Raw genomic sequence first — 70,212 nt, 5'->3', positions numbered from 1 at the left:
TTGAAAACTTATTCAGTGTTAAGATTCAGTGTTAAAATACAGTCCCTAAGATTTACTGGTAAAATGGCTTAAACAGCTTTCATGACCTGATAGCAATTTTCATGTTGAAAGTAAATCAAAAGCTCTGCTGCTGAAAGGCATGGGAGGGGTTGTTTTGGTAAAAGAGAATTGTATGTAGAGAAACATAAAACATGCAAGCTATGAAATGAATCAAGTATTTGTGATGAATTGATATGTTCATATGAAAATACATTCACTGAAACCCTGTCAAGAATATTAAGTGTTCTGTGACACACCAGATTAGTATTATTTCTGGAGATTAAAGATGGTTTTCCATTTCCAGCTGGTTTGCTGTACCTCATGGACATTTAAAGAAAAAGAGGGGGAAAAAAGGCATTGAAAACATGCTGTATGCTTCACTTATATAACCCACTTGTACATGTTTGTTTTCCAGTAGCAGCCAACCATGAAAAACGAGTGTCAGAATAGAATCCATAGATGTTTCTTCTTTCAAATCTGAATGAAATGTGTGATGTAGCACTTCAGTGTAACTTGCATAATACTGGCTTGATTTTCTTAGTTCTGATTAGGTAAAATGTACTTTAGCCCTAACTGACACCTAATTAGTAAACAAATTATGTTTAAAATAAAATATTTATCAGTTGTGTACCTGCTTAATGAACACAAAATTCTGAATCACATACAGTGACTGGGTTTATTAACATGTGATTCTCCTATGCAGGACACTGGAAAGATATGGATGTATTTCTCTCCACCCCCTGATGATTCTTCATGATTCACTAAACTTTTCCATATACCAAGTTAAAAATAAACTATAATGTGACTGCTTTTCTCCAATTTTTTAATTATAAAATAGCAGAGACTATAAGATCAGATACAGCTTATCTAGTTTGTTTTCCTACTTGTATCCATGTAATTGAAATGAAGTGGGGCATGGTTTTTTGTGATTGTTTGGTCATCTTTTTCCTGACCACAACTTTATTAATGAAGTTTTATGGATAAAGCATATGGAAGCCTTACTCCCTCCTCCTCGAGCTGGTAGTCTGCTCTCTGCAGTTAGGAAGCTATTTAACATTTGTCTGTATACTCTTGTGTCTTTTTTTGCTGTATAAAGGTGGAATTCAATCAGGGAAGTCATTAAAATGACACTAAATGCACTTCATGAGGAAGGGTCAGTGTTTTAGACAATTTGGACTGAGACTGTGGCGTGATAAACAATCCAAAGAAGGTTTCTCTGGGTCCCTTTCCCCACCCACAACGTGGGGGAGCCCAGTTCTAGTTCCATCTCCATCTGAAGAACCATTCCGACGTCTTGAGGGACGGGGAAAGGGAACTCCAGCGACAGGGTTTTTCAGGCCTGGAGGGGAGAGGTGCCACCTCCTCCCCCCACACACGTGGTCCCATGGCAGGCACAGAGACAGCACAGAGGAGGCAAGAGGACGTTTATTGTTGGAGATGTTACATTCATAGGGTTTAGGAGGATTCACAGAGTAACCAATTAGAAGTCTCAAGGGGCTTACAGGAACACCCAATCACAGGAAGGGGTTAACAAGGTCCAATGAAACACCTCAGGACACCTTTCCCAGGACATTCCTACATGGGAGATTACAGTTGTCATGGGGGGTGTTGGGAAGAAGAAACACTTGTTTGCAAAGAGACCACAAAAGGCCATTTTAAGACATGTTTAAACAAGTTTCTCATCAGATTTAGTGCTACAGGTTTTCTGTCATACTTGTATATGTCTTCAAAGCACGGATCAAGACTCATTGGAAAAGACAGTTACATTTTCTGCAGCAGTTCTCCAAACCCCAAGGAAAATGTGATTACACAGTAGTTTGATCAGAAAAGACTGAGGGAATGTATGTTGTCTTTCACTAGACAAGGAGTTGCAAGCATCACTGAGGCAGGAAGATGCAAATCTTTAGCAGGTTTCATTATGTTTGGGAGCTGGTAAGTTAGAGTAATTTATCATTTTTGTGGGAGGGAGGGAACGTGACATCAGCCTGTCAAAGTTGTGCTTATAGTGGTTTTCTTTTTTTTTTTTTTTGAGAGCATAAGAAACCAAAAAGAGTTTTTAACACTGAGAAAGTGTGTGTCATAAGTTGTGAAATACTAAATTAAAATTGTAGTGTGATACTTAGGTGTTTGTGCTTACATTAAGTCTTTTATATTCAGCATGTTCTGATCTCCAAAACAGGCAGAAAATCAAAGTTATTAAATGCCGAATAATAAATGCACAAATGCAGGCATCTTCCATTGATCATCTGTCAGTTAAATAATCTGGATTTAACATTTCAAATTTAGTTAATCTATTCAGATTGGTACTAGCTGAAAGTGCTGAGTAAGTTTAAGGTATTTATGCTGTGCTGACCAGGGAGTTTAAAGGCCCCATTTTAATATTTGTAGCCATTTCACTGTCATGTGTAATTAACCTTGGATTGGACCAAACCATCTGCATGTATAAGAGCAAACATCATGTGCAGCACAAAAGTTGTGTGCAGCCTGCACTGTTACATAGGGCTGCTGATGTTGGTTTTGAAGCTGATTACCTTTTATTTCTTTTTTTTTGATATTGCCTCTTTTCCTTGTGTACGTAGATAAATTCCTAAGGAGCAAAGTGCAAAACAGACTTACAGATACACTTTTCACACAGAGCTGATGTTTGCAATGTAAAATAAGTAACTGTTGAAGGTTCAGCAGAGTGATATTACAAAATGTTCTGTATCTTCAGTATTTAACCTGTTCATTTTTTTTTTCTGAAAGCTAATTTTTAGTGATGTGTCTCTTATGCCCTTGTAACGGGGAAGAAGCCGTATGTTGCTAGTTACTTTAGGATATATTGAACTAACAGTGAAATTAAATTATAGCATGTATGTTATTTTGATATGTGGACATAGCATATGATAAATTATGTGATTCCATTCCATTTTCATGCACCCCTAGTAAACTAAATTACTGTTAGCCTCCCACTCACTGAATATCTACTCTACCTCCTGGGAAGAGTCCACGCTGTTTTCAATGAGATGTGAAAGCAAATGATCACCACATGTATTATTACTTAGTCTAATCTGCCTTTGCTGGAGATGTGAAGCAGTCAACCTTCTAAAATTTGTAAAGCTGCTATTAACTGTTATTAGCTCATGTTATTTGTTATTAGTTTGATGAAAATGTATATTCCCTTGTCCTACCTGTAGTTTCGTAATCTTATCCAAGATCATAAAGGAAAAATTACTAAGTTCTTGTCATCATTTCCAGCACTGTGACTGCTTTAATTTAGAGTTAACTGATGGCATCATCTTTATTTGATTACTTGTCTTCTAAATTCATGTTCGGCTCAATTGTCAAGATGACAGAGCTGAAGGAAATGCTGAAGCACAACTGGCTTTATTCAGGTGTCTGCAACAGGCTGCAGCTGTTTTTCAGTTTTGATTCCTGACTTTCATTGCCCCATTTCCTGTGCTTTGCTGTCCCTCTTCTTGGGAATATATGTGAGACCATTTCAGCAGTTGAAACTGCTCAAATGAGATGCTCTGTTAGCAATGTTTGCCCTCTGTAGAGGTCACCAATACCTGAGCAAGAAATTCCCCTTGTGTACAGGTAAAGTAAAAATCTTCAGTGTTCTGATCTCCTAAAACTGCATTTAAAAAAAAATCTTCAGGAACTGAGTCATGGTTTGACTATTAAGTGTTGCAAGCAAAACATCATTCCTAGATATGTTTACTCTTTGACAATAGTACTGCCCATACTTGAAATTTCATTTGAAACTGCAATGTCTTATTTTTGTCTTGTTCCTTTGTCCTAGGATTATTCCAGTGATGATACAAAACTAGAATACAATGTAGATGCAGCCAATGGTATTGTTATGGAAGGTTATCTGTTTAAGCGAGCCAGCAATGCCTTCAAGACTTGGAACAGGTAATTATTGAGAATCTCTATTTGCTGCTTATAAAGATACTGCTTGGTAAGCTGAATTCTGGTCTGACTTAAAATCTGTGTAACTCTCTGATTCCACAGCTTTGACAGAACACTGGGGTGGTTCTGTTAATTAAAGTAGAGATGACACTTCAAAGCCATTTTTCCTTATTTTCTGTCCTAATTGTTTGCAGACCTTTTTCTAAGAGTGTACCTTTGTTTGTAAAAGTCCTATGTATGGAAAGCCTGCTTTGTTGGGTGCAGCCTTGCTTTGTAATTGTGCTTTGGCCTTACTTTGGGGTTGAAACAGAGCAATCCTTGGGATTGCATACAATAAACTCTGTGAGTGGATATGCTAGGAAAGTATTAGAAGACAAAGTAAAATGGAAGTTGGGTGGCCAATGGAAACAGGGAAACACAGTCAAGGACTCAAGCTATTTTTCCTGAAAGATAAACAATGTAATTGTTATATTTTACAATTCCTGTCTTGTGCAGTGACTTTTGCTAAGTAGTTTTGATGGTTCTTTTGAAAATTCAAAGTATGTTGTTAGTCATATATCTTTAACAATGTACATTTTACTATTTAAATATTTTTCTCCCTGAATAGGATTTCTTTTGAGTTTCCGAGGGTATATACTTTTCTCATGGAAATACATATGCTGGAGCATTTATAGCACAGTTTGATACAGTTCTTGAATTTTAAAGATAATTTGTTGTAATACAGAGTTCTTTTTCCTATCTCGTGTTCTGCAATTTTTTCAGCAGTGCTTCTGTTAAACCATTTGCTTTGTTTCAAAGGCCAGTATATGCATTTGGATGTGTGGTCCCTTCCAGTCTTAATTATTCTATACTGTATTGAGCATCTTGGAACACCACAAATCTGTAACAAATTGGGATTGCTTCACTTCGATCTGTAGACTGATGCAAGGGCTATGCTGTCAATAAAACTGTATCTGTATTAGCAAGTCATGGGCAGCTTGTACACAGGATTTTGCTTTGGACTAATTCTGGTCTGGTCCTATGGTCTGATTATTTGTCTGTAATTGTAATGTACCTTCTGGGTTAGTTTCCTACAAGCAGAATTCAGAGTTCTCTGAGACAAATCTGTGAAGCATCAAAGGATGGCGAAGGGAGAAAATGGGGAGATGTGCTTCCAGAGCATATTCCTGGTGTGAAGTAAAACAGTGTGAAAATATGGAGAAAAATCTGCAGTAACAGGGCAGGACATTGTCCTTTATTGGATTCTTAGTGGGCTGAAAGGTGGAAACACCTTTTTGCCAAGGTGTTTTGCAGGATTAACTGAAAGCAAAACTGACTCTCTCTGAGTTCCTCTTTTGGGTAACAGGAAGGCCTTCCTCTTCAGGGAGGTGACAGGAGGGAGCAGGAGAGGAGTGTTGGAGGATAGTTGGGTAATATTCTCTTTCCACATGGCTCCATATCTAGTAATACTGTGCATGTATCTTACCTTAAAGTGTTTAGAGAGTAGGATTCAATTAAAACTGACTTCTGTATGTTGGAAATTTAAATAGACACAAAGTAAATAAGTTGTAATTAAATCAAGATACACCATGACATTCCTTTAGATTAAGTTACAGGTTTGAACATACATAATAAGAGTGTACCCAAACAATAAGTTATTTAAGAGAGCCAAGGTAAACAGCTTGGTAATGAGTCAGAGCTACCTACTTTTATTACATAATTGATATTTACTTATAGTTTTTCTCCTGTTTATCACAGGAGTGTTCAATAAAGCAAAACCTTTAACCTTTTTAATATTATATTCTTGATAATTTATCTCACTGTGATAGACTAGTTGGATGCTTCAGAATAAGAGAATAGGATTGAATATGCTACCTGTAAGCAGTTCAGAAATTGAATCAATGATTTTAATTTTGTATTTCACATATTCACAAACCACTACTAATTGTTATGAAACTCTTACTATCATACATAAAATATGCATTTAAGACCTTTATGAAGACAACTTTTAGTTTCTGAATCTAACCCCTCCATTTTTTTCTATGTTTTAATAAAAATAGAGAGGTATTTTTGTGTTATTTTTATTTCTCAATACATTTGTAATTGCTTGTTATATTGTAGGCACTGGAATGGTCACTGCCATTTTCCACTGCCTGTTTCCCCTGATGGAATGCTTTACTTATGTAGTGTTGCAGTTTCAGCTGTGGGGAGCTAATACTGATTAAAGTTTACCATATATTAGAGATTAGAATGTTTTTCCAGTCACTAGGTAGAGTACAAGAAAGGACTGTGTCATTGCATTGAACTGTTTTATGTGTAAAAAAATACACAAAATATCAAAGGAGGAAACATTTAGAGAATTATGTATTTTCTATGAGGGAATTCTGAGCTGAAGTCAGAGACCCCAAGACACACAAGATACTTTCAATGTTCTTATCAGATTGGTAGTTTGCTGCTTCATTATATGCCCATCTTTGGAAGGTGGGTGGAAAATCAACCAGCTGAAGCAAAACCAGAAGAATTTGCCCAGAAATACAGGAATTTCCTGCTGTTCTGAACTGAGGGCAACAGCACTGATCTTCCTGCTGACTGCTAATTGCACCATCAGTAGTAATATGTATTTAAAATGGAAGCTTCTCTTTTCCCTCTGTTGCTGTCACTTGTTTTGTTGGTTCTAGGCCTTTTTTAGAACTCCTTTAAGACCAAATGAAAGGCACCAAAAGCCATTACAATGACCACTATTAGTGTAAATTTGCAAGTATTAAAAACATAAGGGAAAAGGAAATGGTACAATAGATTTTTGTCTAGGTTTGACACATGTCAGTGTGATTCTAGCTGACAGACTAGAGAATTGTGATCCTTCTGTGTCACCTATTGCTCAGTGAATCCATGGACCCTCATAGTGGATTATGAGGGTCCCATATCCTGGAAAAAGCCTTGTTGTTGGGGGAGAAAAAAATCAAAACTGTATAATGCAACCCTTTGAAGGGGGGGGCAAATGTGTTGTAATGAATGAAAACTTCTTTTGTTTCCGGTCCAAGGTAATGTCTTGCTGGGATGATGAAGTTTCTTCCTAGGGCACCTGGCAGCTTGTGTTTCATTGTCTGAAGATTTTAATTATTTGGGCTTTTGCATCAAGTTTCCTGCTCTTGGAATGGTTCTACATGACAGAAAACTTTGGCTTGAGAAACAAATAAGTGTTTGAGCAAGTTGCAGAGTAAACCACGAGCTAGCTGCAATTCAGTGTTGCTGTGCTTTGAAATAGATGGAAATTTTGCAATCTCTTTTTGTTGTGACCAAAGGACAGTGTATAATGTACACAAGTATTTCAGATAATACCGTTTAGTGAAATCAGAATTACATCTTTATGTTGTTAAGTCTTACAGTAACAGCTAGGGAGATATACCTGTGTTTTGAATGTGTGTCTATGTGTTGGTAAATGATATACCTTATTGTACACCATTTTTTTTAAGGCATCAGGAGCTGGAGTCAGGTGCATTTACTGTGGCACAGGAGCTGGAAAGCTGTTTTGGTTCCTAGAAATTCAAATGAAAAATAAGTTCATATCATGAACAAAGATATGCGTGAATAAATGTGTGTAGGGAGGAAAGCATTTGTCAAACCACTAGTATGTTCTAAATAGCATTTAGATTGGGTGCATTAAATGTTTTCCTTTTTAATTCTCTTGTATTTTCAGGTCATGCTAATTCTTTGCTTATTTTGCTCATTTTGCATTTTTCATTCCTTCTCCTCCTTTCCCTTATGTTTTAATCCTACCCCATTTTTTCACATGACAGGAAAAAGCCAGATCACATCAGGTACCAACCAGCTTCTTTTATACTTTCCCAATGTTTCTTTGGCACGCAAAAAGCTCTTCATTAACCCTGCATTTAATTTTGATTACTTGCAATGGATGTATAAGTGACTCAGTCTAAGAAAATAACAGAAGGATTCTGCCTGGGATGCCAGCATACCTGCTGCTCAACACTTTTAAAAGAATTAGAAAGATTGAGCTAGTTTTTAGCTAAAAAGGAATTAAAGCAAAGTTTCTGCACTCAAACTTCTGAGCGTACAAATCAGTGTTTTGACTTTTTCCAATTGAAGTTGGTGAGATTTTCTTTTTTCTTATCAACTGCATTGGGAATAGAGATGTACTTTTAAATGTTGTGCATTCTTAGTCACTCTGTTTTACTTGTGTGCTGCTTGCAACAAGAGAAGAAAACTGTTTCCTTTTAAGAATCAATAAGCATGATTCATTGTTTTTATGTAAAACTCAAGTTCTATATTTTCAGTATTATTCTGTTCTCTGAAATCAGATTTTTTTTTATAAATTTTGCATTATTTTATATTTAACAAATATGGTTTTGAATTGTTTAGATATAAAGGATGGAAAACATTCTGCTTCTAAACACAAACTAAATTTAAGCACTACTGAGACAGTGTAAATTACTTTAAGATTCCCAAGTATGTTTTCTTCTTCACGATGCTTCTCTCCTGTTTTTGACAGAGTGGCACATTTAAAGAAAGTGTGGTAATAATCAGTACTTACTGCACACATGTTGCCTAAGGGTTTATGAACATTATTCTTACAACAGAATAGCTGTGGGTTACCCTATAAAAGCACCTTCATTGTCCCTCAGGAGTTCATGGCTGTTACTGCTGCAGGCCCCCAGCATTCTGTTTCCTACTCAGACTTTATTGATGGTATTTGGTTAATGAGGAATAACTCTGAAAGATTTTGACCTGAATAAAAGTGCTATGGCACTGACACCTTGGGGACAGCCTGCCACTTTTATCTTGTCAAGCAAAAAGTAAATGCATCAGCTCTGACGTCTACTTCAAAAGTGTGATCTGCAAGTTATCCTACATTCTGAATTGTTGATCTTGTTCAATAAAAGTTTCTTTTAAAAAATTACCAAAATCTGCAGCCTTTTTAGCTGGACTGGAAATTTCTCTTCAACAGGTTTAATTTCTCTGCTAGGAAAAAAAGGGACTGAAATACTTTGAAAACTTCTAGACTAGACTTTGAAGGTGACACAGATTTGTGTTACAATTTGTGTGCTCAGTTGTATCCATTGGATGAGAGTGGAGCTTATTTACTATAGTAAATCCTGAAATATTTAGCTGTAGAACAAATGAAGCCTTGCATTAATGAAGTTAATGGCCTTAGGTAGTGTAATTATTAGGGATTTGCTCCCTTGCATGTTGTCTTGAGGCAAGGCTGCTTTTTTTCCCCCCTTTATTACTTAGGCACCACTTTTCATGTTTTTCTGTTTTGTGTTATATTAAAAAAAAAAAAGGCACGTGAAAAAAGCCTGAGTTTATTTTCCTTTTCTGGTCTGCTTTTTTGTTGAGTTTCCTATTTAAATATTAGCAACAGCCTGCCTTATGCAGGGTATGAGGCTTAGTTACTGCATTTGTAAATAGATGATAAAGGTGATACCTCTTCAATAGCAGTGACCAAAACTACTGCTGTTAATAAATTGGAAAAATCAAGGACAACGGGATATCCCGTTGTTGCTTTTTAAATTAAATATATCTGCACAACATTTGAAAAGATTAATTGTTAAAAGGTAGAATCTCATCTGTCTACTAAGCACTAACTTTTTTCTAACAAATACTAGGTTTTCTGTTTTGAATCTAACATTTTTGTATATCCTAATTTTCCTTAACAATCTTTGTGCACTTCTTTCCATGAATGGCTTTTGGTGGTTGAATAAATACATGGAGCCCTCTTGTTACTAACTGTAGTGAACTACAGCTTGAAGCTCAAAGGTCTGTGGAGAATAACAAGATCTGTTGCAATACAATATTTTGTGTATGAATGGTTACCATTCAGACTAATTGGCAGTGCAGGCAAAAATGACGTGTGGTATAAGTGGGGTGTTGGAGATAATTGAGGAATTACGCTGCGGTAAACACAGGTTTGCATTTTAAGCCTGAACAAAACAAAAAGTGTAAAATTCACTGCAGGACGGAATTATTTTTTACGTTCCCTTCATTTTTGTCAGTTCAAAACCAGTGATGATTAGTTAGCTTTTATTTTGTGCATCTCCAGAATATCTAGAAAGGTATGGTTATATCTGGTCCTTTTTTTGTTGTATTCAGTGGTCTGATAAAACATCGTTGTTAGAGATCTGAGACACTTCTAATTATTTCCCAAATATGAAAGATCTTTTCATTCTCTGAGTTGTATCCTATCTGAACAGGGGATTAGAGAGGGAAGGATACAGTTCAGAGTTTTTAAGCATTACATTATCTTTTGGATTTTAAAGGATGCCTTCATTAAATCTTTTATTTTATATTTTCATTCCAAGCTGAGGTTTAAGTTAAGATCCTACTTAAAAGGTTATCTTGGGGTTTTTTTAGTTTTTATTTGCAATCTTTTTATTTCAGGATCTAAAATTTTAAGAAATGACCAATATAAATATTAAACATGCATGGGATAGCAACACTAGTATTTTTAGTGCCTTAATAAGTTATTTCTTAGTTCTACCCTCAAAAATATTTTGGGAGTAGTTTACATGGTTCAAGTATTTTTGTTATTCAAACTATCTGAATTTGTGTTATCAGCTATTTAAAATTGTAGCTTGCTGCTAAAATACAGAAGGAAATGTTCTTTGAAATGAAAATGTTTTTTTGTGATAGCTTAACTAATGTTGTCATAACATGAATGTGTTTGTTTAGGACTCAAATTATTTGAACCTTGCTTTCTTTTCTGTTTTGTCTCTGCTTTCCCTTTTTTCCTTCTTCTCACGAAATACTTGCCAAAACTGACTGCAGCATTACTCTCGTGAATTCTTTTATTCAGTCTCTCTGTAGACTGTATGTTTGCACATTTCAGTCCAATAAGCACTGTAAAATCAGTTACATATTCTCTGGATGTCTCTTCATTTGAATAGGCGCTGGTTCTCAATACAAAATAACCAACTTGTGTACCAGAAGAAATTTAAGGTAGGATTCAAAAATTGGCTTGGGATAGTTTGGGGTTTGGGTGATGGTTTTGCCGATAGATTGGGAAAACAGTGCTGACTTTGGCATCCTGCATGATCTTCAACAACCCACTGCTTTTTCTAAATTGGTTTCTCCCTTTGTAAAATGAGACTAATGGCTACACTGACAGATTCTGAGATTCCTGTGCAGTGACTTGTGAGCACATACTTTATTTGCTGTGGGGTTTGTAACCTAGTTAAAGCTTTAAAAGTTGTTGGTCCCAAAAGGCTTGTGCACACTTGCTGGCAGTCAAATATTCCGTGCTGTTCTCTGAGCAGTTGTGTTTAACTCTTTCAGGACTTGCTCCCTCCAGTTACTTACTGGTTCACATACCCAATTTAGCAGTTGGGGAGAGAGGGGGAAAAGAGGCATGAAAGATTTTATTATGAAGCAGTCAGGGCTGCTTTGTACATGTATTGACTGACGAAAATGCACAGGGGTTCAGCAGTCAATATCTGCCTTTCTGCTGGTGGGAAGGGGCAGTAGCTGTATATTACAGAAGCAAGTCCAGCTCTGCTCCAAGCTGTAGAAGCCTTTTCAGTCAGCTTTTGGGCCCCTGCTTCTTTGTTTGCTGTTCTAGAATCTGCTTTTGTACCACATAGCTGTAACTGTTCTTCAGGTTGGAAAAAACTAGAAAACTGTATGGAGACAGCGGGGAAAAAAGAGGAAAGAGTTTATGACAAGTCCTTCCTCTTTACTGCAAACAGACTGGGTTCAGAGCTGTTCCGTGTTTTCTGATGCTGTCAAACCCAGGGGCTTCATTTTTGTGGTTGGAAAGGAAGGAAACAGTTGTGTGTGTGTGAGCACATTTGGTTGGGTTGGGCATTTTCTGTTTGTAAATTCCCATTACCTTTTTTTTTTAACTGCACCCTTAAAATGGTGATAGCTTAGAATAGAATTCTTATGAATTGAATCAGATTTTCAAAAGCAATGCTTTCAACTTCTGGGTTTTTTTTATTTGGCATTTGCAGTACTGCTGATAATTTTTCAGATTTTCTTGTGAGTTAATAGCATCTCTTAGAAAGTATCTTTGTACTCCTTTGAATACCATTGTTTAAATACTGCTGTTTAAATTGAGGGTGTTTAATACTTAGTGAATTGCATTGTAGGCAAAAAGAAATTCTCTCAAGTCTGTATTAAATTTTCATTAAATGTAACTAAACATTAAAATTTATCTAAATATATCCTGCTAGGTATCTCCAGATCCACCAGTTTCCAATTTTATTTTTAGGGGGAAAATTTGTGTAAACAGGCAAATAGAATTGAATTATGCCTATTTTGGGATTACTAGCAACGATATTATTTTTCCTCTCTGACATTTTTGTTAATTTTTTGTTTCTTAGGATAATCCCACAGTAGTTGTTGAAGACTTGCGGCTCTGCACGGTTAAACACTGTGAAGACATAGAAAGGCGTTTCTGTTTTGAGGTGGTTTCTCCAACAAAGTAAGGAGAAGTGATATAGTATGTTTATTTAAAAATAATAATAATAATAATAAAAAAAATCGTTACATCCAGTTGTCTTAAAATGCAAGACTAACATTTCTCTTGGGATAGATCAAAACGGGAAAACTATCTGAACAGTTTTGTTCTCTGAAATTTTGGCTAAGAGTAAGTGATGCTGTGAGAAGTGTTCCTGGTATTTAGTTTACTTTTGGCATTAAAATAAACATACATTCTTGTGCTTTTTGCATAAATAGCTTGTGGTGCAGAGCTGTTGCAGCTCAGTAGTAGCTGATACTATCAGCTGCTTAATAAGGTAGAAAATAGGTCTCAATTTCTCCACATTTCGGATTGGTGTAATGAGAGAGAAGCACATAAGTTCTCTTGGTAATGTTAAATTATATTTCAGAATGCACTAAATGAAACTGCCAAATAAAATTGTTTTTCAGCTCCAACAGTGCAGTGCATTGGCTGTATTTGGGGAAGTTTGGCATCCTGCCACAGCAAGGGCAGGACATGGATTCCTCATTAGTGTTTTTGAGATGTGACCATATTTAAGTTTTTGATACGAGGTCAACCTGCTTTTAGGTTTGGATGTTATGTGTACTCCCCACTCCTTACATTTCTCTTCTGAATAGATTTCTGTCCATCCTGATGTTTGCATTCCCAGTTGTGGTTCACTATAGCTGCATTTTGCTCTTCCTTATCTGTGCTTTTTTGAGTGTTGGAACAGTTTTATACTTCATGACCTGTTTCCTTTGACTGTTGGTGTGAAAAGTAGTTCATTCTTTGTCAGAGAGCTTTAAATTATTCTCTCTTGATCTCAGTGAATGAAAGTGTGTTTCTAAGGACTGTACTTGTATCTTGTGTAACTAGTCATGGGGGGTAAAATGCAAATGAGGATATGAAAATGAAAAATTTGGAATAAAAAAAGGAATAGGAAGCTAAGGCATGCTCTAGGTTATTTGAAGAGTCATATCTGTGTGTTTTAGCATTACCTGCAAATAATTTTGAAATATGGAGTTTACAACTCACAAAGGCTCAGCCGCTTTGTTATCTCAAAATAAATGGGTATATTAGATGATGCCTGCTAAACAGTTTACTTGTTAGCAAGAAAGTTCCTCAGGAGTTTTTATTGTTGGATGTCAGCTGCTTGGCCACTCTCTCTTACTCTGAGCACTCGTGGTTTGTCACAGGAGCTGCATGCTTCAGGCGGACTCAGAAAAGCTGCGGCAGGCCTGGATTAAGGCTGTTCAGACCAGTATTGCCACAGCATACAGAGAGAAAGGGGATGAATCTGAGGTGAGTTTAAAAATCAACCAAATGACAACCCCCCTTTAGACACTGAAAACTTAAAATAGATAAAACCTCTTTTAATGAGAGGGAAGGGAAAAAAAAGAATCCATTATTTGTCTTCCACTGGAAATGCAATGAAATTATGTGTAATCTGTCTTTCATTTCATTTTATTAATGTTATTTTGGCCTATATATTTTTATGAGATTTTTCTGTAGTGTGATTAAAATTCATAGGATACTCCTATATTCAGTTCTGTATTTCTTCTAAAAAGCTAAATATTTTTTCAGTTCTATGGATTTCCTTGGCCTTTAATGCAGTAGTGACTTTTCTTGGATTCTAGTGCACAGTCAGTATCTGTGGGACTTCTGTTACTTTAATTTAGTATGTCTCTTTTTATTGGTTTGCTTGGGTTTTTTTCTCTTTTAGAAACAGGAAAAGAAATCATCCCCTTCTACTGGAAGCCTAGAATCTGGGAGTGAGTCAAAAGAGAAGTTGTTAAAGGGAGAGAGTGCTCTGCAGCGAGTTCAGTGTATTCCTGGTAATGCTGCCTGCTGTGACTGTGGTTTGGCAGATCCTCGCTGGGCCAGTATCAACCTCGGAATCACACTGTGCATCGAGTGCTCTGGGATACACAGGTTGGGGAACTCTTCAGAACTGTTTGATTTGTGCATTGACTTAATTAGGAAGGGTGGTGTTTGCCTCTTCAAATGTATGTGGAAGCAAAATTAGGGACCCCTGTTTGTAAACACAATATAGATAACTGCTTTCTCTGCATAAATTAATGTTCAATCTAAGATATAGCATAGTAGTTACAGGTTAATTTTTTTTTCATGCTGTTTAGGAGCTTGGGAGTCCATTTTTCAAAAGTAAGATCTTTAACGTTGGATTCATGGGAACCTGAACTCCTAAAGGTATGATAGTATTTTTGAAAGAGATTTCTGTTTGGTACTTAGATTGTTGTTCTAAAGCCTCTATATCAGAAAATTCAGTGCAGGAAACACTGGAATTTGTACCCAGTAGATGTCCTACACTTCTGAGTAGAAAATGTTTATAGTTGTGTGTTGTTTTATTTTAATTCACAGTTTTTATAATCCCCGCTGTAGCAGGAATCATTTGTGTTAGAAACTTGCAAGTCAGAAAAATTTACACCACCTTCAGGTTCGCAAGTGCACTTTGAGTACCAAGTTTTATCTGATATTTTCAACATCTAAAAAAGGCAAATCTATTTACAGACCAATAATGTCTTGTAGCAAGCTGAAAAGTTTTGCAAGTGGTGTATCAGCCTAAAGCATAATTGTACTTGAAAATTTGAATGCCAGCTCTTAACAGTGAGATCCTACTGGCTTATGGGATATCACTCATGCAACTGCTTGTGTGCTATTTGTATGCCAGACTTCCAGCTTGAAAGATGGCTATGAAAGTCATGTGAGTCTGCAGTACTGACATAGGAACTCGTGCACGGGTGCATGTGTGCAGCTGGATAACTGATGCAAAGCGTTTGTTTCTAGCTGTGATGTTCTGGCACCTAGGTATTGCTTCTCTATTCTGAACTATCAAAAGACAGTGTGAGTAGTGGTGTTTCATTTGTGGTTTGACATTAAGTTATTTTAATATCAGTGTGTTCATGCTAAGAAAACAAACAAACAACCCACCCCCCCCAAAAAAAAACTTTAGACCCCTTGTACTATTTATGTAAATACCAGAGCAAAGTATTTTACCTGGCATTAGAAGCAAGAAGTCTGCTCATTGCCATCAATAGGGCCAAATTCTCCTTTAAGTGGTATCTGCAGGCTGGGTTTTGTATTTGTTCTTTTTCTATAGTGGTATCAGATTATGGTTTAGCAAAACTGTCCATTGGATAGGATGGAGTAGAATTCATTAAATTGTCGGTTGTTGATGGGGTAAGAACAGCTTCTGGCAAAGCTGGTGGGAAAGAGCACCTTTGTTAATGAGGCCTGCAGGTGTCATTCTGGTGGTTGTTTTAGCAATCCTCTTTCAGTAGGGAATGGCAATTTAATAGAGTGGACTGTGTTTTTTGCTCTTGCACTCAGGATTTGGTGTCTCTGTTAATTGACTGTTTCATTATCATGATGCAAACCCATGCTTATTTCTGTAAGTGTACTTTTACCGGGGAAAAATATTGTAAAAATAGGCTGAGTGAGGTTAAAAACAACTAAATAGGTAGATAAAGCCTATTACAACTATATTTGAATTTATTTATTTTGCTTTATAGCTTATGTGTGAATTGGGAAATGATGTTATAAATAGAATATATGAAGCGAAGTTGGAAAAAGTGGGAATAAAGAAGCCACAATCTGGAAGCCAAAGGTAGTATTTTACTAGCAGTGCCTGTTACTTCCTTTTCTTGTTGCTTCCTTCAGCCTCTGGCTTTAAAACATGCTGCCAGTTAACTGTGTAACACTCCTTTGGTGTACTCTTTGTTTACCTGTATCACCAGGATGTTTTGCTCTCTCCCTTTTCTCACTCTGTCTTTATTGGGTATTCCCTCTGTTGGTCCCTTTCTGCTTCTCCTGTTCACTTGTTCTTTTTCTGATCTCACTCTCTCCTTTTGATGACAGCTCTGTAGCATCAAAGTGGGCATGTGGATTTTGTTTCCTCTCTTCTTGGTACCAGCTCAGCCAGCCAGTACTCCTGAGTGCTCCTGGAAGGAGCCTCTGGCTGTGCCTTTGTTTACAGTGACTTTGTTCTTGAGTTTGACTTTTGTTCCCTGATCCCCCAGAATGTTCTCTTCTTCCTGCCTACATTGTACATAAGCTCTGCTGCTTTACAGCAGCCTTCTAATCATTGTGCTGCTGTCTTCAATTCCTCTGATGCCAATTTGTGTTTGAAGGTAGTTTTCTGATATTTTGTGCTCCTGTATAGGGTGTCTCTTAAAACTTGTTTTTTTACTACCTTTCTGGTTCTGTGCTGCATACTGCCAGGTAGTTTTATGGTATAGAAAACAGCATTTTATGGAGTGTTGGCAATTTGGAGACAGTGATATTAATATAAATAATGTAGGAGATTTGCTAGCTATTCCTTCTAGTGGTAACTGCTTTCAGCAGTTTCAATGGTAATAATTATAGCCCCTTTCATCATGGCTGAATTGGCTTTGTGTTTTAAGCTGATAACCTCAGGTTACAAGAAAAAATACTTTGGTATGTGATATGGAATTGGGGGCTGTGCCTACCTAAGACTTGTTATGTTTTCTTATATAATCTTGATATTCCCTTAACAAATGTTGCAATTTATATTTACATAAGAAACTAAATATATGCTTTATTAATTGGTTATTAACAATGTAAAACATGTATAAAGGTTTAATACTGAGAAGTAACATACAGTAACTAATGCTTATTTCTTCCACATACCACTTTCTAAAGTGTCTGCCTGAAGGAAAATACACTTGCATAAACTTAACAAAATTACTTTCTTTTGAGCTTTATGGAAAGTTAATCAAGAATCCAGAAAAAGTTAGACAGTGTGCTTTGCATATTTCTGAAAATGTGCTATAGGTCTGTCTTATGTGTAATGCCAAACTACAGTCTTGGTTACTGACTTCAGTATGAAATAGGCATTCTTTTAATACATGAAAATACTAAAATATTAGCTTACTAACTCCGGGGATTTTGTACATGACAGGCAGGAGAAGGAGGCATACATCAGAGCAAAATATGTGGAGAGAAAGTTTGTAGAGAAGCAAGCTGCATCAGTACCTCTGCTTGAATCTGGAACAAAAGTTTTGCCTCCAAGTCAGGAAGAGAAAAGGCACAGTGGCCCTGAAAAATCCCTTTTGGCAGGGGAACAAGGTGCAGCATCCCAAAAAGGTATTTACACACTTATCTTCTTAGCTGTGTTACCCATTGTTCTTTGTAAAGTAATATATTTTTATATCCATTGATTTCTGCCTCATGCAGAAAAATCAGAATCTACTTTTTAATGGGTCGTAGCCTAGTGCAGAAGTACAGGGGAGAAAAGACTTGTTCAGAGATGTGCATTTTTACATGGGGAAGAACCTGGAATGGGGATGCTTATCATTCAGAAACATATTAACCACCTTCTTCCCTCCGTATTTTCACCCTTAATTTCTCCAATAACGTTCTCTCCTGCCCTGTCCCTTCCTTACTGCCTGCTTTGTGCTTTGCTAACTTGCATGTCCCAGCGGTTGCTGTAAGTAGCGACGAGGCGAGACGGGAGTCTCTGTTCTGTCCTGATGAACTAGATTCACTCTTCTCCTACTTTGATACCTCTTCAAAACTACGTAGTAGTAAGTACTACAGCTGTGGCGTGTTCAGTATTTGCACTAGTGATCCATCATGTGTTGTGGCCATCTCCCTGCTTTAATCTGTTGTCTCCAGGCTACTGCATTGCTTAGTGTCTTCATGAAATAATTTAAGCTTTTTTACTTATCCTGATTTTTTTTTTCTTTTCTAGTAATCTTTGACATTTATTATTATTATAATAAACATTATGGTTGCAAAACATGACTCCATATTTTTCTATGGATGCATTAAGGACACTGAATAATTACTAGCCATTTTTAAAAGTTGTGTTCAGGACCAAGTATAAGAGCTTGCTTTATTATCATGGTATCTGTGAAGAGCAGATAATTTAGGGTGTGCATAGTAATTGCAGTTTCTCCCCAAAACAGTCCGAAGCAGTGACAGTGGGATCCAGCCGAGCGCTGAGGACAGCAGAGAACACCTTGCCTCTACTGTATCAGCTAACAGTTTGTATGAACCAGGTGTGTTAGGCTTTGCATTGTAAGATGAAAATTTAAATGCTACCACTTGGTAGCATTTTCTGTTAAAGAGATTAGTGCTTGGTGATACAATTTGTCTCTGCTATCCTGGTGGGTTGAAATGCTTTTAACAAGGGTAAAAATTGCTTGAGTAATCTTTCCTCCAGACTTGCTACCAAGAATGGCATTAAATCCTTCTAAATGTGTTCAAAGAACTATGTTTTTTCCAGTCATATGAGACTGATCCAAGACTTTGGGTTTTTTTGCAGATAGAGCAATGCTGCATTTTGAGGCAGACAAGTCTCCACAGAAATGCATAATCCTGTTATAAATAGATAAATCCTTGGAGGCAGAATTCCTGTTGAGTCACAGATAATGGGCTTTTATGTGTTGTTTGACCATTCTTGCTTAATTTTTCTGTTTTCTACTTATGTGGAATTGACCATGTCCTTAAACATTACCCTCCCAACTCAGAAGTTCTATAAATTTATGGATGAAAATATTTGCTATCTAATATTAGCATGCTGTTCTGACAGATGTATTGAGTATCACTTGTCAGAATATCCAAAACATTTATTTATAAAGCCAAGTTAGTTTTCTACATCAAAGCACTCTTCTGAGGTATGTTGTAAACCCAGTAGTTCACAGCTGTGGTTGTAGGCAGGCAGCACGTGGCTTGGATCCTTTTTGACTGCATTATAAAAACATTTCTGGTGCTGTAGCTCGTGAAAGCTTTTATGTAACAATGTTTTTTATCTCCCAGACTTCACTCTGTATAACTGTTATTGAGGTGAAGAGAAAGATTATGCTTTAGTCCCAAGATTATAGCCACAGCAAGTAATTGGTAAATGACAATGGTATCTTTTAATGAAAACTAGGTCAAAACAGTATTAGTCTCAAATTCAGGTGTATCAAGCTGTTGCAGATAAAGATATATTTGTATGACTACATCTCTGCAGGAGATTAGTTTTATTCATATCTTGTAATTTAGAATAAAACACACTTCAAACCTAAAATAATTTCTGAGAAATGACATGGAATATCTAGATTGAAGGATATACACATGTGCTAGTAATGTGGAGAGAATGATTTCTGTGCAGTAATAGTTCTGTGAAGAGGCTGTGCCTGAATGCTGGAACAGGCTAAGGGCATCTATGATTTCCCCTGGCAGAATGGGGCAAGAATACACAGCATTCTGCAAAACCTGAACTTCCTTATGCCAGAGTGACGGTTTTGACCAGAATTCCAGGAGTTACCTTGTAAAAACAGAGATTAGATAAGCAATTTTTTTTTCTTTTCAGAAGGAGACAAGCAAGAGTCCTCTGTGTTCTGTGACTCCAAGCAGCCTAGTCCAGGATTGCAGCTGTACCGAGCTGCCTTTGAGAAGAATCTTCCTCATATGGCAGAAGCATTGGCCCACGGAGCTGAAGTAAACTGGGTCAACGTAGAAGAAAACAAAGCAACTCCACTCATTCAGGCAGTGCGAGGGGTATGTGATATACAGCCCTGGCTGGTGGGGGAGGAGGGGAAGGGATAATGGGGATGTTTCTGTGTCACTGTTCCTTTTGAACTGCTTCACTAATGGATGACAACATGATGCTGAAGTTGTGTTTACAGTGTTCTAAGTTCTTTCTGAACTATTTTTTTCCTATTAATGCTTTGTTTGGAATTATATAACCTTAGTAGTGTTCAAAGTTGATATGGAAGCAAATCCCTTTTGTTTCCTTTGCCACATGGCTAAATGGTGAGAAGGCAGAACATGGCTCTTATTCTAGAGATCTGGTGCTGAGTTGTTTCCTTGCTTTTATTCCATAGGGTTCACTGGTTACTTGTGAATTTTTGCTGCAGAATGGGGCCAATGTGAACATCAGGGACATGAAGGGAAGAGGGCCCCTGCACCATGCCACAGTTCTAGGACACACTGGGTAACTTGCTGCTCCTCAATTTGTAAACGGCCCTCCTTTACTGTAGTTGTTCATGTGAAGCTTCTTCACTGCCCCAGATATTCTGGCATTTTAATACTATTTCAGGTGATACAGGTTTTTTTTAAACTCTGGCTGTGAGAAAGAAAATAATATTTTGATTTAGCAGTCTCATCCACTAGCAAAACACACATGTGTTTGCTAATGTGGATTAAATAAAGGTTTTACTTCCTACTGTGGTAACATGTTCTAGATGAACAGCACTATTTTGACATATTTGAGAGACTTTCTGTGATTTAAGCCAAATACATTGTATCCAGCCTGAATTTATTTGCCTTTTTTCCTTTATTATTGTCAAAAATATTCTTAAATGCTTTTTCCAAACAGACAAGTGTGTTTATTCCTAAAACGAGGAGCAAACCAGCATGCCACTGATGAAGATGGGAAAGACCCACTGAGTATAGCAGTAGAAGCTGCAAATGCAGATATTGTAACATTGTAAGTTGTACGTTCTGTTTTTTGACTAGATAACTTAAGTTTTGCTATTCTGTTTCAAGTTAAAAATAAAAGAAATGTCAAAATTCCTTTACATAAAAACAGGGAGAATGAGCTAAAATCAGAATTCATTATCCATAGATGACCTCATTGATGTGATGTTCAGGAATGCATTGTAGGTCTTGCATTGTAGTCTTTTTTTGTGCTTTGAAGATGACATTGTTCTTTTTGTTTTCTAAATCCCAGGTTGCGTTTAGCAAGGATGAATGAAGAAATGCGGGAATCAGAAGGACTCTATGGGCAGCCAGGTCAATACTCTACTAATAACCACACTGAAATGCAGTACAGGAAGTGTATACAGGAATTTATCAGTTTACAATTAGATTCTTAGTGTCTGAGGGAAATCCAAGATAGCTTCATACATTTAATGTTTTTTTATAAACCAACACATGTTAAAACTTCATTGAAATTCACTGGCGTGACTTTGTAAGAGTATTTAGAGGAACTAAAAGGAGAGTTTAAATAGCATCTTTATAGTAGTGTGTTACTACAGCCATTACCACTCTGTTTTGCTGGTAGTTGTCCACACAGTTTTCTTCCAATTGTTGTTCCTTTGAAATTTGTATAATGTTAGGATATATCTGACATTATTTAACAGTGGCTTTCTGACCCATCTTGCTCAGAGGAGTTGAGGAGTTCATCTTATTACAGGATACCATTCTCCTTCCTGTGGAATGGTCTTCTTTTTCTTTTTGTAAGAAAAAAATGCTTGCACACCAATGTAAAAAGTGTACATCAAATATTTCAAAATAACTCCAGACAGAAATAGGAAAGTATTATTTCCTCAAATTTTATTTTTAAATATTTTTATTTGTTAAGATACTAATAAGAAACAAAGCGGTCATTCTTGAGTATGTATTTTTGTATGCTTAGTATCTTTCTGTTTGGTTAAAAAACTGGCAGACGTTTGAGCCAACTGCAACAGGAAAGTATCAAATTATATTTAATGAATATGTGCAACTTTATTCTCAGGCACTCAGTCCCAATTTACACCATGTCCTAATGTGATATTTGTGCAAGCCATTTCCTCTGTTATGGTATGCTTCCACAGGAACCTAATTTAATGTCATGCAAATACCAGTAATGAAGGCACACTTGATTGTGAAGTTAGACAATTAAAGCACCTCGCTATACCTGGCAGAAGTGAAAGGCAAACCTTACTTTTAAGGTTAAGTGCTGAGTACTCTTGGCTCACTCCTATAAAGCCCTTCTGTATTTTCCACTGATTCAAAAGGATTGTGTGCTTATATTTCTTACCAGATTAAGACTGGAATATAGTCAAGGGGCAACACTGAGTCTAATGTCAAAATCCTAGATGAAATCTATTAAATAGATCAATTTTATTTGGTTTCTCCTTAAGAATAGGGGTTTTTTTAAATCTGTTTTTGAACAAATCTTCAAGGAAATTCAAATTAAACAATAAAAGTAAAAAAACACTCAGGAATTCAAATGCTTTCCTTGACAGTGAAACAGTTAATTTACAAGTATTTCTCTGATTATGAGCTCAAAAGAGGAAGAATTCCCCTCTCAGAAAATGAGGAAGGCTGTTGCCAGTGTGGCATTTAAAGATGTTTTCTGATACAGTGCATACTACTTCACTGACAGGCTAAAGGTAGCAAATGATGATGTATTTCTGAGTTTCCTCTGTTTTGTTTTAAGTGGTAAAAATAATAACTATCAGTTTCAAATAGTAAAATGGCTTTGTTTTAAGGGAGGTGTGTATTTTGGCTCAAAAGCTCTGTGCTAAATCATAAATGAATATTTTAGATCGTTTCATTGACCTATCACAAATCCAAAATTATTATAAACCAGAAAATATGTTTCCATGGTTTGTACAAAAATCCTTGGTTGTTTACTAAACCTTACAAATGTTTATGAATGCTTCATTCCTAACAAATACAGGCACTGCCTACATGAAAACGTGAAGTAGATGGGGGAGACTATTTTCCCCTGAAAATTCATTTTTATATATATATATATATATATATATATATATTTTAGACACATTCTTCAATTAGGTAGGTGAAATAAAAAGCTAGAAAAATATTTCATTGAAAATATTGTGACCTTTCTATCAGTCTGTAATACAGTAGAATCTAGAGACTGCAGTTGATACAATCTCATCCAGATACTTTGCAGCTGGTAAGGTGAGATTGACAACAGTGAGTTGCCACAGGAGGCAGAGCTTCCCCAAAATCAGGGGAAGGTGTCAGTAAAATAATTTTTGACATTAAGGCCAGAAGCTGTAGCACAGAGTCCCAACCAGGAGATCTTGCTGTATCTTTGGGTAGCACAGCACTGCCCCCTTCTATTCTTTACTTGCTGAAGCCTCTTTTGAAAGTTTAAAAGTCAATATTTGAGTGTTTTGAATGTTCATGTCTGCTGGAAGGGTTGTGTCAGAGTAAGCACAAAACCTGTCTCTGCTGTCACAAGGTATCACACCTTCTCGTGGTTGTAGGAGATGCAGGTCTTTTTCACTGCATATACAAGTTAAATTATTTGCACTGCCCTTATTTTAGAGCTCCAGTGTTCCAAAATTATGATTCTAGAAGAAAATAAGGATTTTCAAGACAATTGTATTTTTGCTGGGAGCTATGTGAGGGTAAATATTGATGTATGAGTTTGCTGTCATCAGAGTGAAGCCAACTACCAACTCCTCAGCTCTAGTAATGCAGCTGACGAACAATTGCTAATGTAGCTAATGGCATCAACATTTCTAATGTAAATCTATCTGGCTGGTTTGAGCTACTGAGAGAATGTATATATTGCTTTGCAAGGTACAGTTGGTCTTCCAAAATATTCCTAGAATGGGAACTAGCTGAAAGCAGCTTGTTCCACAAAAAGGTTCATTTCTGGTGGTAGAAGCCATATGCACCATAGTACTGTTTCTTGTATAACACTTGAGTGCTCATCTCCTGGTGCTACAGTATGTCTGCCAACTCTTTGGTACTAGCATTGCTACTTTTTCTTCCTACCTTTTCTTGAATGTATGATGTGTGCCTTTTGAGTTACTCTGGTGTTAAATGGTAAAGCAGTGTTACAGTATTTTTGTACATAGTATCTGCACTTTAGGGAAAACATTGCTTGGAATTTCCAGAATTCAGTTTTAAAGTAGAATTTTAAAATAATTATAATGTTTACAGTATTAAGTACTTTAATGCAGCATACAAACTAAAGGGGCACTTTATTTTAGTCTATTTTTGTATGTAATATTTTTGTTATGTAATAGAGCCAAAAACAGAGCCACAATGTATCTTGCAAAAATAGCTTTCCGTTTTTCTTTCAAGTTAATTTGAAAGAAACAAGTATGGCAACTTGAACTACAGTATTAGTTCAGCAGTGAAACCCACTTCTGTATTAAAAGCGTAATAGCTTTTATCACACAAGCTTGATTCTGCCTTGTGCCCTTCATAGCTGTTCTTTTGGTGAATGTTGCAGCTCCATTCTGTGCTGATCTCCCAGTGCAGGCAGTTATCACAAACTGTTACAATAAAATGTGTCCTGTGCCTGCTTCATCTCTATAACACAGAATCTCAGAATGGTTTGGGACCTTAAAGATCATCTAGTTCCAACCCCTCTGCCATGGGCAGGGACACCATACTTGAAATTAAATCTGAAAACCAAAAGGGAATTTCCCTAGAACTGACTTTTCCTAGTAGAGCAGTATTGAATGTATTCATCTTTCAAAGTCTGGGAAGAATTATGTCACTGCATCTTTGTATAAACCCACATGCCATGCACATTAAATATTTCTGGAAGGTCAGTTATCATTTGTAAAAGTGTTTTCAAAAGAATGGAGTCTCATCTCCTAAAGAATAATAGTTCTAACATTGGAAATAGAAATTAAGATATGGAAAAACAAAACAATGTAACTGTTCACAGTAGTGCAAATGTCTAAGCACAAAAACATTCTTTTTTTCCACAATCATGTTGGAAAAAAAAGCTTCATGTTCAACATACATGATGAGAGGGATTTTGGGTTGATTTCTTTGTCATGCTATTAATCAAGCTGTCAGCAAGAAACAGTAGTGCTGGGACCTTGTGCACTGTGTGATCATCTGTGTGGGGAAGACAGTAAAATTTGGATGGCTGCATAACTCCAGACCAAATGAAATGTGTGATGCATTTAATTCCCTTTGAAGGCAATAGGGTATGGTTAATGTTTTAAAATGAAACCTGAACTTAAGGCCCAAAATGCTGCAACAGATGAAGGAATGTGAAAATGTCCATTTTAAAGTGGCAAAAGAATAACTTGGCAATGACTCAAGAAGTAATCATTCCTCAATATGTCTTCCTGTGTGGAGGGGGAGGAACACAGGCCTGGTGGAAATTGCTGCCATCCCTCATTTTGGAATATATACTATTGGGTTGCATTTAAGCACAAAGAGTGAAGATTAAAAAAAAAAAAACAACCAAAAAAAACCAAAAGAAATATTTTTAAGGGAAATATCATCACTCTTATAGATAAAACTGAAAAATGTAATGAAAGATGTAGATGAAGCGAATGTAAAAATTTATATTTGCTGAAGTAGTAGACCAAAAGAATTTATGACCCATGATTTATCTACTTAGGATTGCTTTTTTTTTTATATATACTGTTACTTGCTGATTGTTTCTTTCATGGAAAGTTCTGTTTGGCTGTAAGAATTCTGACCTCTGTTTCCAAGTTAATCTTTATTTATGCCATAATTCTATTTTTCCGAAGATGATCTTGGTTAGCACTACCTTGCAAAAACAAAGATTTTATTCTTTAATGGCTAATAAATATTTTTCTTTTTAAGTTGCTTTAAAATGCTTTCACTTTTCCTTTCTAACTCTAAACTTTCCTCTGTGTGGCTGCCTGTGAGGTACTATTTCAGGTATAGTTTGGCTTTGTTTAATTTGCTTCTACAGACCATGCATGCAAGTAACCAGTCTCCAACAGTTCACATCAGTGTCATTCCATCTATAAGCAAACTTTTTACATGAATAAGTGTTACACAGTAGTTGATTGCACAGTAGAGCATTTGTGCAGTGGTGGGTGATGTTGACTATCACAAATGTTTAATACTGTTTCCCTTTTCTTTTCTATCTAGGAGATGAACTTTATCAGGACATTTTTCGTGACTTTTCTCAAATGGCAACAAATAATCCAGAGAAGTTAAACCGCTTCCAGCAGTCAGATTCCCAGAAGTCTTAAGTGTCAAGAAGGAAAAGAACCTGATGCCCATAGTACCAGTCTTTTTTTTTACTTTGACAGAATGAATTATATGCATTTTGTTAGATAGATCGGATAAAATGACCACTCCAATGTAGCTTTAGATTGTGGTAGCTGGGGAAATGTATGAGTTGTTTTATGTTCTACAGTACGTATACCTCAGCAGCTGAAATAATGTTTAAAACCCTGAATACCTGCTAGCTCAGTATAAAAATAGCACCAGCTGTGAGTACGAGGTTTGTCTGCGGCTCGTACGCCGAGCACAGCTGGGTGTGTGGCACAGACTCCCAATGGCAGGATGGGCAGAGCAGCTCTGCTATCCAGGATCATCCACTGTCATCTGTCTCCCTGTTGCCGTAAAGAATGTGCCTCTGACAAGAAGGTCTGGGTTGCATTTTCTGGGACTGTTTGGAAGGGAAATCAGATAATGACATACTGAGTTGTCCTTCTGTTTGTGGGGCTGTAACTTAACAGATCCTCTTGTGCCTGTGCTGACTCTGGTTAGAGGTAGGCTGTTAGTAACAGACACAGTAACTCCTGCTCTTGCAAGCTCTTTCACAGTGGAAGCTCTAACACCAGGCTGGCCTTTATGCTGGTGACTGCAGGTCAGTCACAAAGGGATATATCCTGGGGGACCAAACTCTTAAGAGCACTCTATTTTCTTTTTTTTCCCCCCTCTTATATTAAATTTTCAATGCAGCAAGTATCCTTCTAAATGAGCATGTGGAACCTTTCATAAAAAATAAACTGAATCCTTCTGGACATGATGTGGGGTTTTTTTGTAGTATTTTGACATCAAAACTTGAAATTTGAGAAGTGAAAATAAATACTGAGCCAATGGAGCTTGTGTAGAACAGTTGTGCACAGGCTGTTTTTTACTTTTTCTTGTTCTCACTGCTAGCCCTAAGATGAATATATGAAGTCTCATATGTCATGCAGCCACCCTAAATTTAGGACAATCAATCCTTTATTGATCCAATCAGGCAGCAGTATCCCATATATGATCTGCAGTGATGTGTATGTGTTGTCTAAACTAAGGTGAGCATGAGAAAACCTAGGAATTTCACTCCACATTTTTGGCAAGTATTGGGTGAGCACAGCTCCAGCTATTTTCTGAGGGCAGCAGCACAATTTGCTTTATTCAGTAGTGAGCCCCACTCTGATGGTGTGCATGTATAAATGGTGTCTCTAGATATATGCTTATGTATCAGGTTATTTAATACCTAGATAGGAATCACCTGAAGCCTCAAACCAGCAGATGCAATTCTTTATGCTCTATTTGTCTGCCCTATGGACAACTTTAGCAGAAATTTTAGGTAGCATAGTATCAATGTCAGTTTTTAATAATCCTAGTAGCTGTGGCATTATGCTAACCTGCTGTTTAAATGTATTTAGGAAATGAATTGGCTTTTCTCCAAGCAAAGATAAGCAAAATTGGATTAAAAAAAATTAAATCTGTAAACTATGGTAAATTTAAACTTTCTGGCACGTTAAATTTTAACAAAGTATTTCAAACATTTATAATTTTGCATCAAATATATAATAATGTATCAAATCTGGATATTATTATTGCCACAAAATTAGTAGTGTTGTAGAATTGTCCACTAGATTCTTTTTCCAAGCAGAAGAATCTTACAAGTTCTTACAGTTCTTGCTTTGTGTGTGGTCTAATTATGCTAGGAAAAGCAGACTGTGCCCATTTAAAGGGTGCATTTAGTCTGAATAATAAGAAAGTTAAAGATATCACCTGTAAGCAGTAATTTTTAGTAAGTTGTTTTTAAATATTTGTCTATGAATGATAATATACTTCCTAATCATCAGTATTTAACAGCAGTGGGTGTTTTAGTAGATCTTAGAGAAGGTAAGATTCCCAATGTACAGATGGGACAATGTAAGATATGACTGTATAATACACACTTTAGACATAGGTTTTTCTAAATATTTGTCTTTTGCAGCCAGGTGACAGGCAGTATGTAGTGTGATTGGCTGTAATCTAAAGCTGCCTAAAGCTTGATGGCATAATTTCTGTCTCAGTCCATGCTGCTGGAAAAAGGTCTGAGACACTTATTTCAAATCTCCATTGGTGATTTCCTTCCTAGCCACAAAAATCTCTCTAAAAAATTTTGGAGGATGACTTCTCTAGACAAAAACCTTGCTTCCCTGTAGCTCTGCAGATGCATACGCTGCATTCCTGACTCCCATCTGTCTGGGAAACAGTAGCAGTGTGTCTGTGCTAAGGGTCTAATCACATACCTGACTGACAGGTTGTGTGACTCTTGTCAGCAGCAGTGTTGGAGTGTCAGTGGCTCAGGGAGTAGCTGTGTCACTGCTCATCCTGCAGCCTCATTCCCCAGTCCTTTCAGGTACACCAGGATGTCCAGTATAAACTGCAGTCAGTTAGAGCTTTTTGCAGGTCAGGTGCAATACATGTGGTAACATGTTGCTCATCAGCAAAAATGAATACATACCATTAAATTACATGGAATGTATTGATGGTGCAGTCCCACCAGGCTCTGGCAGGCTCAGTGCTCTGTGGCCTCAGTGGCTCACAGCATTCAGCCCTCAGTAATAATGTATGATTGTCACCAGGGCTCTGAAGGTCCGGATTCCATATCAAGTTTTGACTCAAGTGCTAATCTTCTGCTCAGTAATATTATGAAATTTTTATCACAAAATGAATCTGAGTACAAGTAGAATAGTAAACAGTAAGGTTCCATTGTGGGTTAACATCCTGTAGTCTGTACCAGGCAATGGAAAGCTTCAATTCCAGTTCATGTTTCCACGTAGGTATGAAATATAGTAGGCTTTAATTGGAGAGGGACAAAGCAGTAGATTCCTAATGCATTTAAAAGGCAGCTTTCACATGGATTTTTAGTAATTTAATAGATGGCCCATTGAAAGATAGTGTAATAGTTTTCCTATTTATAGACACACGTTCCAAGAGTCTCTTGGAAAGACAAATGTTGAGGAGCTCAACATATATTCTAATGCAGCTTGATTTCAGAGGTGTAACTTACGTCCATTGCATGTTGGTTTAAATAGTGTCTATGGTGTGTCCTTAGTGTCTCAATTGTTTTGACTGTTCATAAGGTTTCATGTTTTATGTTAATGTCAGTTCAGTGCATAAAAACTTATAATTCAGTATGATAATTCAGAAATTTGTCACTGAGTTATGTTAGCTGGAATTTGTTCCCATGAATTTGGGTGAAGGTAGAGGTGTTTCTTTGCCTTCACAAGCAGCCCATGTTGCAGTCTGATGAACACATGTTCCAGGTGCTCATTAGCACCTAGCTGGCTTCAGACTCCTTGCCAATTAGGACCTAATCCAGGAAATCGCTGGAATTAGTGGCGGTCTTTCCACTGATTTTGAGGGGCTCTGGATTGTACCATTTGTGACTTCTAATTGTTAGTGTTTTAAAGGATGCTGTATTAATACTGCATTTTTCACTCCATGGGGTTTTATATTTCACCTGTTTGTATACTGAGCTGAAATAGTTTTAGAAAATGCAACCAGACCTTCCAACTGCTGTCAGCAAATCCCCGTATGAGAGGAAGTTTCTCCTGTTTTGCAGTATGACATCAGTACATATGTGTTGTCCAGATTCTTAGTTCTCCTGGATAGAGCAAAAGCTTTGTAGCACTAAAGAAAAAAAGGTGAGAACTAGAATAAGCAGAGCATTGATGTGATGTTTCCAGGACTTCAGTGCTTCTCTGTAGCCGCCTGTTTTAAAGTGTGGATGTTACCTCTGCTTCTTCATCATGAGAATCTCAAATGGCATAGTGACTATGAAAGGACCCTTTGATAGAACTGCAAATCATGTGTAAGTACCAAGGATGTGATATTTTTACAGTGTCAAAAGGACTGAGCTGATCATTCTGATTCTTTAATACACAAAGTATTTTGAGAATCAGTTTTGCAGACTACGACCTCAGCCCATTCACCATGGACACTTTTTCCCAAGTTAGAGTTTATGCCACTGCTTTGTGCATCCTGACAGCCGACGTGCCTTGCTGTTGTGCTTGCACGGAGGCACAGTTTTAAAACAGGGACAACTCTGGAAAGGCAGTACTGGGGAAAAGCATGAGTGTACCACTTTGGTATATTCCCTTTCATATGCTTGCTTTGTCTTTCTGCATACGGTATTTTCTTGTTTCTCTTCCCATGGAAGGAGATGACAGAGAAGGAAAAATTCCACTCACTTTTCTGTTAGGATCCCAGATTTTCCATGTTTCGACAGAAATCGCCAAGAAATCATCATTTCCTCAAGCAGAGAGGTTACTCCGTCTGAAATAATGAACTTTTATTTCTCTATCCACGCGTTCCTCTGTACTTGGTGGTTTTTTTAAGCATTCCAGCAGTAAAATGTAAAAAAAAAAAAACCTTCCCCTTTTAAGCTGTAACTGTACAGACTGTGTACTCCGCGTTGTGTATGGCTGTAGACTTTGTATCGCAAACTCGAGCGTGGTTTGTCATTGTAAAGGGGCGGCCTCATTAAAGCTGTCACTGCCCAGCGCCTCGCTCGGGGCGGGCCGGGGGCGGGTCCCGGGGCGGCGCCGCCCCCGCGATGGCGGCTCAGCGGGGCCCGGCGCGGCGGGGCTGGGCGCGGTGCCCGCAGCCCGCGGCCCTGGCGGCGGCCGCGGCCGTGGCCGTCTGCGCCTTCTACTACCTGGGCGGCGGCGGCGAGACCTTCTCCAGCGCCACCCGCCGCCTGCGGGCCACGCCGTCCGCGCCCGCCCGCGCCGGGGCCCGCGGGCTGCACCTCCTGCTCATGTTCACCAAGGCTGAGCGCGGCCCCGCGCTCCGGGACAAGGCGCAGGCGGCGCTGCGATCGCTGCTGCGGCACGGCCGGCTGGGCCCCGCCGACACGCTGCACCTCCACCTCGTCACCGACGGCGCCAGCCGGGACATCGGCCTGGGGCTGCTGCGGGACCTGCTGCGCGGAGCCGCCTTCCGCCACCAGGTGCGCGGGGGCTGAGCGGGGCGGGCCGGGGGCGAGCGGGGCTCTGCCCGCTGCGGGGGGCGCTCCGGGGGCGCGCTCGGGTGCCCCGTATGATCTTTGTGATCTTCCTGCGCTACACTGGGAACAGCAGTCCAGCGGGAAGAAACTCCTGGTTCAGTCCTGGTTCAGCATTTCAACACAAGTACCACGTGTGCTCCTAAGTCAGTGGCTTCCTGAGCGTCCTGCGGGATCGGAAGAGGCTGTTGGCCTGTTGCTGGTGGCTCTTGAGAACGGGAATGGAGAGCCTGCAGGGTAGGAGTGCATCCACACGAGAATGTTCCCAAAAACATAGCCAGTGCAGTCCATGCGAAGTCAGACTTTCCTTCGCATCAAACAGGTATCTGAAAACTGTAAGGGTGTTAAGTTCAGAGACTCCAGGTAACTTGACCCCCCTGTCCTGAGGTGCTGCTGCTGAGAGGACTGCTTGGAAGTGTTCTCTAGTCCTGCTGTGACTTTTTATAACTCGTCTCTCTGTTATTTAGTATTAGGTGAACTGTGCTGTGATGTAAGCAGACACATAACCTTAATGTTGTTCAGATATTTCCTAGTAAATAATCCCACCTCTTGTTTTGTTTAAACAAGCCCTTTTCTAGTGCTGACTCAGGTTGCATACCATGGTGGGTGACCCACCCTATGCCGGCAGTGCTCAGCTCTGTGGAGGGGGTGCACAGGAGGATTCCCGTGTGCCACAGCAGGATGGACTTACTGCCCCACGATGGTGCAGTGCTGATGTGGTGCAACAGCCCAGCTCAGGTTTGTGATATTATGGCCCCTGGACTGGGAGGACCCCTGGGGCCACCATGGTGTGCATCACCCTTGCCGTCACCCCTTCTGTGTGTGTGGCTGCCTTATGCCATCTGCCCTTCTAGGAGATAAACTTCTCTGTGGGCAGCCTTGCTGGTCTTGCTTCTCCAGGGCAACACGGGCTGGGAGTTGGAGGTGAGGGTATGCAGTGATGTATCTGTTACGGAGGGGCCTCTGTACGTGCCTGTGGACTTGCAGGCAACACTGGCTCATGGCTCAGTGAGTAGATGTACTCAGTCAGCTTCTTCCCTCTCTCCTGGCAGAGCCTGATGTATCCTGGTTTCCATTGGCCAGCCAGTGACAGTACACTTTGGATCTGTCCACTTCTTTGCTTTTAGGTGGAGTTCCCAGTACAGAGCAGAGACTGTTCCTGCTTCTAAAGCATACAGCCTTGCCCCTAATCCCTGTGCCAGTTTCTGGAATGCCAGCAGGTGACAGCACTGCTTTAATCTTGCTGTAGCCTACTTCATTCCTCCTCTTTACCAGCAGAAAACATCTTCCTGGCTTGGACCTTTGGTGCTGCTGCTAAAATGTTGAAGGTGATTGATCCTGACACTCAGCCCCAGCAGTAAACCATCTCCATCCCTGCTTCCCCTGTTATCTCCAGAACATTCTCCTGGTTCTTACGCTGTTTTCCTAGATCAGGCCCAGAGATGAGGCTTGATAATGTGCTCAGGGGACAGCTGGAACTGCTGAGGCAGGACTGATAAAACCTCTGAACTTTACTTTTATTCTTCATGAGGAAGCGATTCGTGCCCTGCTTTTGGGGCTTCCCCTGCCCTCCCATTCTAGTGGAGCTGGGATCAGTTGGCTCCTCTGTTAGACTGAAGCCCAGAGTCAGACGTGGATCCCAACCCACGGGGAAGGTTCCTAACCCGTGGGGAAGGTTGTGGGCAGCTCTTGTCTCTCCCTAGGCAGATTCAGGAACTTCCAGAGTCTCCCGGAGACCGAAGCAGCCGGCAGCAGTCTGGGATCAGCGTGGAGGGTGATGGCGATGGGAGCAGCTCAGAGATAGGATCCTCCCGGCAGAGCAGGGCTGTCCGGGCGTGGGCGGGCGTGACGTTGTGTCACCCATCCCGCAGGGATGTACAGATGTGTCCCAGATGTGGCGCCGGGAGCGCAGCCGTGCGGCGGCGGCAGAGGGAGCCCGAGCTCCGCGTGTGCGGCTGCGGGGCGGAGGGGAAGGGCCGGGAAGCGCCTGTGCCTCGGCCTCCCGGCCCCCGCTTGCCGAGGCTCTGTGGGTTTTTACCAGGGCTTTATGTCCGCAGTCCCAGAGAGCGTGGCCCGCCCGCGGGTCGCGGGGTGATCTCCGCAGCTTCTCCTGCTTCCCGGCCAGCGGGAAGTGCCCGGCAGTGTTCCCGGGCCAGCCTCGGCGGTGGGCACTGTGCTTACAGAGAGCCCTGGCTCGCCTCGTGTTCTGCCACTCCGGCCTGTGTGCTCACACTCCTTGTGCGGTTCCTATCGCTTATTGATTCCATTTCCCTGCCAAAGTAACGCGAACCGCGTGCTCGGCTCGCTGCTCGTCCCAGTCCCTGTTCAGATCCTGCTGGGAGTGAATGTAACTCGACTGCCATCACTCCGTGTTTGTGGAGAGCTATGAGAATACCTGACATGGGAAGGAGGGAAAGTTAAAAGGAAAAGAAATGAGGTTTGTTTTTTTCCTAGTGAATCAGTAGAAAGGGTCTTTTATCAGTGCGGGACGTGTGTTTATAAAATTGTGCTTGCACAGGAAACCCCTAGAACTTTTCTTAGTGTCCTCAGCAAACATGGCCAGATTTAGCTACAGGGATTTACTAAAAGCTGTTACCCAAATAAATAACAAAGTACAAAATTAGCAGCAGATCAACTAGCTGTGCTAAAGTGAGCGGTGAGGAGAGGAGAAGCCCTCGTGGCCCGAGAGAGGCTGCCTGACCTGTGGCTGCGGGAGGACAATTCAGCTGCTTTGAGGAGTTTGCTTTGCAGAAGTACCTAACCAGAGAGTGGGCAAAAGACAGGTTTTCCTGTTGTCTTTGGCAGGGGAGGGAAGGCAGATGATGCTGTGTCTGGAGTTTCAGGAGTATTTCTCCCGTAATTTTTGTACAGTGATGCTTGGCACTCTGCTTTCTTTGGAGGTGACTGGAATTGGTTTGGCTTTCCCTCCCCCCACCTTTCCTACATGCTGTACAGACTTAAGGCTGCCTTTGCTGGATGCAGAAGGGTGGTTACAGGTGCTGTATTTTTCCTTCATGCTTCTCCAATCCAGCCAGACCCTGAAGCTGCCCCACTCAAGCTGGGCTGGGAGCAGAGCATTGCACATCCCCACGGTGGGGTGGTGCTGGTGGTGCTCTGCTCCATGCACAGACTGTCGGTGCCTTTGCACATGAAGAGTAATGGTGGTTTGCTTGTTTGGTCACCTGGGATGGCTGCTGGTAGCAGCACTTGGTGCTGCTGTTCTGCTCCCCACAGCTGTGCCACTCTCCGACCGGCGCTCACCGCGATGGCACAGCCGGCAGGGCTGGGCGAGGTGCTGTGTAATGTTACCGGGAACAGAGCTTCCTCCACTGCAGCGTCATGGGGAATATGCTGTGCTATCCAAAGCCAAGTGTGGCTGCTGGTGAGCTCTCCCAATGCACTTTTCCTGGTACACGTTGTTCTGTGTTTTTCCTGCCGTTCTGCTGCAGGCGCTTGGCCCTGGGCCCGGAGCGGGGCCGCCCCGCTGAGAGACACGCTGGCCACAGAGCCTGTGTGAGGGCTCTCTTGCTGATGGCAAGGGCCAGTGGCCAAGGGTGGGTGTTTAGGGTGCCCTTCCCAGGGCTGGGGAGTCAGCTGTGCCTGTCCTCCAGCAGGACCCTGCTGTGGGCTCAGCCATCATGGCCAGTGCCAGGATGGCCCCATCACCTTGTTCACTGTACTGCGGGTCCCACGAGCAGCACCCCAGCGAGCTCTGCTCTGCTCTGCTGTGAGAGCACTTTGGGGTAACGTGTTCTGCAAGAAGCTGTGGAAGGAGGAAGCTCCACATTGCTCGCTGCTTTCGTGCCAGCCTCACTGGGCATCAAAGCAACCCCTTGTGAACCCCATAGAGGGGATGGTCATTGCACCAGCACAGGCTCCAGAGTTGCCTTCTCCTCTGAAGCACTTGGTTTGGTTTATGGGTATTTTTAATTAAAAAAAAAAAGTTCTCTCTCCTGCATGTTCCCCTTGTTCTTAAGCAGATGAAGTTTTAGTAAGGAAAAGAATTGAAACTGTAGAGCCGTTGGAATGGTTTAGTTTGGAAGGGACATACAAAGATTGTAGACTGAGCTCCCTACTGAAGGCAGGGCCAGCTTGGGGAAGTGTCCTGGTATCCCTCAAACAAGAGGTATAGGCTACCCTGTCCAAAATTCGGTTATTACTGCAAAGTTATGTTCTTGCTGGCCTTCAGTTCCAGTGAGGTTCTTCCTGTTTTCCCTGGCCTGAAGAAGGCAGCACAACCTCGAGTCTCCACACTTCCTGCACTCCCCCTTATCTGCACCGGGGTCATGTCCCTCGTCTCTCTTAATTATCCCAAAAATCCCTCTCATTATCTTGTGTGATTCAGTGACCTGTATCTTTCTGTGGGTGTAACGAGCTGCATGAAAGATCCTGTTCATCAGACTTTGACCAAAAAAAATTCTAAGCTTGTACAGTTTCAGTAACTGACAAGGTGCATTTGGGGTTGCTCCTGTTTCTGGGCCATAGCCACGATCCAGCGCAGGCGTGTCAGGACCCGTGCTGGTGCATGGGCTCCCGCAGGGCTGAGGGGTGCAGAGCAGTGCTGGCTGAGCACCAGCAAAGCTCCATCACAGGTGGGCTGAGATCCACATAGAGCAGTTGCTCAGCTCTGCTGTAACTCCTGATGTTTGGATTTTCATTGGTGTGCTGCAGCCCATCCTCCCTTCTCCCCTGCAGCCCTGGTGGGGTGTGCTGCAGAGATTGCCTTCATGCTGGGCTGAGGTTCAGGAAATCCGGGCTGCATCCTGGCCCTGTCACAGCCTGCCTCCGTAGCAGGGAGCAAGCCTTGGTCCTCAGGGTAAGTGATGTGGTCTGACCTCTAAACGTCATGATGCAAGAGCCTGGAGCAAACTGTCACCTCTTCTGATGGACTCCATATGGGACACCAGATATGTGGTTGCATCAGGCAGTGGGAACAGAATAGGAAAAAACCACAAAACATGGAACACACATGGTTGTGTGAGTGGATTCGAGTCTCTGCCCATCTTACAGTTATGAAATGGCTGTAAGAGTCCTTCCCTCCTTTCCCTGCTGCACGTGAGTGGCTCCTGTGGCAAGGGGACATAGAGGGGCTGGTGCAGCCAGGCCCCTTTGTGCAGCTGCAATGTCACCAGCATGATTTGTGCTTTAACAACCTACCCCCTTGCCCCGTGCTGGTGTGGGCTGAGCAAAGACTGCTGGAGCTGGGCCAGTCCCCAGAGGCAGCAGCTGAGTGGTGTTTCTGGTGTCTCTCCCAGGTAATAGTCCATGATGTGAACGAGCTGACGGAAAAGCTGTTTCCCATCGTTGAAGCCATGCAGAAACACTTCAGTGCTGGATCAGGGACCTACTACAGCGACTCCATCTTCTTCTTGTCGGTTGCAATGCATCGCATCATGCCCAAAGGTAAGGCTCTGCTGAGCCGCCTCCAGCAACACAGGCTCTCTCTTTCTTCTGCGCAGAGATGTTATCCAATACTATTTGAAATGCAAAGAAAGTCAATAAACTTCTGGGATGGGCTCCTGGGATTCTACTCCTTCCTGCAGAGTGATGGACCCATCAGTCTAAGACCGCCCACATCCAGGTCTCCACTGGGGTGAGTGTCAGGAGGTTCTCTGTGCCATATGGCAGCTGGCCATGCCCTCATGCCCTGAGAGGGTAGGAGAGGTGAGACAAGAGCAAGCGTGTCTGCCCTGTGTGTGTTTACAGCCCCCCTCACCCTTGGGGTGCCAGCAGGAGGAGGTGCTGTGTGCCCGTGGTGCGGCTGCGTGCTCCAGAGCATCGGCACAGGGCAGTTGTTGAGCCTTTCCTCTGGGCTTTGGGGAGCTCTTGGAAAGCTTTGCTGATTAGCAGCCACTGATCACTTCAGTTTCCTTATTGTGCCTTTGCTCTGCTGTTATTGACTGTGGGAACAACAATAAATCTACAGGAAAACAAGGCAGCTGGCAGAAGGGGCTTGGCTCAGCTGATGCCATGTTTTGCTTCCCTGGCTGCACACGGTTGGCTCTCCTGGGACCAGCATGCTGTCTAGCCTTTGACTGGTTACACAAGGAGGATGTTGCATCCTGGGGCTCCAAACCCCTCCAGTGGAACTCCCCCAGCCCTGCCGGTCCATTCCCAGTACTGGTCCCTGAGCTCTCCTTGTCAGCTGCCTCACTGGCCTGACACACCAGTGACGGCAGCATCCCCTTCTGGGCTGGCCACATGTCCTGCCTGGGCCGTGGCAGTGATGGCAAGGACCTCGGGATCCTGCCTGGCTGTACACCTGCCCCAGGAGGAGGTGACCAGCTTCTCAAAGTTGTTTCTGGGTGTCCTGTGGTGATGGCCAATTCCCACGTGTGTGTTGCTGAAATTGCTGTTCCTATGGCTAGCACTGCTGACACCAGCAGCTTCCTTGGCATCTGGAGCCTCTGCCCAGCCATAATATTCCCTGCAGACTTCCTACCATGGGTTTAAGGTGCACTCTTGCTGAGATGTGAGCAGATATAACTCCCCTGTGCCCTCGCTGAGTCCTGCCCAGTTTGGTTCTACCCAGTAGCTCCTATCTCTGCACTGCTTCATGAGACTTCCTCTGTCCTTTGTGGACTTGCCCCTGTCCTCCTGGCACGGCCATCCCACACTAGCTCATTAAACAGTGGGGCAGTGGTGACCCTGAGGGTCCCATCCATCCCCCGCTGATCATTACTCTGTGGGCTCCAGTAAATGTGCTGTACTTCACTCTCCATCAGACTTGGGTGGTTTTTTGTGTGTCTGGTGCTGTCTGCACTGCCAGGGCTTTGAAGTACACTGCATACAAATGATGGTATTAACGCTGGCTAATTCACTCCTCCCGATTCCCTGCTCTGTCTTTACTGTGTGCTAAAGATATCCATGTCGTGCTGCCTGCCAGCAAGAAGCTGCTCGGTCTGAAATGCCTTTTCTCAGTTCATCAACCCGACTCTGTTTGCTCTCCCTCATCCTGACTGGGCTTTCAGTGGTCTGTTCAGGGCACAGGATGTTTAAAGAGGCATTTTTACAGTTTTATGATCTTAGTTTTTGTTTCAGAAGCTGCTAGTAAAGCTGATTTATATTTCCCTTGCGAGGGAGGTCAGATTTACTGTGCTGGGTGCCTGGTGATTTATGGGGCTGGCCCGGCTCCCTGGCCCTTTCCATGTGCAGCCGGCAGTGGGTTGGAGGCAGCAGGGAAGGCTTCAGCTCTGCTGCCCATTCACAGGCTTGTGGGTGGTGTGGGAATGGCATTGGGCTCCTGCTGCTCTCCTGGCTCTGACAAGCCAGTATCTACTGGTCTCAAGAAGCCACTTAGCTAAGTTGGAGAAGAAAGGACCAAGCCTTCCTTTTGAGGCAGTATCTGCATTTTCCTTGGTGGATTTCTCCTGCCCTGAACGATGTGTCTTTTTCTGCACCTCTCCAAGCACATCTGGCTCCATAGCATTAGCACTGGTTTTTTGTGGAGGACAGATTTGATTGGAAGCTTGAGCATCCTCCAGCAGAAATGAGGGCCCTGATCTGAATATTAAACTCTCGTGTGTTTGTTTGCATTTGCATTAATCAGTCTGTGTTTTTTTTTCAGCAGCCTTTGCATTAAAGTTGCCTGGCTTTAGTTTTCCAAATTTATCATTTTTTGAAGGGAAGCATTTCCATACTATCATGACTTAGTGATTTGTTTGAAGCCTTTGAATTGTGACAGGGCACATTTGTGGGCCAATGGCACTGAAAACTGAACACCAGGGTTGTTTGTTTTTTTTAAGGACTTTTGTGGAACACGTGCTTGCTGCATGAATATTGCACTGAGGATAAATGGGGTTTGCCACTCAGCTGCTCTGTCGTTCACTGTTGCTTGGGATCCTTGCCCAAAAAACTTCCAGATCTAAAACCTGCAGTTGCCAAGTTATAATATAACAGCTTCTTAGCTGGTGTAAATCACGGAACACTCTTGCCTTAAATGTCTTACATCAGTGGAGTTAATCTGATTTAAACCAGCTGGGGACTTGGTATGCAGCACACAGAAGTGCAGACTGCATAACTCTTGTCTGTGCTCAAGGCTCATAAATCCTGTTTTAATGTGCTGTGGCCAGGCCTGGGAAGCTGGAGCAGGGCTTGATCCATCACAATGGTTCTGCAAGGGAGAAGTGATGAGAAGGTTACGCAGAGAGAGGATGAGCAGGTTCAGGTGTAGGAGGACCTGCCAGGATGAGGACAATGCCAGCATGAAATGGTGTTGGGACTTGTGGAGCAAGGCAAGGAGGAGGGAGAACAAGGATGCAGACCTTTTCATTTTCCTTTTCAGTAAGTCCATCCAGAGGGAATGTTCCCACCTGGCTTCAATCACTGTAATCACTTGTCATTTCAGTTGTATAACTTCAGAGGACCCAGCAAGCTTTTATCACCTTCCTGGTGGAGCAGGCAAGGGGAGGAGGAGTTGAGGTGACAGAAGGGCAGCTGGGACCTTCCCATGGAATTCTTGGCCCCCATCCTTGTTTCAGAAAGCATTAATTTAGCAAGTGGTTATCCTCATCAGCTGGTAGTCCAAGGGAGAGATGTCAGCATCCAGAAGCTTGGGCAGAGCTTTGAAAACTGCTGTTTGGTGTTTGACTCCATTGGTTTTGCTGACTGTGCTGCAGCAGCATGACCCTGTGGGAGAAGAGAAGGAGCAGAGGGAAAATGAGATATGATGGAGAAGCAGCTTTGTGGCTTCTCTCTGCCAACTTGGACAGAGGAGTGGAGTCCATTAGATCAGGGAAGGCTCTGAGACCTGGCTGAAGGTATTGTGCCTCATACGGAGTGAGGGTATTTAGCACAACTTGACTGAAGATGGTATTTGACAAATTGGAGGCAGCAGGGTTTCCTGGCTGTACAAACAGCTGGCTCACTTCTTGGGGAGTAGCATCATCTCAGAATGTGGCCTCCTTGTCCCCTGCTGAGTTCTCAGGGTTTCTCTCTCACTGTCCAGCCCAGCCTGAAGGCAGAAGCTGTGACCAAGGGTGGGAAGATGAGCACAAGCTGCAAAGGGCCCCTGGGCTGTCCTGTCCTCATGCAGCATCTTCCATGTGCTGTAGAGGCACTTGGGGACTTGCTGCCTGAAAATTCAGGAGCTTGGTCTGCAGGTGCGTTCGGTAAGGTTAGTGGCTTGTAGGAGGACTAAGCAGCAGTGGGAGAAGTGGGTAAGTTTCTGTGTGACTAAACAAAGATACAGAGCTACAAGGAAAGAGAAGAGTAGGACTGATGAGTATGTATTGCTGAAATTTATGGCATATTGACATGGTCTGCTGGAAAAAAAAATTGAATAGGTTTAGAGAAGGGCAGTGGCTTCTGTGTGGGACAAGCCTGTTTGACTGAGACCTTCCAGTCTGGGGGGTGCCTGGCCAAGGGTGTTACGATGTGGTCCATGAAGCCACAAGCCATGTGAGGCAGATGTTTTGTACAAGAACTGAGGGGCATCAGAGTTGGCAAGAAGTGGGTTTAAAACAGAGTGCAGTGATCTGTGGAGCGCCTCGCTGCAGGATATTGTAGGTGCTGGATTTCCTGATGGATGAGGACATCATGGCAAGCTGCTGTCTGATGAACAGCAGGGTCTCCACGAGCTGCAAGCTGCAGGAGCATGTTGGGGGGACACGGCTCTGTGTGGTGGGGGGAAGCACAGATGGCTGGTGTGGGTGAATAAGCAGCACCATGTCCAGGGAGGTGGCCGCCAGCAGGGAGCTGTGCCTTTGGCTTCATAGCTGCTGTCCAGATTTAATGTCTGTGACACACCGGGATCAGTGGGAGGTCCAGTGGTCTCCCTGGCCTCAGACTCTGAACTGGACCTTTTCTCCAGCTCATTGTCAACAGCTGTACTCATTGTTAAACATAGACCAAATTATAATGATGTTTGTTCAAACTGCTTGCTAATGACCGAGCCCCAGGCCGCTTGGGGTTTGGTGTTGCTTGCAGCAGGATCCAGCTGCTGGCTCCAGCTTGGTCTCCCATGAAACTGATATCAGCCTTTGTGTGCTCTGGGAGTACCGGCCTGGAGACAGTGGCCTCTGTGAGCATCAGCTTATGCCTTTCCCAGCGAGCAGAGCGGGAGGGAGGGCAAAGGCCAGGGAGGAGACGCTGTTGGAGCAGGCACTGAGCTGTGCTCTGCTTTCTCAGGGTACCTTGCCTGTGCTGAGGCCGAGCACTCCTGCTGCTGGCTATGAACATGGAGAGCCTGGGAGCTGGGGGAAGGGGTTAAGCAGAGAGGTATCAGGAAAATAGTCTGTTTACTGGAATAACACCTTGGCAAATAACTGTCTTCTGCTAGTGTGCTTCTGGAAAAGCTGGCAGGCAGCATCCTAAAAACATTATCCGTTGTGTTTGCAGGGGTGTGTGCGTGAGGTTCGATGCTGCAGCTGCAATGTTCAAATCTGTAGTGCAGGCTTGCCCAGGTCAGACCCTGTTTGCCCACGGGGTGCCAGGTCCCTGCACCTGATGTTTCCCCTCAGTGGCACCCCTGTGCAGAGATTTACAGTGCACAGACCCAGTGTCACACGGTGCATCAGAGCTCTCTGAGATGGAGCCTGGCAGAGGGAGATTGGGAGGCACCACTCCCTCTTCTTCCTCCTGTCAGCTGCGAAGCAATTCCTGGGGCACGGGGCAGCTGCCCACAAAACTGCAAATTACATTGTAGTAAGTGAGCGTTTTGAGAGTGCGTCACTCCTGATCCTTTCCTGCTGGCTGAGCACTGCCATCACTGCTGAGCCCCACCACACTGGGGTACACAGAGATGCAGTGGTTGGGAGAGCGCTGGGAGGAGAGTGTCCTTGTCCCAGATGTTCCAGGCCTGACTGTGCGTTACCAAAGGGGAGATGTTGTGAAGAGGCACAGAAAACTGGGGTCTGTGACAGAGTCGTGGGAGACGGCCCCAGAGCCACATGCTCCCAAGCCACAGTTCCCATGGGATGCTGCAGTAGCTGAAGGGTTTATTTTCTGGCAAAAATGTTTCCATCTCTACAGGGATGGAGGGAGTGTTAATGGTTTCTGGTGTGCTCTCATAACCTCCCTCCCTGCTTCATGCTGCAACCACGTGAAAAACATCCAGCTTCTTTTCCCAGCCTGTCTCCAGGCTGCACACACTCATGTCAAATGCTGTGATGGGGAAGAGGCTCAAGTGATCAATTTGTGAGTAATAGGGAGAGTGGTGCCAGCCATTGTTCCTTGCTGGGGTGAGCCTGTTATGCCAAGAGGGTTGTTTTTGTGATACTTTTTGGGAGCAGGCAACAGCAGACCTCTCAATAAGCCCACCCCAGGTAACCAGGGTAGGCTTTGGGCTTGTAGGGGGGTCCTCACCTGCTGAGGTGAGCCACTAACCCTGTCTGGCTGCCTGTGAGATGTGCCTCTCCTGGCAGGAGAGCTCCTTGGCCCCAGCCCTGCAGCTGTGGAGTTGTCAGGAAGGGCTGCTGTGATGAGGGGGATGCGGATGCTGCTCAGCAGGTGCCTGGAAGCCCCCTGGGTGCTGCATCACGGTGGAGACTCCTTCCCTGCAGCACTGCTGCCTCTGGGGGCCAGCACGACCTGCAGCCCCTGGGGGTAGTGTCACTTCTCATCATTTCCACTGGCTGCCCCTTGCTGCGGTGCCACCATTGATTATTTTTGGATGTCCTAGATCTGTCAGGCCAGGGCAGGCATGTGTGGCTGTTTCCCCCCTCCTCACGGAGCAGCAGAGTCTCATCATCCGGTGCTGTGGGTGGGTGCTGCTCTCCTCTGTCCCCAGCCAGACCAGCTGCCCCATCCCCAAAGGGTTGGAAGGTGCTGGGGGTCACCCAGCATTGATGCTGGGGCTGCTCTTCCCCACAGCCTCTCTCCCCGCTCTGCCATGGGTCATTAGAGCTTAGCAGGAAGAAACAAGTACAAAATCTACCTGCAGCCCCTTCCCCCAGTGTATGCAGTTAAACAGGACATGAGCACAGAAAATTTATTATCCTGTATCTCTTTTGGTTTCCCTTTCCATCTTACCTGCTTGTTACTTCACAGCTTTCCATCCACACCGTTTTGTAATTTATAGCAACCTGGAATCAAACCTTATTTTGTCTGATTAAAAGGTTTCCTGCTGCTCTTCCTCCAGCTCCAAGAAGTGTCTTCACACTCCTGCCCCAGCAGCACCATATATTAAACACACAGCAAACAGCATTTCCAGCTCCATCCTGAAAGCTGTCACATGCTCAGCGATGTTGCTGCCTTGGAGTCCAGTTAAGAGCCAAAGTGTTGAGCACCGCTAAATATTAGTCCCTCAGACCCTGATGGATTACAAGGAGACACTTGGGTGCATAGGAAAAATTAATTTCCTGGAACAAAACACATCCATCTCCTGCTGAGTCTTCGCCATCCCTCTGGAGACGGTTGTGGGGTGTGGAGCAAGGCGATCAGAGCGATGCCATCGTCAATACCTGGAGACATTGCTGCTGCTCCAGACCCCTGAGCTCACCCAGGTGCCTGCTCTGTGTGGGTGTTAGCAATGATTTGTCATCTATCTCTGGCAGGCAGCCTAATTTTTTAATTAGCTGATAGGTTGATTAGCTGCTGTGCTGCAACCACTGCTTTGCTCTACTGGGCGCCTAATCAGTGCTGCAGAAACCTGGTTAGTGCCAGGGGCATGTTAGCAGCAGGAGGCACATCCCCCCTCACCTCCTGCCCTCCCCTGGTGCCTTGTGTGCAGGGAAGGGAGGCAGTTTGATGGCAAGGGGGCTGCTGGGCTGCCCCAAGGAGCAGAGGAGACCCTTGGCTGCATGGCAGAGGTGAGGACCTGTGTTCAAGCGGGCAAGGTAAGCTGCATTGCTCATTGGCAAGCAAGCTCTGCTGGTGCAGGGCTTTGTAGGGTCGTCTTCTCTTGGGAGGGTGGTCTCTGGAGCAGCACCAGGTCCTGAGAAGGGGGACTGCAGGCCCCAGTTGCCAGCATGCTGGCAGCAAGCTCCGGGGAGTGTGCTGTGCTTGCACACCTGCAGGGGTGTCCCTGCCTCGGCTGCTTCCCCTGGGCGAGGCTCTCCGGTGCTGCCAGGGTCAGCTGCACGGGCAGTGGTGATTAATCCTGGAAGCAGAGGGGGAGTCTGTCTGTGGAGAAAACATGGCCTGGCCAGGGCAGCACACAGCCGGAGAGGAAGCTGCTCACAGCCCTGCTGACAGCAGGAGGGAGAGCAGCCAGGGGCAGCTGGCAGTGGGGGGGCAGTGAGCCAAACCCAGGGAGCCTCTAATGAAGGGCAGGATGGAGATCCCAGTGTGTTTGTGTAAATAAACTGTGTTTCCACACTGGGATTGTTGAGGCACTGGCATCGCTGCCTGGCACTGCAGCTGTGCTCATGCCCTGCTCCCTGCAGCAGCTGAGGCATTCAGGGGCAGTGGGCTCCTGCTGGGGAGCACCCTCTGGGTTGCACAGGGCCCCTCCAGAACCTGTGACCCGCTCTGTGCCCATGCCTGGCCTTGGTGCTGGCCGTGGGAGTGGAGTTTGTCTTGGCCACGCGTGTCCCTGAGCCAGCGAGGGCGGAGGATCCTGGTTTCACAGCCAGCAAGGGCAGCTCTGTGGGTCTGTGTGTTGCTGCTGGCAGGAACACTGCCCGCTGGAGCGGGGGCTGCTGCTGCCCTGCTCCAGGAGGTTTACTGACCAGGGCAGTTGTCTGAAAGTCACTGCTGGTCCTTCACAGCTCCTTCCATCCTTGGGATCTTGCCCTGTCATGGTGGGGACAGCTAAAAACTTTCTGACTTAAAGAAAAACATTGGCAGTCGGAGCCAAGCTCAAAGAGATGCAGAGAGGTGGAGGGGAAGCTGTCCAGGTGTGCCCAGTGTTTGCAGACTAGCAGACCTGAGCCCTCCAGCCCTTCTGACCCCAACTCAAAGAGCCTGGGCCACCTGGCCCTCTTCTTCTGATGGTCCAAAATGGCAAAATGCACCGCTACCCCCTGGCCCTTCCCCAGACCCCACTCCAGTCCTGCAACACCCAGAGCTGCAGCCAGCAGGGGACACTCCTGTCCCTTGGCTGCAACGTGTCACCCATGCTGCAGCCCAGCAGAAGGGTCTCAGCTGCTCTGCCTCCAGCAGCTCTCTCTCCCTGCCCATCACCCTGCCCTCTCCAGACCATTGCCCAGTCACCTCCCCCCCTGGTGTCTCCTGTAGGATGGAGGGGGATCCTACTTCCTTGTGCTGCCCAACTGGCTGTTGCTGGCTGCATGGAAAAAGGTGAAGCCGTGTGCTTGGGTCACAGAGCTCACGTGGCACTGTTGGCGATCCCAGCAGTGTCCTCCTTGGTCTCACCTCTTAAGGTGCTGGCCTTTGGCCCCAAAAGTTGCTGCTGTGATGCAGAGGAGGTGCAGGGAGGTCAAGGTGCTTCCATCTGATACATGCCAAGTGCCAGGTTAACAGTTGGACTCAATGATCTCAAAGGTCTTTTCCAACCCAGACAATTCTGTGATTCTGTGTTGGAGTCTCTCCTCCTTGTCATGGGGCATCAGAATGTTTAGGTCCTTAAAAACAGGTTTGTTGAGACAGGTGGAGATGCCAGTGGAGAGGATGGCCAGAGCAGAGCCAAATGACCACCAGCCTTGGTGACAGGTGTTTGCCTCAGGAGTGTGTGTGAGATTTGGGCACAGTGCAGCCTGGCAGGGCAGTGGCCTGTCCCCTCCTGCCATCCCACTGTTGCTTGCAGCATCTCCACTGCCAGACCAGCTGTAGGCAGGGTTTTGTACTCTGAGAGGGTTGAGTTCGTGCCACTGTGAGTCTGTCAGTGGACTGGAGAATTTCACCACCTCCAGGAGGTTTCAATTCTTGCTTCTTCTACCTACAGCTGTTAAGCCACTGCTCAGTTATCAGTGATTTAGACCACACTGTTTGCTGGACAGCTTCTGCCCTTCGCAGATGGCAGTTCTCCATTTTGCTCTTTGTTCCTGGACACAGGTTCACTCTTTTCAACTCTCCACGTCAGTGGTGACATGCCTCTGCCCCAGATCTGGCATAGTTTGTATGAAAGTGGGGGGTTAGGAGCCAAGGCCAACACTTGCACACCAAAGCTGCACCTGGGCTCAGCTTTGCCAGGGTGGTGACCCTCATACAAAGTTGTTAGGATGAGTGTAAATGAGTTTGGCTGCAGAACAGCCTGTGTTGCTCTGTGCAAACTCCACCCTTTGTATTGCCTCTTCATCTGACACTCCATCCACTGTCATGTAGTTTTAAATTCACTATTTACATTTTTTTCAGTCCATCCTCTCAACTCAGGCTAGGGAAATGTAGTCCTATCCCACAGGCAGGTTCAAGGCTGCCCATCCATAGGCTGCTCTGAACAATGGCAGCACTTCAAAAAGGGCCCTAGAGAGGTAAGAGCTGCTGCAGGATTTCTCACTGCACAGCATCCCCGGAGCTCTGGCTCAATCAGCCAAAGCAGCTCTTCTCCTCCCTGTACCCCCTGCTGCCACTCATGGTCCTGCTTGATGTTTCTGGGAAGAGCATTTACACAGTCATAGAATCATACAATGGTTTGGATTGGAAGGGACCTTAAAGATCATCTGTTTCCAACCCCACTGCCACGGACATTGATGCCACCCACTAGGTCAGGTTGCTCATCTAGACCAAATTTCCTCCTAAGTATCTCATCGTGTGTTGGTGGATGGCCTGGCTTGCTGCATGCTCACTCTGTCCCTGCTGTGCTGTGGCGTCCATGCTTCCTGGCAAGGGCTGTCAGACTTGCTGCAGAAGCTGTCCCATGCCACAGGGGCTCCTGGACATCACTCAGAGCATCCAGACAACCTGCCAGGCCCCTCAGCACACACACACACAGGGTGCCTTTCCGTGCGCTGGCATAGCTCTGCTGAGTCCTGGCAGAGAATGCAGGGCAGCAGGACATAGGGGGGTTGACATGACTTCTGCCTGCCTGTGCCCCCTTGCTGAGATGAGGCTGTGAGATCATCCCTGGAGCTGGCCTTTCTCTTCTGGACATGGCTGGAGGGAGGATTTGAGCCAAGCCTGGAGCACAGCCCTGCTGTGGCTGCTGGTATAAGGCTGCAGTAAAACATTATGAGCTTTTAATGGGGCCAACCTGTGTTGTAAAGCTGTCACTGCTAATGGAGACCATCTCTACTTTGAGTGGCACAGCTCCCCTTTCCATGCCGTGGCTGGAAGAGCTGGAGCTGAGCGGAATGGAGGGTGATACACAGTATGGCAAAGTTAGAAAACTCACTGCTGAGCAGAACACTCTCAGCCTTTCCCCACATTTCCAGCTGGATCCCTCCAAGCAGTTTATGCCTAAGAGAGCACGCGATTCCTCCACCCCCACATGGCAGCCAGGACAAAGCGCTTGATACATCATAAATATTAGTGCCTGGCCCCTTGCCAGTCCCAGTCAGAGAAATCATCTCAGCCATTAATCTGAACATGCAAGCTGCATCTGGCAAAGTGGTGCTTAGTGTCACCCATGCTCAGTTGTGTCTGCAGTGTTGCAGTTCATGCTTGCTTTAAAGAAAAATTAAAAAAAAAAAAAGAAAAACAAGAAAGAAAAAGAAAAAAAGAAAAATAAGAAGTACTTGATGCTTACTGGGTCTAATTTCTTAGTGGGTGTTTCCTGGGGTCTCTGCTGGCACAGCATGGGACCAGTATGCGGGGGCGAGCCCAAGACAGGGAGCCTCTAATGAAGGGCAGGATGGAGAACCCAGCGTGTTTGTGTAAATAAACAGTGCGTCTCCATGCTGGGCTTCTTGTGGCGCTGGCATCGCTGCCTGGCACTGCAGCTGCACTCGTGCTCTGCTCCCTGCTCGGCCAAGGCTTTTGGGGATGGCCAGATGCTGCTGCTGGGCAGCACCCTCTGGGTTGCGTGGGACCCTCTGGAGCTTTTCACCTGGGGCGGGCAGGGCTGGGATTGGAGCTTCCTCCCAGCTCAGCTTTCGTTCTCCGCTGTGATTAATTGCAGTTGGCATTCATCTGTAATTTTAGAGAACAATCGGATGGCGTGCCTCACAGCTGATTTAACTGAAACCTGATGATGCGTCAGAAGGCTGCTGTGCACTGGGTGTAGTTGTGCTGGGATCCCTCTGGGAACCCCTTCCCCTCTTTCTGGCTTTGGCAGTACCTTGGAGGGCTCAGGCTCCCCCTGTGTTTTTTTGGGGCTGAGCTTGTGCTGTAGCTCTGAGGTCTCCTTGCCCTGGAGTTTTGTGACTAGTCTGGATATTCTCAAGTGCAGTAGCATCAAGGTTTTGGGGTTTTGCCCTGCTGTGGTATGGGCCACTGGGGAGGTTTGGTGTATTTGGGATACATGTCTTGTTCCTTGTTGCACAAATCTGCTGCTTTGCTTATTCACATGCTTGAGTTGCACTGGCCATTTCTAAGGCAGTTCAGAAGCCTAGGGGAAATTGCTTTCAGGTCAAGACCTGCTTTAGCCTGTGGTGAATTACTGCGCCTGGGTTTTAAATCTTTGCAAACAGAGGATTATGGTGATGGTAAATACTAGGTAGACCTGGGGATTGCCGTACTGCCGGATGAAGGGAGCATGGCCTTTCCCTTTAGCAGATAGAGCATGATGGATGTGAAAAAAATAAATTGAGATACAGCCTGGGTTGTATCTTAGATACTATTTCTCCTTGATTTATATTTCTGCTTGGATGCTTCACAGAGTAAGCAGTATATTTCTTGCTTAACCTCACAGGGCCTTTTCATTCTTAAATGAGGACAGCGTGGTAGGTATGACCAATTGCCAAGAGTCCCGGATTAGTGCAAGATCTGCAAAAAATTCAGAGCTGCCGTACAGCCCAGCATCTGCTTGAAACACAAACACCAAGTGATGAGCATGTTTGAAATGGCGAAGCTGCACTCCCATGCCAGGCAATAGCTGCTGGTGCCTGGCTGCTCTCTGGGTCTCTAGTCCCAGTGGTGGCTTTGGGGGCTTAAAACAGAGCAATGCCTCCTGCTCTCAGCAGCCCAGTGGTAGCCAACAGCCTATCCTGAGCATGAGGGAGTGAGGAACTGTAGTGGTGGGAAGGCTGGAGTGTCAGCACTGCCCCAGTGACACCAGCCTGATGGAAACCCTGCCCGTAGGCATGGCAGATGCAGGCAGCAGAAGGTGAGGGCAGGCAGGGCTTGTCCTCCTGCCTGCAGGTACTTGGCAGGAGGAAAGATGAGGGCCTGGTTTGCTAATTGCTGTGGAAGTGGTGGTGACAGGCAGGTGTAGCCTGCAGGGAGCTGTAAGGGCACTTGTGCATGATGAGTGGGGCCGAAACAGGTTGACACAATCCAATTAGTGCTGAGTGCTAAGCAACCTGGCCAATTTGCTCTTGGCTTTTATAACACATATAAATAGCGGTGGCATTACATAATGCCATGGGGGATGGCTCCACTCCACTCACAGTCCCTAAGGAGGGCTGAAGATGCTCATAGCTTTGCCTGTGGCTGGGGGAATCCATCTGATGGTCTGACCTGTTGCAGTGTTTGTGTTTGCTGCATTGTACTGGGCCTGCTGCAATCCATACAGCATCCCCAGATCCACATGGGACAAACAGCCTTGACAAGGCACATCTCCTGTACTTTCTCCCAGGCAGCATCTCCATCCATCAGTCTCATGTCCTGCAGCGGAGACAGGTGACAAATTTGGGCAGAGGCTTGACCCTGTTGCTGAGCTCAGGCCTGGCCTTGGTAATGACGTTCTCCAGTCTCTCCTTGTTCTTGATTTCCCACTGCAAGTGGAAGATGCTTCTATGTCTGCATAACTCTCCTTATCTCTGACCACCAGCAAGAATAAAGTCTTCCAGGCTGCTGCAGATTACCAGCCATGCTGTACAGGCAGGACTTTGTAATTTCTGCCTTTGGGGAAGGCTGTGGCAACCTGCTGGGAGCTAATGGGCTTGTGCAGGTGATCCTGAAGGTGTCATGTGGCTGCCTGATGTCTGTGATGGGAATTGCTCTGGTTTGTCAGGCCAGGGATGGCTGCTTTCTGGGCTTGAGGTGGGAAACGCTCATGGAGTTGGCAGGTTTTCCCAGTAGTAGGTAGCAGAAGTAAGGATGGGGTTTTGTGTGGCTGCTCCTGCAGAAGACTGGATTGAAGCTGCTTCTTGTTTTTGTCAGTCATATGGAAAAACAGTCTTCTGGAAAGAAGGAGGGAGTGGATAGAAGCAGGAGGTCACCAGAAAGTATTCCTGAAGTAAATCATGCCTAAAATATACAGTGGTAAAGGCTCTCGTGATGGTTGAAGGTCAGTAGCTTCATGCAGAGGTTGCAGCTAGATTGGTTTTGCCCTGACTTGGCTGAGTCTTGCCCATGGAGCTGAATGCTCACCATGCACCAAATCCTCATGGGGAGCAGTTCATCAGGTAGCCACTGGTAATCACTGGTTACAGTTTTGTCTTATATAGCTGACTTTCCCCATTTGTGCTTTCAGAAATAACACAGATCATCCAGGTAGACTTGGACCTGAAGTACAAGACCAACATCCGAGACCTGTTTGATGAGTTTGACAATTTCCCAGAGGGAGCAGTGATTGGAATTGCCAGGGAAATGCAACCAGTGTACAGGTAAAGCTCCCTCCCTATGGGGGCCAGGGTGTGGACAGTGGGTGGCTGGTGTGTCTTCTCTTCAACTCAGGTTGGGCTTCTAGGGCTAAATGGTCTTCCTGCTTTAATCCCAGCAGGGGAACTTAATCTGAAACTTGTAGGTAGGTATGAGCAAAGTGTACAGTGTTGCTGTCGTTTGTTTACTTGTTCTCACACACCATCACAAGGCTTTCAGAGCCAAATTCCTGGTTGTTGGTGCCAAAATCCATACCTGGACTATAGTACATCTGCTAGAGGCATTGTTTGCCCAGCCATGCCTCCTGAGGGGCTGTGATTGCATTCTGGAGCATCGATGTGTGTGTTGGGGCTCGGAGGCTCTGGCTGTGAAGATTGCAGAGAGTAGGGGTTGAGTTTGGGCAACAATGAGGTTCTGGGCCCCTGGAGTGTGAGTGCACCTTCTGCTTCCCTCAGGGAAGGCCAAACTGACAACTCTGTTGGTGGCCTGGGCTTGCAAGCATGAGGGTGACCCCATGGTCACTTGCTCTTCAGACCCTTGGTCCACCAGCCAATGCCTGGTGGGAGCTAACGGTGGGAATCACTCACTGAGGGGAGGCTCAGTTCTTCCCAGTCGTGGACCACTGATGGGTTTCAGGGACACAGATATTTCCAGGCTCGTCCTTAAAAAAATTGGTTTAGTTTGGCCTGCATTATTCCAAGGATGAACCTCAGGTTTTGTTTTAATCCAAAGTAAATCAGATAATCAACTCAGGATGCCTTAATGGCTCCTCAGATGAGCTGAGTTTGAGCATCTGAGGTGACTTGGCTAGATTTGCTAATCCTAATGGAAAATTTCTTGGAGAAAGACAAAAAAATTGAAGAGCTCTGTATGTCTTTTCCTTCCCTACTGAAAGCCTGCTTCCTTACTGAACCTCCTAAGACATGACCAGCAGCACTCTTAGGCAAAGGCTGAGCTGCAAAGATCTGAAGCAGCCGTTCTTATTTCATGTGCATCCGGATGGGATGAGGGTGGAGACAGAGAGAAGTTCATCAGCAGGGGATTGATGGTCATTAATCACCACCAGTCACTTCCTCGTAGCCTAAGTCAGCTGAGAGCGTGAGGTTGCTCAAACTACAGAAGTCACCACTGTTCCTGGGCTGGAAAAAGACATCTCTGTGTCCATATCAGAAGTGTCACCTCCCCTCTTGGTTTGTACTCTTGGCAAGGAGAGCTGGGACTAGAGGAACAGGGATGCTGAGGTCTTGTCTCCATAGCGTGGGAGCATGGAGGGCTCCTGTATCTGCTTTGGGTGTGCTGGCAGGATTTTGGTGCCCAGAATGGTAAATCCAGCCCCAGTTAATCACATCCAATTGTTAGAGCTTAAAGGGGGATGGAGGGAGCAGCTGCAGCCAAGTGTGGCCGCGGGGCTGTTGCAGTGTCAGCCTCGGTCAGCGCTGCCCGGCAGGGCCGGTCCCGTTCGTTAGTGCTGCAACCTGGAACAGGATAAATCAGGCGTTTGTTTGCCTGCAGTTAGTCCATGGCAGAATCATTGTGTTTTCATCTCTGCAGGGTTTTGCATTATTTCCATGCATGACTAGGGAGTGGGGATGGTGTTCCGCTGCCTGGATGTGGTTTGTGGGGCCGGGCATGCCTGGAGGGGACCAAGTTAAGCTTTGGGGTGCTCTGCTGGAGAGCCATTCAGCATGGCAGGGGACAAGGCATGGGATCACGGGGCTGAGCGCTGAATACCTGACCCAAGCCACAGCCGTGTTCTCCCCCTCCTGCCGCCTGTGGTGGGGACAAACAAGCCAAGCAATAACAGCCCTCGCAGGCTGCATTTTTGGGCTGAACTTTCTGTTGTTGCAGTTTTGACGTTCTGGGTCACTTTGGGCTATGTTGTACTTTTCTTCTTGTGTTGTTTTGATCTTCGTGTGAAAACAAGTTCCTGATCCTCCTTGTCGCCAGACCACCCGTGGCGGGGCGAGCCGTGCAAACGCCAGGCTGCCCTCCCACCGAGCCCCGCGCCCCGCGGGGCTCGCACCTCGCCGCTAAAAGGGTTTCCAGACACAAACACGAACTGACAAAGCGTGACTGTCTTTGTAAAAAAAAAAAACTTTGCTATTTTTATACTTTTAGCAAGATAAAAAACGTGTTGTAGGTGTGAAATAAGAGGTACCAGCTCCAGCCGTGTGGTTTGCCACGTGCACAGGCTTGAAGCATCAGTTGGGAATGGGGTTGTGGGGGTGGTGGGGAGTTACGGGGTAATGGTGGGGTCTCTCTGTTGGCACTCACATTTTCCTCCCTATTTCACGCAGCTCTCTGGAGCACCAGCTTTGTCCCAAAGCACTAAGGCGGCTTGGGGCGAGTTAGCAGAGCTGTCCTGAGCTTGCTCACGGAGCTGTAAACTCGCAGCCCTGGGGCAGGGTAAGCCAGTGGCTGGGAAGGGTCTGGGTGCCATGTTTCCCTCTCTCTGTAGCAATGGAGAAGATGGATGGAGATCAATTGACTTGGCTGTGTTGGATCCTTGTGACCTGCTTGGCCCATCAGAGAAGGCAAATGGGTGTGTTTTGTAGCTGATGCCCCGTTTTCTGGGAAGCAGCACTGTTCCTGTTGGCTGTCTGGCTGTAGGCTGTACTTTCTAGGCACAGGTTGGGGCTGCAGAAGGCTTGGGCTGCTGCGCTGCTGCACGGAGCAGTGCTGGGCACAGACACTCATGGGAAACAGAGGAGAAAGAGAACAGAAAATCGGAAATGTCCCAGAGCCTGTCTGCACATCCTGAAGGTAGGGGAAACCTCCAGACAGCAAAACAGGATGGCACGGGAGTGTTTCCACTCGCTTGACTCATGCTGAAACAATGCCCGGCCTCTGTTTGTCTTGGACAAATGCATTTTTCTGAGCAACAGGATCTCCCGGTCCTCCTGCAAGGCCAGCACTGGGATTTAACTGTTGCACACTCTGGGCTTGGCCTGTCCCTTGGGTCACTCAGGGTGGGTTGGAGTGGCCTGTGGAGAGCAGCAGCTCCTGCTGAAGCTGGACATGGATCACCCTGTGGTGTCTGGCAGAACGTCCTGGATGCAGAGGGGGAGGTGACAGGAGCCCACATCAGGTGCAGGAGGTGATCTGAGGTCTGAGGCCATCAATGTCAGGTTTACTTCTCTCCAGCTGTGGCAGGGGAAAGAGGCACTCTGTCCGTGGGTCAGGCATGTTGTCCTTCCTGCAGCTTTTGGATCTGATGTGTGATATGGGGTGTGGTCATCACCTCTGTGGATGGGGCTGCAGACAGAGCTTCATCCCACAAGAGGCTGCCCCCCTGGTGGGGTTGTTGAGGACACAGGTACTGTGCACTAGGCTCCTAGACGCCTGTGGGCTTTCCATGGCAGTGCTGGATGCCTCCTGCCAGGCTGACGTTTCCGTGTTGGCCTGCAGGCAGAGCCTCTTCCCAGGCTGACATGTGCCTGCTCATGTGTCTGCCTACACAGGATTCACACTGTAGCCAAGATCAGGAGCTCTGGCTTCAGTGAGAGTGATTTTGATGGAAAGACTAGAATCTGCAGCTGAAGTTTGCATGATCCAAAAGGCTTTCCATGCAAGGAAGTGCTTCTGCATGGAAGCAGAAGCATAACCTTAATTAAAAGTCCTGTTGTCCCCTGCAGCATTTCAGCTGCTCACCCATGCTGGGAGTGTCCTGCTCACCAGGCTACAGGGGGTGAGTGATGATGCTCTGTATAAATATTTATGTTGCAGATCCTGGCCACATTGAGGAGCCCAGGCTCTCTCTCTTTAGTCCTGCTAAGAAATGTGCAGGCAAGTGTTGCAGATGCATTCTGCAAGGCAGTGAGCAAGTGGCCAGGCAGGTCACTGTCCTGAGGGTGTGTGCAGGGTGTGTGCCTGGCCTGTGGAGCGGCTTAGCCATGCTTCTGGCTGCGATGGAGCTGTGTGGTGGCTGGGTGAAGCCTCCCCATTTCAAAGCAGCCCCAAGCTCCTCTCCTTGTGAGAGGAGCAGAGTGGGGAAATGCTGCGGCACTCCCCAAAATGTCCTGAAAACTCTCAGGTTACTAAAGGCAGAGCTTAAACCCTATTCTTACTGAGTTTCCTGGTTATGATCCCTCTGGTCACGCTGGTGGCGTGTGAGAGGAAGCAGGACAGTGGTATTGATTGCACAGCTGCTCTCGGCAGCCTCGGGCTGACCCTGGGCCACTGTGCCACGCTGTGCTCCCTGTTCCCATCCCCACAGCCGTCCCAGCCTCTTCAGTTCCTAAGCAGTGCTGGTGCTGCTATTGGCTCTGGGTGCCCACCAGTGCCAGCACCAGCTGGAGCCCTCAGCACTGCCCCCGTGTTACTCCCCTTGGAGAGCAATGGTCTGCTGGCAACAGGGAGGACCTAACCCACAGGTCCTCAGATGGGTGCTTTTAGCCCCTTACTCCAGCTGGAGAGAAGGTACCTGCTGTGATGGTGGACCTCAGGAGAGGTCCCAGAGGTTCACAGGTCCAAGAATGCACATAGTTTGGGCTGGAAGGGTGGCTGCTGCCTCCATTCCTGCTGTTGGGTAAGATCTTCACTTCTGTGCCCCATGACAAGAAGCTAATTAAAGCTGGAGGCAGCTTGGGAATCCACAGTACTGGCAATGATAAAAGTTTGTCCAACAGGAAAGGATATCTACATCAAAAGGACAGCTACAGACTACAAAGGACCGACACTTGAGTTCTTGTATGGCTGCAAGGACATTTGCCTTTGCCTCTGCCTAAAACCTAGGGAGACCTCAAACAGGACATTATTTTGTGGAAAGGAAAAGCTTTGTTTCTATTTGTGATTGTGTAGGAGCTGCTGTAAGGTGTGCTGTGTGCTCTGTCACGTGTTTTGTTTGTTTGAGAGCTGGTAAAATAACCCTGAGAAGCCCATTAGTGAGTGGGAGCAGGACTGTGCAGCCTCCAAATGTGGAGGCACAGCACTTGCAGTGCTGGGTGTTTGCTGGGAGCTCAGCAGCAGCGGTGCTAAGTCACTTTGTCAGATGTTTGGAAGAGGAAAAGAGTTATCCTGGGCTGTGAGCAGGCTAATGCTGAATCCATAGCCAGGCCAGGCTGTCAGAGTCTGGGCTGAGACAGTACGTCCTGTACCTTCTCTTGGAATCTAAAAAAAACCCCAAAGTACGGCTGACAGCTGCAAGCAGGGAGCAGCTGGATTCCCTGGCTGCCGGTTGAGGCAGTGGTGGTGGTTCTAAGATATAGCAGTGCAGGTGGGCTGCTGCTTGGAATGGAGCTTTCCAGAACTGGATGTAACCATCTCCAGCAGGCAGGTCCTCCTGCCTGAGTTTGTCTGGTTTCATGGACTCCTCAAGCAGGCAGGTTGCCCTGATTTGGCGACTTTTTTCCAAGTGCTTTTGCCCTGGGGAAGCAAGGAGGTGGCTACCACAAAGGGCTCTGTGTTCCCCAAGCCCCTCAGACAGTGAAGGCAGGAGAGTTTGTGCCCTGGCATTTGTGCCATGGTGATGTCATTGCTGCCTGCCCACAGTCCTGGCAAGCCCCAGAACCAGTGCACTTTGGATTTGAAATCATTTCAAGATTTTGACTTGATTTGTAGTAAGTGCTGCTGTTCGACACATGGGGAAAACGGTTCTAGGAATTGTTTGGCAATGGCTGCCACGAAGCAGCAAAAATTACAGAGCAAGCAGAACCTGCAAGGAACTGGCAGCAGAATTAATTTCAGGAATTCAGCTTTACCTCTGATTAAAAACACTATCCAAGGAAGTAAAGGGTTGTGTTGTTTACATCTGTGCATAACATTAATATGTAGGACCTGTTGCACTTATTCCCATTACCAAGCAAACTTGAAATGTCATTTAAAAACAATGAATAAATTGGACAAGATCTGACAACCGCAACTGTGCATTGATTAGCACAAATGCTATTAGTAATATTAAGCAGCGGGTGGGCTTCTGTGAAGGGAGAGCATCTCTCCTATTCCTGAGAGCCCCATCAGCAGGCAAGGGAGGCCCAGGCAGGCAGCCTGCACTTCTGAGGCAGGCAGGAGAACACTGCTGGAGCAGAGTTCATTCACAGTTGTTAATAGAAATCTGCCATTTTGGCCATAATTAGGCCAAACAGTTTTTTAGAGTGCCCCTGTGAACAGGTTGCCCCCCATCCTTTACCAGCGCTGACACACACAGCCCATCGCTCCACAGTGCCACGGGTATTTGATCTGTAGAGAGAAGGAAAATGATGCAACCTAGACAGGGATTTATGGTCCCACCTCTATTCAGAGGATGATTTTAGCACCAGTGTGGGGTATAAAAATGTTAGGTGGTGGGGAGGGCTGCCCTTGAAAATCTGTGTCCCAAGGAAAGGTTTCACTCGCCAACTGTGTTCTCAAGTTGTCACTCATCATCTATTTAAATGTTCCCATTTTTGGACTAAGTCCATGCAGAAATGTCATCATTGAGGATCAATTTGCTGCTCTAAATACAGGCCTTTTAAAAGTTTGGCATGCAGGCTGTGCTGTAGTAGAGACCAGCACTGTACAGACATAATTTGTGCATTGCGTGAGAAGTTTATTAAGGAATTACTGATGTCCTCGTTGAGGAGCTCAGTCTGTCTGTTCATCAGTGTTTTCTGTGTGAGGACTGAAGGTCCTGCCTGAGCTGGACCCTCACCCTGAACCCATCAGAGGAGCATAAGGTGGTCCTGGTGTGCACATCAACACATCCTGCCCTTTGTCCCGGGCTGGGAATTGGGGTTGCTTTGCCCCAGAGTGACAATTTTCCCTGCAGAGCAAGGGGTAATGCTGTGTTGGTGATGCCATTGCACATCACTGAGTACATGGTGCTGCCAGGAAGCATGGAGTTGAGATTTCCTGGATTACACAAGCTGCTCTGCTTCAGCTAAGGTGCTCTGGACCAGGCTGGTACTGAACCCACTGCCCCAGCTCCTGAAGGGGTTTAGCACTGCACATGGAAAATAAGCAATTAGCAACAAGGGCCGCTTTGTTGCAAAGCTGCTGAGCTCGCCTGGCCGAGGTCCGTCCGGCAGCTCTGGGGCGGGTGGAGGAAGCTGGGTTTGGAGTCTGCTCTGAGTGCAGCCCCAGGGCAACTGCCTCTCTCCAACTGCAGCAGAAACTTGAAAGGGCCCACCTTCATTGCAGACATGGCTTTTGGAGGTGGGAGGAGCTGGAGGAAGGGGAGATGGCCTTTCCTGAGGGTTAATCCTGGTTGAACACAGTGATGGTAAGGGGCTGGCAGCTGCATCACACAGTAAGGATTAGCCAAGAGGAGAAGGGTGCAGGGAGGTTTCTTGGCTGTGCTCTTGCTTCTTTCTAAGGGCTAAGGGGGAAAGCCACCATCAGCGTATGAATGGACCATGCTGCCATTCCCATCACTCTTCCCACTGCCTGCACCCTCTCCTCCAGGCAGGACTGAAGCTGCTGTCAGGGGACCCCCTCTGTTTGGTCTCTCTCCCCCTCCATTTCAAACACATCCCCCTGTCTCCATCAGGACACTACATTGGGGCACCCTGCATTGGGGCTCCCATCCCATCCCATCCCATCCCATCCCATCTGCCTCTGTGGCCAGCTCTCCAGGGCCCCACAGGTACCAGGCACTAACATGTGGGCAGCTTGGCCGGGAATGGCTTGGTGGGACCACAGCCGGGTGCCGTGTCCTCCTGCCCACCCTGGGGGAGCCCTGGCAGCGCCCGGAGCCCAGAGCACGGTCCTTGTGCCTCGTTGCTCATTGCACAGGATCCGCCGTGTTTGCCAGCAGCTGCAGCTGGATAACGCCGGCAGCCATCTGTGTTCTGGCTCAGGAACTGAACAGTGTATTTGGAGGGAGCAAGAGCATGCACTTGTTGTTTTAGTTGGTGTTTGGGCTGGCAGGGCTGCTGTCAATGTGGCTCAGAGAGGGACAGCTGGCAGCCCGTTCTTCCCTTCTGTGCCAGGAGCCCCGTGCCCGGCTGGATGGGGCTCAGGGTCCCCCAGCCCCTGACCCCTGTGAGAGAGGCTTGGTGACAAAGTGTGTCCTCAAGGTGCTGGCCTGCTGCTGCTGCTGCCCTCCTGGGCAGCTGGCCCAAACTCTGCCAGTGCTTGGCAAGAGGTAGAAGCAAACCAGTGAGCTCCAGCAAGAAGTTTACTGGTTCTGGGACATTTATTACATCCAGAATCTTTCAGATCCCTTATCTTTGTGGCTTTATCCCATGACTGTTGCCTTTGCTTCCCCCTTTGATGAGGGAGAAGCTGTGCAGCCTTCCTCCCTGGGTACCACACTGCATAGGCTCATGCAGTGCATGTGCATGGTGCGCAGTGGCATTCAGAGACCCCACAGCCTTCCAGGAGCATCTTCTAACCACAGCCACTCTGGGTCTAGCCCAGCATCTCATTTCATTTAATGTCTTTTTGACCTGACTCCTCAGTTCCCCAGCTGCCTGGGGGGATCCCAGAGGCTGTCTGCATTCTTGGAGGTGCAGCCTCGTGGTGAGGTTCCGCATCCTCAGCAGCAAGGCCAGCAGTGCTGTCTGTGGGGCCAGTGCTTTCAGCTTGCTACTGGTCACCCAGCTGGCAGTAACCCCTCCTTCTTGCCTTTCCTGCCAGCTAGGGCACCCAGCTGCTTTACCAGCTGTTTCCAGCTCATCCCAGGAAGTTGCCCCATAGCCCAGAGCTGAAGTGAACAAGTGGAAGATCAGGCGTTTGGACAAAGTCTTCCCCCCATGCACTGTTTGTCCCTTGCTGTGCATGAAAGCAAGAGAAGGACCTGCAGAATACAGCTGGTGGGTGGAGCAGTCCCCTCTGCCCTAGCAGCTGATCCCATTGAGGCATTTTTAAGTGTGATGGCAGCTCTGTGAGCTGGGGCTCATGACCGCAGGCTGCGAGGCAGGGGAGGTGCGGCCGCAGCGCCCTGTGCTGGGCCAGCAAGGGAAGTCCCAGTGGAAGCAGGGTTTTTTATCTGGGCTGCCTGGGCCCGGCCTTTGAATGCTTGGAAATGCTCTTCTCCAGATGTTTCCTAGCACACGCCGGCTCTGTTTATAAACAGCTCCTCAAAGCAAAGCCTGTTGGGGCTGCAGGCGGGTGCTCGTGGCAGCAGCCCCGCATGGCTCCCCTGCACCATGCCACGGGGTCTGGGGCCACAGGTCACCTCTTTTCCCTCCTATCTAGAGGGGTCAGGGTGGTTAACAAAAGCCAAAAATGCCTCCTCTTCCTTTCCCCTCCCCTTCTCCTGGCTAGCAGCTTCCTGCCCCGAATCATCCTGGTGGTGACTGGCCTCTCTGGGCTGCCTTCCTGCCCAGGCTTTCGCTGCTAGGGGCACAGAGAGGAGGGCACCCTGGAGCCAAGGCTGCTGGCACACTGCCCTGCCTGAACTGCCTGTTCCAGGGGAGATCCCAGCCATTCCAGGGGCTTGGGCCAGGGAGATATTTCCATTGCAGCTGGGGTTCGATTCCTTGGTGATTGTCTCAGGGACACATCCTGACAGCACACTCATAAAGCCCCTTGGGTTTTCTCCCCCATGTTTTACCAAAATTTGAGGTGGGTGCCAAGGGGTGATGCCAAGCAGGACAGAGTGGTGTGGAGTGCAGGCTGGAGTAGCTGTTTGGCTGGTTGTGCTTCCCCAGATCCATCACCTCCAAAGAGAACAATGCTCTCATAGGCGCCGCTCCTTCAACTTCCAACTGGGTGCAGGTGCCTTTCAGCCACACTCTTCTCTGTCCTGACCCCTGCAGGACAGCACCAAACCCCTCCATTAGAAGGACAAAAGCCAAGAAAAATCCAGGCTAAACAGCTGCTGCCAGTGGCCCTGCCAGAACACCTTTCCCTTGGTTGGCCTGAGCCCAGCACTGGCAAGGCTGTCGTGCAGGGCTGTGAGCAAGTTCCCGAACCATCGGTGCTGCGGAGCCACCCACAGCTCATCACATCCTGGATCTCACCTCAGCACTGCTCCCTGGGGATGGCCCTATCCTCCCTTCCAGCCCCACTCCCCTTCGATCCCCAGGCACGGGCGGGGGAGGACGGCCCTGTCACGCCAGCACTGGGAGGAAGGGTGGAACAATTGCTGCTTGTCAGTCTGTCTCCTCTTCCTGCAGAAAAGGGCACATTGCTCCTTTCTTGTTATCAGCCTTCGACGAGTAATCTGCTGGGGAAAGGCATTGCTGGAAAACTGAGTCATTTGATACAGATCTGCTTTTGCTCTGCCATGGCCTGGCAATGCTGAGGGCTTGGTTGCTTGCATTTTCCTTATCCTGGGTGCTTGCAGTGGCTGTAGTCTCGTCTCTTAGCTTGGGCAGCGTGTGTTTGGAGGTGAGAACATCAAGAGTCAGATTCACTGCTGTGGAGCTGGAAAGGTGCCCCACTCTGCAGCACTGCTCACCCTCTCCCTCCTGTCTGCTTCCAACTTAACTTTTTGGGCATGGGAATGGCTTTCTAGGCACTGCTAGGGAGAAGCAGAGAGAGCAGAGTACGCAGAGGTGAGCCTGAGCCAGTCGTGTTCAGACTCCTGGCCTTGAGCACCTCAGGAGGCTGATTGGGGCTTGTTCTGCAGGCTGAGCTTCCCTCTAATGCTGCGTGGGGAGTGCTTTGCCTCGCAACGCCTGGATGCTCAGGAGCATCCATGAGTTGTCTTTGCCTCTCCCCAAGACACAACTGCTCTTTGCAGAGGCAGAGCCCTTTTTTCCCTTCCCTGCCCTTTAGATCCAACAAGCACTGCTACCCATGGAATCCAATGAAGCAACCCATCCTCCAGTCCCCTTTCCCAGGAAAGGGGATATGACTGCCCAGAAACTGAGCCCTCCTTATGTGGAAAACTGGCACTTGGAAAAACCCTTTCCATTCTGAATGAGGTGAAAGGGAGTGGTGTAAAGACCCTTAATGAAGCAGGAAATATCAGTGCTTTGAATCTAAAGCATCTAAATGAAAGTTGTAAGGAAGTGATGCTGCATGATGGTTGTGGTTCTCTAGATCAGGAAATAAAAAATATGTTCATGGTTTACATCATTAATGAGGCCACTTTAAACCTTTGGGTTCTAAATCTGCACCATCTACCTACAAATTCTCGTTGCCTGGAGCTGCGTGGAGACTTTAGTCGGTGTCTGACAGATTCAAAGAGGAACCAGTGGCAGCCTTGGCTTCTTCTTTCTAAGTGTTTCTCCTTGACATCTTCACAGCAAGGTGTGAAAGAACCTTGCTGTAACTTTTCCGTAAGTGTGAGGGCTGGAAGGAGATGGCAGTGCTGGCAGCCCTGAATTGTCAGATGGTGGTGGGGGTCATAGGTCCCTCCTGCTTTCCTCGAAACCACAGGCTTGGACAGCTCTCAGGTGCTCAGCTTTGCAGCAGAGGATGCTGCTTGAGGGGAAGAAGATTTTCAGACTGAGTGGGAGTGACTTTTGGGGACAGATTCAACCCCAGGTAGTTGGGTAATAGCATGGGATGAATTCAATTCCTGCAAGTGGGAGCAACCATTGTATGTATGGTGAGGTGTATTCACTGCCCCAGGGCTGAGGAAGGAGCCAAAAACATTTTGGGGCTGCTTGCTCAGGTAATCAAAATTTTTCCCATTTGAATCCATCTCTGGAGTTAGTTTTATTTACTGCTGGACTTGCACCACTCTCATCTCCTTGGCAGCTGGAAATTAGCTGGTGAAGATTGTGTCTGCCAGAGCTGCTACAGCTGAACCTTCCCAGGGCTGCAAGCGCTGAAGGCACTGCTTGTTTAGCTAATGAGATGTTGCCACTGGATTTCTCTTTTTATTTTTATTTTGAAGAAGTATTTCTGACACTCAGATATATTTCAAGTCTTCTAATTGCACAGCCTCAGACTGAGGCCCATCTTTGATCCGGAGTTTCCCCATAATCAAATAATAATAATGCTGTCAACTCTGCTGTTGAGATCCCATTAACTGCAGGACTTGCAGTTCTGGTGTGTACCAGCCATGGGGACACTTCTGGTGGTTCACCCCAGGCGCTGGGCATGTGGTTTTGTCTCCCCACACAGCCGTGTGAGCAGTCACACGATCCTGTGTCCAGCTGGCTCACCAGAACGATGCTGGTAGAAACAAAATGGGCTTTAGGATGTGGTAAACAACGTGGTTTGAGGTCTGGGCAATATCCTGTGCAGGGGGACGGAGAGAAAGGCAGCCCACGAAGCAGTGGTTTCTCCGAGGGGCTGGGTGCCTCCAGACAGAAGACAGGCACTGCAAGATCTCTTAGGTGGGTGGTAGATCCTGTGCTGTGATCCAGACCTGCCCAGACTTGAGGTGGCTGCTCTTCAGGCTGCACTCCCTGACTCCCCTGTTCCTGTTTCTCCTCTTTCCAGGCACACCTTCTGGCAGTATCGCCGCGAGAACCCCCAAACCAAAGTGGGGGAGCCCCCTCCTGATGGGTTGCCAGGCTTCAACAGTGGTGTCCTGCTCCTGAACCTGGAAGCCATGAGGCAGTCCAAGCTCTACAACCAGCTGCTGGAGCCCACCATGGTGCAGAAGCTGACGGAGAAGTACCACTTCAAGGGCCACCTTGGGGACCAGGATTTCTTCACTATGGTGGGGATGGAGCACCCAGAGCTTTTCCATGTGCTTGACTGCACGTGGAACAGGCAGCTTTGCACGTGGTGGAGGGACCATGGATACAGTGATGTGTTTGACCAGTACTTCCAGTGCGAGGGTGAGGTCAAAATTTACCATGGGAACTGCAACACCCCGATCCCTGAAGACTAGAACACCCACCACCCCTGGGAGCAGCTCTGACTGCAAAAGCCTTAGTAGCTGCACCAGCAGTCCCTCAGGAAGGGTGGCCAGCTGTGATCCGTTGCATCCCAGGGGAATCACTGGGGATCCCAAGAGTTTTCAGTATCCCACAGCCTGTAACCTCATCCCTTCAGGAGGAAGGGCAGTTCAGTTGCTGGAGCAGGATATCCACAGTCACTCTGTCCAGACTAGCTCCTGGCTCTGCCTGGGGCAAATCCATGGTGCCTGTCTGTGCCACAGCTGCTGGGACATGGGGACAGCCAAGGGGCCATCAGAGCCTGCTGCCTTTGCCCGTGGCAGGGTGCAGCTCCCTGGGTGCTGTGCAGCCTTACCTTGGACGGTCAGCAGGAGCCCACAGCAGGCATTTGGATGTTGTTTGTCGTTCCTCAGTGGCCCATTTCTGCACCTCATGCAGAGCACTGGTCTGGTCCCTCCGGAGAGCAGACACCGTCCTCAGGTCATCTTCCTTTCTAAGCATTCCAGAAAGGCAAGAAGGCTTTAAAGACTGAAAAACTGCTTTAAATTGGGTTACTTACAAACAAAAATTGAATGCTAGATGAGCTTTAAAGCCGTCCATTGGTTCTTCTTAGCAATAAAAGCTTTACTGCTTTGTCCTAGAAGCGTTCAGTGAGCGTGTACCAATAGATGCATTTTTCTAGCTTTGCCTCTAACCTTTTGTACAGAAATAAAGCTGCAGATGTCAGACCTGCTCGGCTGTTTTTTGCGGCACAGCTGAAGTCCTGTGCAATAGGAGATTTCCTACTTTTATCATGATTAAAAAGTAGCTGATGTGTATCTGCTGGGCAGTTGAATGTGCTGCCCCACATAGCTTATCCCACATCTGTTCCACCCAAGTGATGCAAATAAACTGTCTGGCATACAAGCTGGATTTTTAAAGATCATCACCACCGTAGCTGGGGTTGGTCTGGAAGGAGCTGGGAACTGCCTGAGCTGTGAATGAGTGAGCCTCAGGCATGAGTATGCTGTTCCCTAAGTAAATGCTGCCTTGGTGAGCCCAGCCAGCAGGCATGAGCTCCTGCACAGGTCTCTGTCAGGGAGGTGCACAGCACATTAACCCACCCAGCCTGGCTTTTACACCCGGCCAGCATGTGCCTGTGTGTGTCAGCGTGTGCATCTGTGTGATATGCACGTGCAAGAGAGAGGGATGGAGACCTAATTATGGCTTAACCTAAAAGTGGTGCACACCATGTCTGGCAGGAGTGTCCTGGGCTCCTTCCCCTGTGCCCATGAATGAACTTATCATTACTGAGGGAGAGGCTCTCCTCCCTCGAACTGATGTGCAGAGACATGAGGCTGTGATAGGGCTGCAGCCCAACCCTGCCCTCTCTGATGTGCTGAACCAATCCCTTTCCAAATAGCACGAAAGCTCCACTTTGAGTATTTTCACATCCCTGGGGAAAGAACAGCAAAGAAGGGATTAAAGGTGAGGAAAAGAAGCAGTACCCTGCTGTGTTAGACTCACATTTTCACCAAAAAACAAGGTGATCCAGCCTTGCTGTGCAAGGCAAGGAAGCCCCCCGGGGTGCTGGTGTGGGAGGTGCACCAGGATGATGCACCCTGAAGGACAAGGGGGGTTTGAAAGTGCCTCAGATGGCCAGAGCTGCTGCTGTGCCCAGAGAGCACATGCTGTCCTGGGAAGGGAGCTTTGCTCTGTTGGTGCCCACTCTCATTTACGAGTGAGCTGGGTAGGGACAATTCCATGTTGCGTGGCCAGGAGCCACCCACCTCCCCTCTGTCCTGGTAGTGCCACACTGCTGTCTTGTGCTTGCTGGGCAGTTTCACAGTCCCATAGTTGGCACTGGCGCTTTGTCACCATCCTGACACGTCCTGGGGCCCCTGCAATTGCCCTGAGCAGCTCCTGGAGTGCCCCATGTGCGCAGTCCCTGCTGTACCTGGGATGCTGCTGCAAGGTGCCCTGACCAGCCCTGCTCTTGCTGGTCAGGGCACATGGGTGGCACCAGTGACACACAGGGCCTCACATGCCAGGGCAGGACCTTGCCATCAGTTTGGAAATGGCCATGCTGGAAATACAGGCCAGGTGGCTTGTGTCACCAGCACTGGGGAGTGGTGGGGTGATGGGCAACCAGGGCTTTACCAGTGGCTGAGCAGCTTTGGGGTGGCTGTGGATGTCAGGGCTGGCCCAAAAGCACCATGCTGGGTGCCACAGGGTGACACCTTGGGAGCCAGGGCTGCATGGGGCCAGGTGCCCCCCTGCCCCACAGCCACCCCTGGAGATGGACCAGGTGTTAGGCATCCTCCACCTGAAGACAAGGGGATGCTTGCCACAGTGCTAGGAGCACTTTTCCCTCTCCATGGCATTCCAGGGGCTGTGATGGGGGTACACCTACCATTGTAGCCCCAAGCTGGAACCTTTCATTGAGGTATTTTTCCAAAAATAGTCTGGTTTTTTCGTTTTTTTCAGAATGGCAGTCCACTGGGAAACTCACTGCATTTTTTCAGCTAGGAAAAACGTAGTTAAGTGAAACATTTAATTCAGCTTGGATGGTTTTTCCCAGGCACCACAGAGAGCCCAGTGGCACAGCTCCCACACAGCAGTGCCTGCCCCATCCAGACCCACATGGTCCCCGGGGCTGTGACTAAGCACCGCAGGCAACGTGGACCCGCACGGTTCTATATATAGACCCTGCACGTAGCCAGAGCCGTGCTGCCTGTGTAATTATCTCCCCTTCATGCCCTGCTGATTGCAGGCACTAATGAGCTCAGCTGCAGAAACCGCAGTGGCAGCCTGGGGCTGCCAGCTCAGCCTTTTCAGAGGGTGCTGCCACAGGGGCCGCTTTGGGACAGAAGCAGAGATTGCTGTGCTTGGCCAGAGTGGCAGCATCCCTGAGGGCACCTCCTGCTCAGGAGCCTTCACCCCCCACAGGCAGTTCCTGCACTAAGTACCCAGCCAGCTGGTGACTGCTGGGCCATCCCATGCCTTTCCTTCAGTGGTAATTCCTGGAAGAATAGGGACTTTCCATCCCCATCCTTCCTTGCCCTCCAGCACTGTCCTCAGGCAGATGCTGCTCCAGGCGCAAAAGGTCAGACCTGAGCATCCCCTCCTGGTCCCTGTGACGATGGCCTGGGGCTGTGGCAGCCAGCACCAGCAGCTGCCAGCACAGGCACAGTGAGAGATGCCCAGAAAGCAATGAGCAGCACCGGTTTGCCCGTGGGCACTGGGGGTTTGCTGCAGTGACCCTGTGGCAGCAGCACTGGGACTGACAGGCAGCTCCTGGTCCCCAGGGGGCTGTCACCATGTCCTTGGGCCAGCGGTGGTCCCCTGCCTAAGAAAGGGCCTCTGCAGACTCCAGAGCCTGGTTATGGATTGGTTGGAGCCCTTCTGGAGATGTGGCAGGCTAAAGGCAACCCTGGGTGAGTGGCAGGTGGGGACACGCTGCTGTGACACACTGTGCTGGGGGGACACAGCTGTGGGGAGCAGGAGACCAGTCCCACCAGCACAGGCTGGTGGCAAGGGATGGGACCATGCCCACTGCCCCTTACACCCATGGGAGAGCTGCAGTGGCCCCAGCCAGGGCCTGTGGAAGGGCACAGAGCTCCTCCATCATGCCTGTTGGCTTCCTGCTCCTTATCTTCTCACCTGCTGGCTCACAGCAAAGTGCTATTCATGTCAAGAGCCCCATGTTTTTCCAGGATGGAGAAGGAGATGGGAGAGCAAAGGGGTCTCCTTGAACTCTTTGTAGAAGACCAGGCTGTGGAAAGCAGCTCTGTAGCTTGAGCTTTAGAAGAAAATTCAATTTCTTGTATCATTCAGCATTTGTGAGAAATTGCATGTAGAACAAACAGTATCCCTGATTTTCTGCCCACCGTGCTGGAGCTGCCTGTGATTTTTGCTCTCCTCTCCTGCATTTCATAACACCATCAGTGTTTATCCTCTTACTCATTTGTACTTCTTTCCCATTTGAAACGATCAATTGTTGGTATAAACTCACCTAGGGAGCAATTACTATGAGCCTAACCCAAACAGGCTCTGGGGTGCTCCATTAAGCAATATCACCACCCTCCCTCTCTGCTGATCCCAGAGGATACAGTATTTACTTTTCAGCTCTCTGCTATTCATACCCAGCGCACTTCGGTCAGTGTGCCAAGAATAACACAAACCTTAACAACGGCCTTCAGCGCTAAGATGGAGTTCCTGACTTTGCGAAACAAAAAAATAAAAAAACAACCTATTATTTTGCCTTTGCTGAGAAATGCCTGGCAGCAACAGAGCAGGTGGGTGCCAGAACCACCCCTCTGCCTTGGGGTGGTGAAATCTGCCCCGATGTACACAGAAAGAGGCAAAAAAAAAAAAGAGCAGTAAGCCTGGGACACAGGTTGGCAACTGCTGGCTTTTCCTTTTAATGAAGATTTTTATTGGGTTGCTGCGTTGTTTTGTGAGCTTTTCCTCAAAAGCTTTGCAGAACCATGGAGGGACATATTCCCCAGCACTTGTAAATATTTCAGCCAGGCTTTCAGTAGCTCTGTCTCTGACCATCATGAGCCTCTGTGGCTTTAATTACTAATTGCAAAGAAATTGCTGCCCAGTCCTGTTAGCCTTTCTGTGCCATCAGGGTTCACTTTGTGCAGTTCTCCTCTGGAAATTATTTATTCACTAATCAGCTGCTAACCAAGGGGAGTGCTTGGAGCAAATTACCTTCCTGTGGTATTTCATAGGCATTAGCTGTATTGTACCTACAGCCTCAGTGTTAATTTAGACAATTTGCCTATCTGAAGGAAAAGCTGAAAGAAAGCAGAGTCTGGAGCTGCCAGCATGAGCTGCAGGTCTGGCACTGCTGGAGGCTTTGGCATTGCCCACCAGTGAGGGGATGCTCAGCAGTTTACAGGGCATTCCTGAGAGCCAGATGTGTCTGTCCTGGGGTGTTCCTAAGAGCCAGATGTGGTTTTCCTGGGGCAGATGTTGCTGTTGTAGCAGGTAGGAAACCACACCCTGGGGCTCCAAACCTTCAAGCTCTTTCTCCTGGCTTGTTCCTGATGGATTTGGCATCCTGTAGCCCTGGCAAGGCACTTGTCCTCAGTGCCAGCCTTTACCAGCAGAGCCCCAGTGCCAGCTTCTCCTCCTGCTCCTGCTCAGCCATCGTTTAGCAGCAATTTATGACCCTGCTGGTGACAATCCTAAAGCTGTGCAAGCCACAGGCTGCAGGCAGAGACCTGCTCACAGAAGGCATTGCATGGAGTGTCTCCATTTATCACCTACAGATGTCTTGCTCTTAGTGCATTTTGCAGCTGTTGAAAGGTTTGGGGCCTTTGTCACAGCACATCCCCTCCTTGGAGCTGGTCAGGATAAACGGACACTTTCAGATCCTAAGGACACTATCAGTTTAAGGAATAAATTGCTTACAGATGCCCTGTGGCACATGGGGGTCTGGGCAGTGTGTCAGAAAGAAAAGGTGTATTTTTTTTTTCCTGCATGCTTCTTCCTTTCAAACTCATTTTTTTTTCTGTGCTGGAGGACTTCTCTGGCTACCTTGGGAACACAGCAAAGACATGCCCTTCCAGCATAATCCGCCAAGCTCAAAGGAGAGGGAAATTTTATACAGAGTGCTTAAAAACACCAGCAGCAATAGGGAAAAAAGTGAACAGGCATGTGAGACTGAGCCCCTCAGCTGTGGAATGGGGGCTTGGAGAGCTGTCCAAGTAAAGGATGCTCAGCTGACCTGACAGGCCTTATGGTCCTGCAGTCAAAAACCTTTATCTGGAAAATGGGGGATAATGGTGACGTGGCAGAACCTGCCACTGATGCTGAGCTGTTCAAGAGAGGGAAATATAGAGCTGATGTGAAGAACTGCAGAAAATGTGGCTGATATGGAGCAGTAGGTAGTAAAATGGGAATAAAATTCATCACTGATAGATGCTGGGTAGTGCAGGTGCAGAAGGGCATAACTCGAGGGTACAGGGAAGAGCAGTGGAGAGCAGGAAGGTGATCTGGGAGGTATCACAGTTCCTCACCTTGCTGAAGCCAAGCACCCACATGCAGGGTGGACTAGGGTGGGATTTCCCTCCACTTGCTGCTCAGGGGGCACCCACTGCAGCAGCTGTTCCATGGGCACAGGAGAGGAGAACTGCCAGTGCAGAGCAGGCAGATGGACCACATGTCTGAAATGCCAGGCCGTGCTCTGCCTGACTGTGTATCCCTGCAGGCTGCACTTACAGAGTCACAGCTCCAGCCTTGAAACCATCCTCGGACTCCACTCCATCAGCCCCCTGGAGCTGGGGTAGAGGCTGTGCTGGGCAGAGCGTTGTGCATCAGCTGTGGGGAATCATCCTCAGGGATTAATACAGCCTTCAGACTATGGACAAGGACGGTGCAGCTGAGGAGAATCAGCAACATTCCCACCCTCTCCTGGGAACAGTTTTGCAATTGTGCAGGAGCTCAGCTCAGCGGTTTGGGAAACTCTCAGTCCTACAGAAAAGGCAAAGGTGTCTAGCAGCAATTTTTGTTTGGTAATTAGAAAAGATGTCCTGGCATTGTAAACTACTGCACTCCACAGAAGGCAAACAGCAGTGCCTGGAGTCCAGCAGGGCTGGGTGTATTCCAGTTAAATAATGGGAATTAACTGTAATGCCTGTGCAAAAGGCAAGGAGGATGCCAGTCCTGTGCCAGTGTTCAAAGGCACTCCGAGCTAGTGCCTTAACTCCCAAGTTGGGCAAAAGGATGAGAAAACTGATGTAAGATTCACTGGATAGTAAATTTTCCAGGTCAAAAATGTTTGGCCTGGAAAAGATGCAGGAACAGATCTAGAAGAAAATTCCATATGGTGGAAGAGAAACTGGAGGCCAGCACATCATGCCTGTGCTGACACACCAGTGTTTCACATTTTCAAAGCAGCAGCTGATGCAAAAATAGGAAATACAAGAAGTCAGCATTATTAAAGCAAATGTAATTAAATATCCTATCATGAGTCACTTACTTGTAAACCTCAAGAA

General features: G+C 46.1%; 2 protein-coding genes across 7 annotated transcripts in view; both read left to right on the top strand.

Annotated features, from left to right (window-relative positions):
- Window positions 1-29,938, top strand: part of ACAP2 (ArfGAP with coiled-coil, ankyrin repeat and PH domains 2) — a 64,186-nt gene extending 34,248 nt beyond the window's left edge. For 3 of the 6 annotated variants that reach the window (XM_017810745.1, XM_017810744.1, XM_017810747.1), the window contains 15 exons: window positions 3,824-3,936; window positions 10,815-10,866; window positions 12,249-12,349; window positions 13,543-13,648; window positions 14,070-14,278; window positions 14,485-14,554; window positions 15,877-15,971; window positions 17,286-17,470; window positions 17,806-17,910; window positions 18,295-18,387; window positions 19,686-19,873; window positions 20,200-20,309; window positions 20,694-20,804; window positions 21,048-21,109; window positions 25,937-29,938. In XM_017810745.1, coding sequence (XP_017666234.1) covers window positions 3,824-3,936; window positions 10,815-10,866; window positions 12,249-12,349; window positions 13,543-13,648; window positions 14,070-14,278; window positions 14,485-14,554; window positions 15,877-15,971; window positions 17,286-17,470; window positions 17,806-17,910; window positions 18,295-18,387; window positions 19,686-19,873; window positions 20,200-20,309; window positions 20,694-20,804; window positions 21,048-21,109; window positions 25,937-26,040 — 1,704 coding nt within the window. In that variant the 3' untranslated portion in view covers window positions 26,041-29,938. The remainder of the gene's footprint in view (window positions 1-3,823; window positions 3,937-10,814; window positions 10,867-12,248; window positions 12,350-13,542; window positions 13,649-14,069; window positions 14,279-14,484; window positions 14,555-15,876; window positions 15,972-17,285; window positions 17,471-17,805; window positions 17,911-18,294; window positions 18,388-19,685; window positions 19,874-20,199; window positions 20,310-20,693; window positions 20,805-21,047; window positions 21,110-25,936) is intronic. The other 3 variants (XM_017810749.1, XM_017810748.1, XM_017810750.1) reach the window with 2 other exon arrangements.
- Window positions 29,939-35,691: 5,753 nt separating this feature from the next.
- On the top strand, window positions 35,692-63,951 carry XXYLT1 (xyloside xylosyltransferase 1). The gene is made up of 4 exons (XM_017810832.1): window positions 35,692-35,889; window positions 36,329-36,476; window positions 50,428-50,560; window positions 62,820-63,951. Exons 1-4 carry the CDS (start codon window positions 35,716-35,718, stop codon window positions 63,214-63,216), a joined length of 852 nt encoding a protein of 283 aa, XP_017666321.1. The 5' UTR covers window positions 35,692-35,715; the 3' UTR covers window positions 63,217-63,951.
- The last annotated feature ends 6,261 nt before the right edge of the window (window positions 63,952-70,212 follow it).

Source organism: Lepidothrix coronata, unplaced genomic scaffold, assembly GCF_001604755.1.
Source record: "Lepidothrix coronata isolate B3197 unplaced genomic scaffold, Lepidothrix_coronata-1.0 Scaffold29, whole genome shotgun sequence".
NCBI classification, from domain to species: Eukaryota; Metazoa; Chordata; class Aves; order Passeriformes; family Pipridae; genus Lepidothrix; species Lepidothrix coronata.
This window is presented reverse-complemented; position numbering and strand designations above follow the sequence as displayed.

What these genes read in the sequence shown, in the direction of transcription:
- XXYLT1 (XM_017810832.1), top strand. Translation starts at nt 35,716, where the DNA reads ATGTTTGGATTTTCATTGGTGTGCTGCAGCCCATCCTCCCTTCTCCCC. An exon ending in GCATCGCATCATGCCCAAAG is followed by an intron (nt 36,477 to 50,427) that starts GTAAGGCTCTGC and finishes TTGTGCTTTCAG; the next exon opens with AAATAACACAGATCATCCAG. An exon ending in GAAATGCAACCAGTGTACAG is followed by an intron (nt 50,561 to 62,819) that starts GTAAAGCTCCCT and finishes TCCTCTTTCCAG; the next exon opens with GCACACCTTCTGGCAGTATC.